This window comes from Trichosurus vulpecula, chromosome 2 (assembly GCF_011100635.1).
Source record: "Trichosurus vulpecula isolate mTriVul1 chromosome 2, mTriVul1.pri, whole genome shotgun sequence".
NCBI lineage: Eukaryota > Metazoa > Chordata > Mammalia > Diprotodontia > Phalangeridae > Trichosurus > Trichosurus vulpecula.
In genome coordinates, this window is record NC_050574.1 from 73,554,466 (window position 1) to 73,612,730 (window position 58,265).

The 58,265-nt window shown below is 41.9% G+C and overlaps 1 protein-coding gene and 1 pseudogene across 1 annotated transcript; one reads left to right on the forward strand and one right to left on the reverse strand.

Annotated features, from left to right (window-relative positions):
* Positions 1–18,656: 18,656 nt before the first annotated feature.
* Positions 18,657–18,957, reverse strand: LOC118839237 (annotated as a pseudogene).
* Positions 18,958–21,633: 2,676 nt separating this feature from the next.
* On the forward strand, positions 21,634–40,737 carry RHBDL2 (rhomboid like 2). The gene is made up of 7 exons (XM_036746694.1): positions 21,634–21,888; positions 23,113–23,261; positions 26,934–27,046; positions 29,301–29,401; positions 30,152–30,212; positions 39,286–39,347; positions 40,558–40,737. Exons 1-7 carry the CDS (start codon positions 21,634–21,636, stop codon positions 40,735–40,737), a joined length of 921 nt encoding a protein of 306 aa, XP_036602589.1.
* Positions 40,738–58,265: the final 17,528 nt, after the last annotated feature.

Consider the following 58,265-nt stretch of genomic DNA (forward strand, 5'->3'; position numbering starts at 1 on the left):
CTTCTATGCCTTCACTCATGTTACTCCATCTTTCTGTTCAGGTGGTATCATAAGGCAAGCACTGGATATGGAGACAAGTGGACCTGGGTTAGAATCTCAATGCTTACTCCTTGTGTGACCTCAGTCAAGTCCTGTCAACTTTCCAGACCTCAGTTCCCTCATCTACAAAAGGAAGGTGTTGGACTAGAAGGTTTTTAGGGTGCTTTCAAGTTTTAAATCTTATAGCAGACATACAATCCTACCCAAGGGTCAGGACCAATTGTCCCTTCTTCCCTGTAGCATTCCTGGATTCTTCTGCTTCAAAGTGTCTTCCTCCTTTGAACTCTTTGTATCTCTTGGGAGAGGGGGAAGGAACAGATCCGTTCCAACAGGACAAGCCTAAGTATCTTTTACCCCCATGATTTCATATTATTTCAATTTTTTCCATTTCTGATGCCTTACATCTGGGAATACCACTCCAATGGCACTTAGCGCGCACTCACTTGCATTATAATTATTTGTACACGTGTTTTCCATAAACTCCTTGGGGGCAAAACCCAATTTTATACATTTTTTTTTTGGAGGAGGGGAGACAGGGCAATTGGGGTTAAGGGACTTGCCCAAGATCACACAGCTAGTAAGTGTGTCAAGTGTCTGAGGCCAAATTTGAACTCCGGTCCTCCTGTCTCCAGGGCCAGTGCTCTGCTCACTGTGCCACCTAGCTGCCCCTTTAGACATTTTTTATACCTTATCATACCTCTAGTACAATTCTTTGGACAAGAATACTAGTTGAGAATGGTTGTTGAATGAATGATTATGAAGATTATTGGTAGTGGGAGGAGGGGAAAGCAAGCAAGGGGAGAGCAGTTTCTGGCATAGTAAGTATTTATTGTAGCCACTGTCTCCAACACAGGATGGTAAGGGACCAGAAATCATACTCTAATCTCCTCACTTTACAGAATGGGGCCTAGAGAAGTAAGGAAGGAAGGAAATAAGCATTTATTGAGCACCTGCTGTGTACTAGCCCTGTGCTAAGTGCTTTACAAATATTATTTCATTTGGTCCTCAGAACAACCCTGTGAGGTAGGTACCTTCTAATCCACACTTCTCTCCCCTTATCCCCCACACCAGGCAAAGTAGAATGAATATAGGACTGAAGTCACACTGCCCCTTACTTCTGTCTGGGGATGTTAGTTATCCCATTTAGTATAATATTTGACTTAACAAGGCTTTTCCCATGAAAAGCCCTAAGGAAAATTATAATCATGGAATGACAGAACCCACAAAACTCTAATAGAACTGAAAGAACTCGTCTGTCCAACCCAATTTTTTTGATTTTTTAAAAAAATTGTCTTATGTTTATTAATATCTTTTGTTTTTATACCACATATGTTTTTGAATATATCCTCTCCTCTGCCCCCCCATGAGCCATTTCTTGTAACAAAGGTTTAAAAAAGGAGAAGAAACAGGTCAGCAAAAACAATGCATCAACCAGATCTGACAGTATAGGCAATATTCCACAGCCATCCGGCCAAGCTTGGTTATTATAATTACCTAATGTAGGGGTGGGGTAGGGTGAGGTTTGGTGTTGTTCTTCTGGTTTACAATACTGTAGTTGTATATATTGTGTTCCTGGTTCTGTTCACTTCATTCTTCATCAGTTCATAAAAGTCTTCATATGTTTCTCTGAATTCTTCGTAGTGATTTTTTAATAACACATTAATATTCTATTAAATTCAGATATTATGGGTAATGGGGGTAAACAGAAGGTCCTCTGGCCTTTTCTGGGTAGAGTAGGCTCTGTGACGCCATTTAACTCCAGTTAAGGTTATGCAATCCCCTTATTTTAAGACTATCCCCCTGGAATGAGGGAGTTAATAATCCTCTTGTACTTGGACTTGATCAGACAACAGTTAGAATACTGAGTTAAGTTCTTAGTGCCACATCTTGGGAAGGGCATCAATGAGTTAAGTGTGTTTAAGGGGGGAGATGCATTAGACTTGTTCTGTTTGGACCCAGAAGCCAGAACTAGGCTCCATGGTGGTGGGGGTGGGGAGGGGAAGAGGGAGGAAGTTGTTAAAAGGCAGCTTTAGACTTGATATAAGGTTGTAATTCCTAACAATTAGGGCAATCTGGAAGTGAAATGTATTGCCTTAGGAACTCAGTGTTTTTAGCATCCCTGGAGAGTTTCTAGGAGAGTTTGGATTTAGTCTGTTTTTGAGTGGATTTCTGTTCAGTGATTGGGCAGCTAGGTGGTGTGGTGGATAAAACACAAGACTGGAGTCAAGAAGACTGGAGTTAGAATCCAGCCTCCCACACTTACTGGCTGTGTGACCCTAGGCAAGTCACTTCACCCTGTTTGCCTCAGTTTCTTCATCTGTAAAATGAACTGGAAAAGGAAATGGCAAAAACCACTCCAGGATCTTTGCCAAGAAAACCCCAAATGAGGTCACAAAGAGTTGGACACAACTGAACTGACTAAACAACTGTTCAGGGATTAATTGGATTATATGGTCTCTGAGGTCCATTCATTCCAACTCTGAGATTTGGTAAAGGCAGGGTCAGAGCCCCAGTATCTGCAGTGCCAACTCAGTACATTTTCTATTATGCCATATTGCACTCTAGAAGAATCTAACACACTTCCTGCTGTTCTACCCTCTCAAAGCAGAAAGCAGAGAAGCCAGAGAGGAATAAAATATTGGAAGATGAGGTGGGGGCTGGTTAATCCTTGCTCTTTCTCCACTTCTAAAAATCCCATCCCTCTCCCAGCTGTCATCCAGAAACAGGTTCTTACCCTGATCATAAAGGGAAGGGTCACTTATGTTACTATCCTTAGTTTCCACAGGATTAGAAAGTCAGGTAAGGGGAGCAGGCACTGGGGGAGACATAGAATAAAATGGAAACCCACCCAGGGAGGAGGACACATCAATAGTTTGAAAGGAGGGAGGGAGGGGCTTTCCTTCAGGGATTCCTTCCCTCTGAGCTGGACAAGTCTGACAACCCTTCTTGATTGTTCCAATTTTGCAGTTTGTGTTTAGGAGGGGACTTCCCAAGTTACTCCAAAGGGCAGCAGTTTCAGGAAGGGGAGAGGGAGAATATCCATTTCCTGCCTTCTTCCTCTCCCTCAATATTTCTGGCCTTCTCTCTGGGTCTTGGAGACTAAGGATGCTAAGACAGTGACCCTTCCTTCCCCTGGTTGTCAGGGTAAGAAGGATGTGTCTGAATGGAGGCTTGGGGGTAGGGACATCTCTCAATTGGTAGTCTCCAGCTGATCCCAAGAAGTGGAGGAAGGATCCACTCTGACAGTCTCTAAGGAGTGGGAATGGAAAGAATGTGAGGGAGGGAACTGGTGCTCTGAGGTTGACAGACAAGCAGGTTTGGGAGGTTCCTTGATGACTCTGCAGTGTTTGATAGGAGCAAGAATTCCTGGTAGGCTCTTGTTCAGGTGGTGGGTTCAGAATTGTGGGAAATTGTCTTTCGTTGGAAGTCACTTATGGTTCTGATCTGGCTGGGTCATTAGCGTATTAAATTTTAAAGCGGTTCACAGATTCTCGCAGACTTTTAGAGGAAGGAACTCAGATCATGTGGTCTAAACCTTTCATGTGGTGGATGAAGAAACTGAGGCCTAGAGAGATGGAGTAATTTGTTCAAAATCACACAGTAAGTGGCAGAACTCCAAACCCTATCTTTGAACACTCAGGCTAGAGTCTTGTTCATCCTCTCTTCTCATTTGAGCATTCCGAGAAAAGCTCAGAATCATTTTGACCACCTTGTTCCTTTTTCCTGTTATTCGCTAGCCTCCTCTGAAGAGTAGGTTTAAGTCCCTAAAGCCTGGACCACACACATACTTGTTTATCCCTGGACCTTATACGAAATCTTTAAATGGACCAATTCATATTTTTACAGTGGGAAATCCCTGAGTCCTTCAGAATTTTTTTTCCTTCCTTGATTTACAGATAGGTTCATCTGTGTATTTTTTTAGGTCACTTCCTCCCATTAGAAACAAAGTTTTCAGAATAGGAGCCTGACTGCTTTTCATTTACAGGGCTGCTTCTTTTATTTGCTTCCTTCTTCTTGCTCTACTTCTCTGTTTATTTTTAATCACTGAAGCCAATTGTGTTTCATTAGGTTACAGAGCAGAATCACAGAACTGTTAGGGCTTGCAGGGGAATAGGAATACAGACTCTTAGAATGTAAAATGTCAGTGCAAGAAGAGACCTTAGACCATACAATGTGAGAACCGAGAAGTTTCAAAAAGGAAGGAACCCTGGGACATATCGTCAGTTTAAATAGGCTTTAGAACATAGAACCCAGAATGTCAGAGCTGGAAGGGAGCTTCTTGATCATCTGAATTGGTCACTAATTCCCTCATTTTAAAGATGATGAAACTCAAGCCCAGTTGTCAAAGGGATCACATATTGGGCACAGCTGGGACTGAGATCCAGTCTTTCTGTCCAGTGTTTATTTCCCTATTTCATGCTACCTCATGCTACCTACCTAAGCTAGGCTGTCTATATTTTGGAGAAACATAGAGCAGAGATGACTTGGAAGTGATTGAAAGTAGTATTTATAATTATAATAACATAGTTTTATAATCAAGTTTTAGATTTGAGCACTTTTGGTGGGGGGAAGAGGGACAAGTTAAACAACGAAACCCAAATCTACCTGTGAAATCCTTGTACCTTAGAAAGGATACTGATTGTGGGACCCAATAACTCAAAGTAACACTTTGCCTTCCTGTCTCCATGCCCCAAGGAAGGGATCATTTATCCCTTGACACTTAACTTTTATGTTTTTAGGCCTCTGCAAAAATGGCTGCTCAGAGGCAGACTTCAGAAAAACCTAGAAAGACTTGAATGAACTGATGCTGAATGAAGTGAACAGAACCAGTAGAACACTGTACACATGTAACATTAACAGCCACAATTTGTGATGACTAACTTTGATAGATTTATCTCTTCCTAGCCATGCAAGGATCCAAGACAACTCCAAAGGACTCATGATGGAAAATGCTGTCCACATCCAGAAAAAGAACCGTGGAGTCTGAATGCAGATTGAAGCATATTATTTGCTCTCTCTCCTTTTCTTTCTTTTTTTGTTTCTTTTTTCTTGCCAGTTCTCCCATTGGCTCTAATTCTTCTTTACAACATGACTAATGTGAAAATATGAATATGAATATATATGTATATCAAATTATACAGTCTTGGGCTGAGGGGAGGGGAGAGATGGGGAGAAAATTGGTAACTCAAAATTTTATGGAAGTGAGTGTTGAAAACTAAAAATAAATAAATATATTTTTAAAATTTTTTATTTAATATTTTTAGTTTTCAACATTGATTTCTACAAGATTTTGAGTTACAAATTTTCTCCCCATTTCTACCCTCCCCCCACCCTAAGATGGCATATACCTTTCCCCAGTCTGCCCTCCCTTCTATCACCCCACTTTACCCCCCTTATCCTCTTTCCCCTTACTTTATAAATTTTTTTTAAATGGCTCCTCAGGTTACTTCTAAACTTGAAGAATGATTTTGGGGTCCTGAAGCTAGGCAGACACAATGCAGGAAGTTCTGCTACACAACATAGCCTTACCATTGGGTCTGTGATTGCTGGCAGTGTTTCCACGGTGGCAGTTGACCATGATGATAATCTCATTGGAGCTGTCGGGGAAATTCGGCCTACAATTCCATTAATGTTTATTAAATAAATAGCACAGTCCAGTGGTAGGTACTAGAGTTCAAAAGACAAAAAAGAAGGCTCCTTGCCCTCAGGGAGCTCTTATTCTAGTCAGGGAAGACATATATACTCCTCAATGAGTTTGATACCTGGCTTGTAATTTTTCTCTCCTCCCCAACCCCTACCTTCATACTAGGGGACATCAACATAGATATTGATTCTCCAGTAAATACCTGAATGGCTCAGTTCCTCAACCTACTCTCCTCTCAGGAGCTACTCCTCCACTGCACCTAAGCCACATGCAACGATGGTCATACCCTCAATCTTGCCATCACCCATAAATGCACCACCTCCATGTTCAAGAATTCTGAAATCCCTTTATCCAACCATAATCTATAGGTTTTCACCTTTCCCTCTGCCTTCCCTTATGTAACCCTACTCTTCATTCTCACCAGGACCCCTCAATTCTCTGCCCTACCATCTCCCCTGCTCTCTCCTCCTCTTCTTATCTTGACCCAACTCTACAACATCCTCCTCTCTTGAATTCCTGGCTCCCTTATTATATGGCTGATAATGCCCAGCTAAGCCTTAACCTTGGATCACTCCTACCATGTGTCACCTTCATGCTTACACACACGCTGCTAAATGAAAGTGAAGATAATCATGAAATCATTCTGACTGGATTCACTACAAGTTTATGTTTCACTATTTCAATTGGGTCTTTGTTGCTGCTAGTCAATTGTGCTATATCTCCTGTAAGGTCCGGAATTCCCCTGGCGAGGGAACCCTGTATCTCCCTCATAACCATGGGGTGCTCTTTTGTTACCAAAGGAAGAGGCCAAGTATCTCCAGATTGATTGATTATAGGTAGTAGTTTAATCAATTGGGTGCTTACATTGGGGCAATATGATGGATCCCTGCCAATATATTAATCATTCTTAGTCTGGGGCAGTGGCCGGACCAATCAGTGAATCCCTGCCAAGAACCCCAAAAATCCCCATGGTAATTATAGAAAATAAACAAAGGGAGGAGGAGCTAGAAAGTGCATCACTACTGATTGGTGGATATTTTTGGTTTTCTGCTTAGTAATGAGCTTGGGAGTTAAGCCAATGTTATTCCCAAACATAAGTTTGTCTGATGATCATGTCCCAGTCACATATATGTCGCAATATTCTTGTTATGGCTTTCACAGGTCATAGTATCTTAAGTTATGACTCAGTGTCTAAGTTATGATTTAGTATCTAAGTTGTGGTTATTAACAAGTTAGCATGTTTGGGCTTTCACCTTTCACAGAGTTTAAGTTTTTATGGCTTTTCACTTATTACTGTATTTTATGGCCTTTTCCCAATAGGAACCCTACACCTTCCTTATCATCTCACTCTATGGAACTGGTTCCTCTAAACCATTTTATCCCTCCTTGAGTTCCCTTGGCTCCCTCTCCCCCCACTCTCTTACCTGAGAATCTTGCCTCATATTTTGCAGAAAAAATTGAGGTCATGGGCCCTTCCTAATCACCTATCACACAGTTCCTTCTCCTACTCTCTCCCCTTTCACCCCTGTCTCACCTGATGAAGTGGCTTTACCCCTTACCAAGACAAACCCTCTACCGGTTCAAATGATTCCATTTCATCCCGTGCCCTTCAGTAGGAAGAAAGCCTCCAGTCATCCCCACTCTTTTACTTATTTTCAATCTTTCCTTCCCTACTGGTTCATTTCCTACTCCCTACAAGCATGCCCATGTCTCCTCTATCTTGAAAAAACCTTCACCTGATCCTTCCCTCCCTACTATCATCCTATTTCCCTTCTGCCCTTTGTAGCTAAACTCCTCAATAATGCATCTACAATGGATGCCTCCACTTTCCCCTCATTGTCTTCTTAACCTCTTACAATTTGGCTTCCAACCTTGTCATTCCATCAGCATCGCTCTCTCCAAAGTTACTAATAATCTCTTGGTGGCCAAACCCAATGACCTTTTCTCAATTTTTATTTTCCTTGGCCTCTCCTTAGTCTTTGAAATGGTTGATCACTCTTTCCTTTTCGATACTCTCTTCTCGCTAGGTTTTCAGGAAACCACGATCTCCTGGTTTTCCTCTTACCTGTCTGACAGATTCTTCTCTGTCTCCTTTGCCGGATCCTCATCCAGATCACACCCTCTGGGGTTCCTCAGGGCTCTGTCCCAGGTCCTCTTCTCTCTCTCTACTACTTCACTTGGTGAAATCATCAGCTCCCATGGATTTAATTACCATTTTTATGCTGATGATTCTCAAATCTACCTTTCCTACCCCAATCTCTCTGCTGACCTCTAATTTTGCATCTCCAGCTACTGTTTAGACATCGTGTATTGGACATGCAGCAGACATCTGAAACTCAACGTGTGCAAAACAGAACTCATTATCTTTCCTACTACACCCTCCCCTCCTCCTACCATCCTTATTACTATAGAGGGCAACCCCATCCTCCCAGTCCTTCAGGCTCATGACCTATGAGTCAACCTGGATTCTTCACTATCTCTCATCGTCCATATTCAAGCTACTTCCAAAGCCCGCTGATTTCATCTTTGCAACATCTCTCTAATACGCCCCCTCCTCTCCTCTGACACTGTCCTCACTCTAGTGCAGGCCCTCATCACCTCATGCTTCCATTACTGTAGTAACCTGCTAGTGGATCTGCCTGCCTCAAATCTCTCCCCACTCCAATCCATTCTCCATTCAGCCATCAAAGTGATTTAACTAAAACAAAGGACTGATCATATCACCCTCCCCCCACTCAATAAACTCCAGTAGTTTCCTATTGCTTCCAGGTGCAGATACAGAATTATCTGCTTGGCATTCAAAGCCCTTCGTGACTTAGTCCCCTCCTACCTTTCTAGTTTTCTTACACCTTACTTCCCTACAGTAATCTTTGATCCAATGTCACTGGCCTCCCGGTTGTTCCACAAATAAGACACCCCATCTCTCTGCTCAGGGCATTTTCTCTGGCTTGTCCCTGCCTTCTGGAACACACTCCCTCCTTGCTATGACTACTGGCCTCCCTGGCTTCCTTCAAGTTTCAGCTAAAGTCCCACCTTCTATCTATAGGAAGTCTTCCCCAACCTTTCTTAATTCCAGTGCCTTCCTTCTGTTCATTATTTCGTATTTATCCAGTAAATAGTGCGCTTTATATATATATATGTTGTTTGCTTGTTGACTCCTCTATTAGACTGTAAGCTCCTTGAGGGCGTGAGCTGTCTTTTGGCTCTTTTTACATCCCTTGTGCTTAGCACAGTGCTTGGCACATAGTAGCCACTTAATAATACTGAATCGAATTGAATTAAATGTATACAATAAATATAATAGAAGGCAATTTGAGGAGGCAGAGAGCAGTAGTAACTGTGGGAGGATCAGGGAAGGCTTCACGGAGGTGGCATTTGACCTGAAACTTGAGGAGAAAGTGCTAGGCCGATTCTTCCCAGCACCTTTTTTGAGAGAGGAGGGCATAGAAGAGAAGACTTCTTCCTTTTTCATCCATTCAATGAACATTTAGAATGTGTCTTCTGTAGGCAAAGTCCTGAGCCTGATGCTTTAGGGGATGCAAAGATGAAGATGCCTGGGTTCCCATCCTAAGAGAGCCAAAAATGTAGGCCCTTCCTCTGTATGTGGGGATAATGTAGGATAAACAAACCTAGATTGGAATATCTTTCATCCCTCTGACATCTGCCCTTATTCAATTTAGACAAGTCCCTTTCCTCTGGTCAGGAGCCAAATTTGAGCCCAGGACTTTCTGACTCTAAAAAGGTTAAAGCTAGGAGGGACCTTAGAGGCACCAATTCCCTTATTTAAATTGGGAGAAAAAGTAAATGTTTTATTTGTGCCCTTTAATAAGCCATTGTGCCCTTTAATAAGCCATGCCTAAAGATGCATGCAGGTTCTATACCTATTTTCCACTAAGCGATAGGTCTGTACTTATTGTCTAGTGAAAATCCACATCCAGTTCTGTAACTACTGCTCCCCATCTGCCAAAGGGGTCTTTGCTGATCCCCTCAATTTGACAGATAGGGAAGCTGAGGTCCAGAGAAGAAACAAGCCATTAGCTCCGTGTGAGTAGTGGTTGTTTTCACTCGTATTTGTATTCCTAGTGCCCAGCACAGCCTGGCACACAAAAGGCTCTTAACAAATGTTTCTTGACTGATTGACTGAGTCACTGGAGTTTCTCGAGGATAGGAGTGACCCCGTCAGCCCAGTGCGTTGGGAGTATTATTTTGGCAATTGGGTGGAGGGTAGGCTAGAGAGGAGAGAGACTGGATACCAGTGAGGAAGCTATCCCAATTGTCCAGGTGAGAGGTGGCGAGGGCCTGAACTAGTGTGGTGGCTGGAAAGTAAGTTGCATGAAAGGAACAGATAAGAAAGATTGAATGGAGGTAGAGATGACAAGACATGGTAGTTTATTGGCTATGGGAGGTGAGGGAAAAGGAGGGCTTGAGGAGGACTTCAAGGTTGTGAATGTGGATGACTACAAAGAGGATGCTGTCTTCAGCATACATAAGGAAGTTAAGAAGAGGGTGGATTGGAGGGGGAAGAGAATCACAGCAGCCTTATTTTATTGCTGAGGACATTGAGGCCCAGAGAGGATAAGCGATCTTCACAGTATCACAAGTACAGTTAGTGTTAGGGGTACAGTTTGAATCTAGTACCCTGACTCCATATTGAGTTTGAGATGCCCATAGGGTATCCAGTTGGAAATGTACAATAGAGGGTTGGTGATGTAGGACTAGGGTTCAGGATAGAGCTGGAAATGTAGAACTGAGAGTCACATTGTAGAGATGATAATCGAACTTGTGGGAACTAATAAAATCATTGAGAGAGTAGAGAGAAGGCAGCTGAGGACATTCAGGGTACATTCATATCTAGGGAGGGTGAGAGATTAGTGATGGTGCTGCAAAGCTAAATGAGGAGTGGCCATTTCTCCCATAGGTAAGAGATATAAGGGGGGGTGAGTCCCCCTTATACAGTTGGTGGGGGGCAAGACATTCATGATGGTATTGCAAAGGTAAACGAGGAGTGGCCATTTCTCCCATAGGAAAGAGCTGTAAGGGAAAACAGTGTCAGGAAAATCCAGGTAGGAGAGACTACAGGAGGAGAGGGTGGTTTCAAATGTAGTAGAGAGAGGTCAGGAAGAATGAGTGCTGAGAATAGGTTGAGATTGTTAGTAACCATGGAGAGAGCGGTGGCATTTGAGTAGTAAGGTCAGAAGTCAGATGGCATGGGATCAAGAAATCCTTGGGAGGTGAAAAAGTGGAGGCCATAAACTTCAATAGCTTGAAAATTACCTCCCATTTACCTTAGAGATGTCTTGTTTGTACAGAGTCATTTGCATGTTGTTACCCCCATAAGAATATGAGCTCCTTGAGGGCAGGGACTATGTTTGTGCTTTTATTGGCATCCCCAGTGCCTATCACAGTGCTTGGCACATAGTAGGTGCTTAATTTTTGTTGATCATGATAGCATCAAATGAAGGTCAAGTTTTATGTTTCAGGCTTATCAAATAGACATTGTTGGTGAAGAGGACAGTTTGAGGACAGCCTGGAAGCAGAGAGAACTAAAACTGCTTAGTTCTGTAAAGAGAAAAGAGGTGGGTTTGTTTTTTTTTTTTAACTCATTGGCCCACCCAGCAACCTCATCTAGAAGTTCCCTCCATGTCTGCCGCCCTTATAGGGGACTAAAGTTGTTTTGCTTTGAGAAGGCCCAAGAAACTGTACAAACTGAGGTTTGTGAAAGCATCTATGGTTCTAAAATCATTTGCACATGTATTCAAAAGGCCAAAATTTATTCTCAGGGATGCAGTTTATATTGGGAGAAAATACTGCATTGAAAAGACCAGTTCTTCATTTCCCTAGCTAAAAAAGCATCCTTTCAGCCCACAACCACAGAGTGATTGCTACAAGACCCTGCAACTGGGTTGTAATAACAGTTTCTAGAATGGCAAATAACTCTGTTAATCTCCTTGGCCCTGAAGCCCAGTTTGTAGTCTGTACAATTACTCTGGCTGCTTAGCAACACCACCACAAACCCCAGGGCCAGGCTGATCTGGGCAGCAGTTGTACCAGACCAAGCACTGCCTGCCACCCAGCTGCTTGGACCAGAAACCCACATCAAGTGAAAATTCAGTCCGGACACAGTTCCATTGGTTGAGGCACCAGGGTGGGGCTCTAAGGGGAATTGCCGGGTTTGTTTTGTAAAAATGGATCTTTCTTGTCATTTTAGACTGAAACGTCTTCTTGTTTGTGCGTATCAAGGGAGGCAGAATAAGTGTGACTCAAGGTGGAGTCCATTAAATGTGGAATGATTGTGGGGGGGAGGAGGGGTGCCAATATCAGCTGTCCTGGGCAAAGTAAGGTAGGAAAAACCAGAGGGATTCAGTTGTCAGAAGGGCTCTAGGGCCCTCTGCAGGTACAGTCTCCCCAGATCATTCTCCTCATTCTGGGACTCCTTGGAGGCCACCAGTGGAGAAGCAGAGCTGAGCTTCAGATGCTCCGGAGGGAGCCCTGCCCCCAGCCCACTGTGGCAATCTCATGATTTAGTCTCCTTTTGTCACTGCCTTGGAGCACGTTCATAATTTCCCAGTGGCCCAGGCTCACCTAGACTCCTTCAGCTTTTATTATCTTCAGGGGACTGTCATGTGGTTGGGTGAAAAGGGATGGGGGAAGGGTCAGGATGATCTCTGCCTGGTAAATAGACTGCTGATTTATATTCATGCTGCTCTACCCAAGGTGATGTTCTCTTTGAAGTCAGGAATCCAGGGTCTTTTTTTTCAGCCAGACTTAATTATTTTATGTTCCCTCAATGAATGAAATGTGACAGTGGGGTGTGGGTCAGGGCACAGGTAAAGGGGGCGGAAGGAAGTACTGCCTGATAACATGGACAGTTACTTTGGGGTGGGTAGTCAATCAGTCAGTCAATAAACATTTATAAAGAGCCTACTATGTGTCAGGCACTGTGCTAAATGCTGGGGATAGAAAGGCAAAAGACAGTCCCTGCCCTCAAGGAGTTCACAGTTTAATAGGGGGTGGGGCAGGGAGGCAACATGCAAACAACTATGTAAAATGAGTAGCAGTTAATACCTAGGTTATAATAAAAATAATATGTACTTTTCTAGGATTTTAAAGTTTGCAAAGTGATTTCCTGACAATGCTGGGAAGTAAATAGAACAAATGGTTTTTTAAACTTCTATTTTTTTCTACTTTTTTTTTGTAAATAGTATTTTAGTTTTTCCAATTACATGTAAAGATAGTTTTCAACATTCATTTTTTATAAGATTTTGAGTTTCATATTTTTTCCCCCTCTCTCTCTCCCATCCCTTCTCCCCAGCCTAGCAAGCAATCTGATATAGATTATACATGTGCCATCATGTAAACATATTTCCACATTAGTCATGTTGTGAAAGAAGAAACTGAACAAAAGGGAAAAGCCGCAAAAAAAAAAAAAAAACAACAAAAACACAACAAAAAAAAGTGAAAATAGTATGCTTCGATTTGCACTCAGACTCCATAGTTGTTTCTCTGGATATGGATGGCATTTCTGTCATGAATCCTCTGGAATCGTCTTAGATCCTTGCACTGCTGAGAAGAGCTAAGTCTGTCACAGTGGATCATCGCACAATGTGGCTGTTCTGTGTACAGCGTTCTCCTGGTTCCGTTCATTTCACTCAGCATCAGTAGAGCCAGAGTTATTACTCCCCTCTCATCCACCCATTTTACAGATGAAGAAATTGAAGCCCTGTGAAGGGAGGAAAACACAGAATTTGAATTCAGAGAGCCTGGGTTAAAATTCCAGACCTGCTTCTTACCCTTATGATCCTATCCGTATAACAACGGACAGCTCGCTCAACCTCCATACCTCAATTTCCCCTTCTGTAAAATGGGGGTGCTGGACTAGGCAGTCTTCAGAGTTCCTTTAGGCTCCAAATCCTACAGGCTTGGCCAGTGGTGGAAGTAGATTTTGGACACAAGTCTCCTGGCTCCTGCCACTAAAGACAGAGTAAGACTGGCAGGAAGGCCATAGGCCAAACATTCAATAAGCATTTGTTAAGTGCCTACTGAGTGCAAGGCACTGGGATAGGCATTGGGGATACAAAGAAAAAAGAAACAGTTCTGGCCCACAAGGAGAATCCATTCTATCGGAATATGTTGTAGTTCAAGGGGACCTGAGTTCAGATCCTGCCTCAGACACTTATCAGCTGTGTGACCCTGGGCAGCTCACTTCCTCTCTCCTCGTAGCCTCAGTTTCTTCATCTGTAAAATGCGGATAATAATAGCATCTACTTCCCCACATAGAGGATCAAATGAGATAGAAAGATTTATGGTCCTTTGCAAGCCTTAACGTGGTATTATGGCAGAGGGAGGGGGAAGGAAAGACTATGGACACTTGTGAAATAATATCTATCTTTCTGTCTATCTATCCATCCAGCATCTAAAATATAAGGTGATTTTGATTGTCTGGGAGGGCAAGAAAAACTAGGGGAAATCCCTGGAAAGACCTCACTCACATTGGAGATAGAAGGTGAGCTGAGTCTTGAAGAAGCCAGGGATTCCAAGAGGTTGAGGCAGGGAGGAAATTCATGGTTTATAGGGAATAGAAAGCATGCCAATTTGCCTGGGATGTATAATGTATAAAGGGGAGTAATACCAATTGTGTCTGGAAAGATGGCTTGGAAATGGCAAAGTTTTCCAAAGGAGTTTGCATTTGATCCTGTAGGCAAGAGGGAACCACTGGAGTTTCTTGAGCAGGGGAGTGACACGATCAGATCTCTGCTTTAGAAATATCGCTTTGGCAGCTGGGTGGAAGATTGGACTGGGTGAGAGACTTCAGGCAGGGACACAATTAGGAGGCTATTGGAAAGTAGTCCAAGTGGGAGGCAAGGAGGGCCTATGCTAGGTTGGTGGTTGTGTGAGTTGACAGAAGGAGGAGAGATGTGAGTGATGTTGTAGAAGGGAACTTAGACATCCTCTCTTCTGAACTAGTCTTTTGTACAGAAGGGGAGACTAGGGTGGGAAAATGACTTGACTAAGGCCACAAGCTCTGAACCCAGGTTTCTGATTCCTAATCCTAATACTCTTTTCCCTAGAGTATTATCTGCCCAGATTAGGCTGAAACACAAACCATGTCCATTTTTATTCTAAAGTGACAAAGAATGGTCCAAATTCTTTTGTCATATAAAAAATGCTCCAAGAAGGCACAGGCTTCAAAGATGTTAAAACATTTGGAAATGCTGAACAATTGAAGAAAAGAATTACGGACATTTTGGGAAATGGTAACATATGTAAGACATTTTTTTACAAGTACCCCTTTAGATTTAAAGTCATTTTGCAAGTCTGAGACATTTAAGTGTATTCCATCTGCTTGAAGAAGTTATAGGATGTAAACAGTAGGTAACTAATGACCTACAGTTATCCTTTCTAGATCTTGACATTACCCATTGAGGTTTTGAAATATCATAGGTTGGCATAAGAAGTTAAATGGGAATTTTGGGGGAGTTTTGCAAAAGCCACAGATGACATGTGAAGGCCAGCAGATGAAATAAAGACTACAATCAAATCCTTAACCCACATTTTACAATAAGGTACTGTAAACACCCCATAAAAGAAAAATAAAAAATTCAGACTTCTCTGGTACAAAATTTTACATGGATTTTCTAGATTGCGGAGGGGACAGGGGCACCGTGAGTGCCTATGCCCTGGGATGTGGAAGGGCTAAAGGTATATGGGTGTGGTACTGTTGACCCCCTAAAATTTCAACAATCTGTTTAAGGGAACCCAACCGAGAAAGGGCCCCCAATCAACTCTTCTACGCTCACAAAATAATTATGCTTGGCATATTAAAAGTATAGTAAACTTAAGACAATAATTACAAATTTGCTACTTGAATTTCTTGTTAAACGTTTCACATCATTATTACAAATGGCCCTTGAAGATGGCTCCCAGAATGCTCCTTCATAGGCAGTATTGAGACCCAGGGATCTTCTGACCTTGGCATTTGCACCTGTTAGAAGATTGGGCCCAAGAAATCACACACACACACACACACACACACACACACACACACACCTCTATTCTCTTTGAAAACAAGAGTGAACATTTATGAAACATGGGTAAAAATATGCAGTATTACTTTAAAAGTAGAAGTTCTTAATTTGTGTGTGTGTGTGTGTGTGTGTGTGTATTATTGACCCCTTTAGCAGGCTGGTGAAACCTAAAGACCCTTTCTCAGAATCATATTTTTAAATAATTGAAGGAAATGCTGAATTTCAATTAGATGTTAGTGGAAATAATATCATTTTCCCCCACTCCCATTTACAGACTCATGGAAATCTATCCATAGAAGCACGGTTGAGAACTCCTATTTAAGAGGAAGTTTTCCCTCAAACCAAATTACCACCCACCAGACAACTTTTTGGCCAAGGGAATTTGGTTCTAATGCAAAAAACAAGTATATACACAGAAAACATGCATGCCCCAAGGGGGGAATTACACCTTTCCAGTCAGAGATCTGGAAGGGATCTTAGAACTCATGTAATGACTTGCTCAAGTCTGTAGAGTTACCAAATGTCAGGAATTGACTCAATCACAGGTCTTCTGACTTCCAGGCTAGTGTAATTTTCCACTACACTCATAAGGCCCCCAAGGTTCTATAGAACTACTTCTGAAACTTTGGCTATATGGCTGGGGACCATTGGTCCAAGGCCATAGCAATCTTTCAAGGGACCATGGGAAAAGAACCACTAAGCAGAGTAGCCAGGGATATGAGGGCACCCCCAGTCTCAAAAGGGATCATCTCTCTGAGAAGACCTTTTTAATCCAAGCTTCATAATTCATTCGCTCCTTGCACATGAAGGTCTAGGACAGGGGTGGAGAACCTGAGGCCTCAAGGCCACATGTGGCCCTCTAGGTCCTCAGTTGCGGCCCTTTGACTGAATCCAAATTTCACAGAACAAATCCCCTTAATAAAGGGATTTGTTCTGTAAAACTTGGACTCAGTCAAAAGGTCAAACCCAAGGACCTAGAAGGCCACATGTGGCCTCAAGGGTGCAGGTTCTCCACCCATGTAGGACCTTCTGGTTTAAGGGTCTATAACAATGATGTGGCTAGCAGCTACTGCGGCTGTGTAAAATCAACACCCAGCACACAGAAGGCCACTAACACAAGTTCTTCTGATCTGCTTTACTAAGGAAAGCAACGGTAAGGAGTCAACAATCTTACTTTAATCCAACACAAAAATATCACTCACTTGGTTCTGGAGGAAAAGCCAGTAACCTGAACTTCAGAGCAAATACAAACAAATTACAAACATACAATATAAACCAACCAATCACAATTCATAGTTACCAGGAAAGCATCAACATCTGAGTTTACAAGCCGGGGCCTCTTAAAATGGCTGCCCAGAGTCCCACACCACTCTTCCAATGACTGAGAGCCTGCAAACAAAACATCTGGGTTTCTTCAAAGCCAGAGGGCTCTTAAAAATGGCTGCCCAGATTTCAGCTTCTTCTGCTCCTCAGCGTCCACTCTTCTAGCTTCTATGGCTCCGGCTTCTGCTGGTTTTGCTTCCACTGCTCCTCCTTCTCCTTCTTTTCCTGCTTCTGCCACATCTGTCTCTCCAAGCTCTCTTCTCTCTTTTTATACAGTCCTTAGATGTCATCTGATCACTAGAACTTCGTCCGATTGACCAGAACTTCGGCACATACCATTGGCTCTGGTCTTAGCAACTCCCCTTAGAGCCCTGAGGGCTTCATGCCCACATCGGCTTAATACCTAGTAACTAGGGGTTTGGGATCTACTTAGGAGCAAAGACCTAATCAGACCTCCCTTGTTGGCCCCACCTGAAGCCTATTCAAATGGGCAAGGGTGGGAGGGGGGAAGGATCTTTTATCTTACTGATTGCCTTTACAGGGCCATACTCTTCCTTCCATTATCAGGTCTGTGGTACCTTAGAGCAAAGGTCAAAACCTCTAGTTTTGTAATTCTGGCAAGGGGCAAAGAAAGAAGGCATCTGCTAGCTGGCAGAGGGGATGAAGAGCTGGACTTGGAGGTAGTAAGACCTGAGTCCAAATCCTGCCTCAGATACTGATTAGCTAGCTGTGTGACCCTGGGCAAGTCACTTAATGTCTATATGCCTCAGTTTCCTTTTCTGTAACATGGAAATAATAACAGTACCCCAACCTCCCAAGGTTGTGAGGATCACATAATATTTGTAAAGTGCTTTGCAAACCTTAAAACGCTATGTAAATGCTAGCTATTGTTGTCGTTATGGTTATAATTGCTAATTTCTTAATTTCACCTCCTTGGCATGCTACCCACCTCCCGGCAGAGAGCTGATGGACTGATGGAGCAGAATGACACACGGCCAGTGGGAGGATTTGTTTGGTTTGATTATGCATATTTGTTATAAGGGTTTTCCTTCCCTTCTCTTCCAAAAGATGGGGAAACTTGATTAATTAGTTGAAAAAATTAATTAAAAATTGTTCACCTTTCCTTTCCTATATCTTGGTATTTTCCTCATTTCCATGTTGCATGTTTGACTAATGTAGCAAAAGGGGAGGGAAGAGAGATGTAAAGATAGAGGATGAAGCAGGAAATTACTAGATCCCATTCCCACCATTCCTTCTTTTCCATGTCTCTACCCTTAATATTTTTTCATTCATTCATTCATTCAACAACTATTTTTTTTTGTTTTGTTTTTTGTTTTAGAACACCTTCGCTTTATTGTTACTAGCAGAGACGGCCCAGGGGCTAGGAAGGGGAAGGTAGAGCCACCCCCACACAGCAGGGGAGAAACAAAGGGATAACTGAAGCCCTTCTTCCCACACCCGCCCATCCACTCCCCAGGGGAGCCAGCGACACCCTCAGCCCCTAACGGGAAAGAAATGGAGGGACCCAAGAAGGAAGGGGAAGGTTAAGAGGAGGGAATTTAAATAAGAGACATGGGGTGAGAGGTTGGGGGACCCCCAGATCCTCGGGAGCGGAATGGAGTATCCTAACGGACCAGGTATTCTTTGCGCTTGTTGAGCCGGACTTGGCAGAACGAGAAGCCTCCGAGGAGGAGATACAGGCCAGCAGCAATGAAGCCGTTGTAGCTCACTTGTTCATACAGTTCATAGATTTTCCGAGTACCAGTCTCGGTAAAATCGCTCTCAGTAAAAGGTACATCCTCGATTAGCACAGCAGAACGGACATTGAAGAAAATTCCAAGAAGGACCAACATGATCACCCCCCCAAGCGCTGAGGATGATGCCGCAAGCGGCCAGCTTGGGCCCGCAACACAAGAGGGAAGCCATGGCGATCCCAGGCCGGGAGGGACAGTCCGTGCAGGAGCTGGAGCGGAGAGCGGGTCCCAAGAAACCAAATCTTGGCTTGAGGTACCTTAGCGAAGCTGGAACGGACGTGGGAGCTCCCGAGGAGGGAGGGCGGAGCGCCTCAACAACTATTTATTAAACACATATTCTGTACCAGAAGTTGTGCTAGGGCCAGAGGTGGGAACCTGCGGCCTCGAAGCCATGCGTGGCCCTCTAAGTCCTTGGGTTTGGCCTTTTGACCGAGTCCAAGTTTTGCAGAACAAATCCTTTTAAGGAGATTTGTTCTGTGAGGTTTGGATTTGGTCAAAGAGCCACACTTGAGGACCTAGAAGGCCACAGGTTCCCCACTCCTGTTAATAACTATGGGGATACAAAGACCAAACTAAAAAAGACCCTGCCCTCAAGGAGTTTACATACTATTGGGAGGAAATAACATGTGCACAGAGAAGAACATACAAGTTATATACCAAAGAGAAGTACATACAATACATATACCAACTAAATATAAATTTTGTTTGAGGACAGGGCACTAGCAACTTCAGGGTTAAGGATAAGCCTCATGTGTGGGGCTTAAAGGAATTTTTTCTTGTTTCTCTCTGGTGCCTCCTGTGGGCCATGTTCAAACTTGCTCTTTCCTGCATTTTCAAGCTTCTTCTTCAGGGAAGAGGTCAGTGGAGTCCCAGAGAAGTCTTCTCCTACCTTCAGAGTCTAGTCCAGGGGTGGGGAACCCCGGGCCTCAAGGCCACATGTGGCCCTAGAGGTCCTCAAGTGGGGCCCTTTGACTGAATCCAAATGTCATAGAACAAATTCCCTTAAAAAAAGGATTTGTTCTGTAAAAGTTGGACTCAGTCAAAAGGCTGCACCCAAGGACCTAGAAGGCCACATCTGGCCTCAAGGCTGCAGGTTTCCCACCCCTGGCTAGTTGCAGTGTTCCTGGGCTGAATTTTAAGGATTCTAGAATCTCTTCCTTTTTGTCAATTTATCAGAAGCAACAAGAATTCAAGACCCAAGAAACCATTACTATAATAGCTAAAAAAAAAAAAAAAAAAAAAAGGGAGGTGGCTATTTTCTGGACCTGGTATCCTTTGAGATGTTAGGCAGATACAGAAAGTCTCCACTTTCACAGGATATTCTGGGAAGTGACTGGTGGGTCAGAGGGAGAGCTTGCATATGCCTCCCTGGCTTCTTCTAGGACCCCAGAGCCCACCCTGATCTCTTAGTAGAGGTCTGTCTAGCTGTCCCTCCCTCCCCCGCCATCCCAGCTAGAGCCCAGTCTGGGGCCTCTCCTCCCTGTCATCATCTTAATTCTTTCCACTCTTCCAAAAATTTAAAAGCACTATATGAATGTGATATTGTGTAGAAAGAGGGTTAGATTGATTCTGCTCGGGCATCACAGGGCAGAACTTGGGGAAATTACAGGGAGGCAGATTTTGGTTTAATCCAAGGAAAAACTACTTAACAGTGAGAGATGTTTCAAAGTATCATGTGTTGCCCGAGGAAGGTAGCGAATTCCCCTGGTCAGTCAGTCAGTTAGCTAGTTAGCAAAGCAGCTAAGTGGCACTGGACTAACATCAGGAAGTTCTGAGTTCAAGTGTACCCTCAGACCTTTACTAACTGTGTGACCTTGGGAAAGTCACTTAACCTCTGTTCTCTGTAAAATGGACATAATTATAGCACTTGTCTCCCAGGGTTGTTGTGAGGATCAGATGAGATATTTGTAAAGTGATATTTGTAGTGCCTGGCCCTATACAGAGAGCTCCTAGTGTGTGTTCTTTAAATGTTTATTCCCTTCTCCCGCCCATCCCCCCCAGACTGGAAGGTTGATAACCCAGCTCTGGATGTATCAGATCCCTACCTTTCTCTGGCCTTCAGTTTATCTGTAAAATGAAGGGCTGGGATTCAGTGACCCACGAGATCCCCCCTAGCTCTGAAAACTAGGAGCCTAGGGTGGGTTTTACACTATTTTAGTTATTTGATGGTATTTTCAGATGATCATCCTAATCTTTTCTGATGTTTTAGAAAATATTCTTGTGGGTCTGCTATATTATTTTGACCTACAGAGCCTTTTCATCAACAAAGTTTTTTATTTTTAGAACATACTGTCTTTGCTTGTGGATTAGAGCCACAAGACCTCAAGAGTTCAGAGACATAGTGGCTACATTGAGTCTTTTCCTGCCTATCCATTAATACCCTCCACCCCCACATTGCTATATAGGGAGTAGGAAAAATAAGGGTTGACAGGTAGGATGAGGCCAGATTGTAGAGATCCTTGAATGCCACAGACTGAAGAGGATCCTTACTTGCCTATAATGTTTTGGGTGATGGCAGTGAGGGAGCCTGATGGTTCCTACTGGGAGGAGCCCTCTCTTTGGAGATGCCCCTGGCGTTTTGTCACAATTACACACATGGTGATGAGGCTGTAGAGATTATGATAGTGCCAGGCACATGGAAATCAGTTAGTTGAATCACCAAGCTGCCAGCCCTCAACCCAGAGGCAAAGGGGCAGGGAAGCCAAACCCTAGGCAATGAATTAGGGCAAAACCCCTGGGATTCTGCCAATGAGGGTGCTGGCCCCTGCTCCAAGTCTATAGTTATGGTTATGTGTTTTTGTCCTGATATGTACCGACGATCTGGCAGGTGGTGGGAGGACTCAGGAGAATGATCCCTGAAAATGCAGTCGAGATGGGGAGGAGGCAGCTGAATGTGGAGGAATACAAGAAAAGGAAAGAGAAGAAAGAAATATGGAATAAGCCAAGGAAGAAAAAAAGGGGACATATGCTTAATATGTGGTGTCAAAAGGTCCATAAACCCATCTCACAGTGGATCCTTCCTGCAGATGCTCGAGGAATCTACCAGCAGAGAGCCAGATGTCTCCCTCCCCCTGTGTTCATTGCCATCATCAGCATCCTCCAGGTGCTTATGGGGAGGGAAGAGGGGAAGAAGAGGATGAGAGGGAGTCCTTAGATAAGTATCCCTAGGCGACAGAAACAAACTCTGCAGCCTACATCTACAAAGGATAGAGGATGGAATGAACCTGGAGCAGAGAAAAAACAAGTGACAGAATCTTTACCAAATAATGGCCAGATACTCTCTCCAGCTCACTCCTCAGACTTTTCCATGTTCTTCTTTCTTCCTGTCCTCCTAGTCCTGGCTTAATGCCTCCTCCCACATCACTTTTACTCCCATCTCTTTATCTCAACAGCTCTTTGTTGAGGGTAGTCTCAGAATGCTGCCTACTTTAAAATAAAAGGTTAATTAATGCCTTTTATTTTTACATCATAGTCATTTCTGGAATCCCCCCACCCAGGACCCTAACACTGACCCCTACAACAAACAAATAAGTAAAAACCACCTATAAAGTGACTTTATTCTGACAGTATACCTCTCAGCTGAAAGAAGGAGGAAGCTATGTTTCAAAATCTGTTCTGTAATGACCAAGATTGGTCATTACAATTACTTAAGATTTCCTGCCCACACATTTGCTAAGAGATTAAATGACATTTCTCAAAGGATTTAACCACAGATAGTGGGGTGATGCCATTCAAAGTGACTTGTTGCTTAGGCAAAATGATTATGGAGGTTGCTTTTGCCATATGGTTTCAAGGATGTAGTGAAGTCTTCCCTAGAACGCTCCTCACCCTGAATCTGTTCAGTGATACTCACATTGAATAGAATGAATGAGAAAGCAGTTAAGTGCTTACTAAACATGCCAAAATGAGGTGAATATAATGTCTTAAGGTGACACTAAAGTTTAAATGACTGATAATGGGGTTTTTCTCCCCAAGAACAGATTCTGATAGGGACAGAGGAGAATGTCTGGAGTGGATGAAAAGCAGGGTAGGAATAGATAAAAGAGGAGTACAAAACAGAGTAGGTTGGATAATTGCACAATTTTGTGTAGGGCTGGCCCTGGTTCCACTGACCACTAACATCTGGACGAAATAGGATGCACAGTGCTGGGGAAGGACATGATATGGTCACACCATTCATGTCTCATTATTCCCGACCATCTATTGCCAGGTCCTTTGTTTAGCAGCCATCCCATTTTAAATAAAGGCGCTGTATCTATGGGTTTAGCTGGGCCACTATTCGAACTTGGATGAAGTATCATTAACATTATTTGTCACTGTTTTCCAGCTTGTTATTTTTGTTTACTATGCCTTCTGGAAGCCCCAAGAACAGTGGGACAGTCCAGACATAGGCATCTGGGAGAGTCCATTCATCTATCGTCCGGACAAGAGGAAACAGGCTTGGAGGTTCATCTCTTACATGATGGTGCATGCTGGGTGAGAAATAAGAGATGGGAACTGATGCTGACTATTATAAAGAATGTTTTACACATTTGTATATATGATGTTATGTTATATATAGGTACATATATGTAAGTGCATATATATGTATGTGTGTGTGTGTGTGTGTGTAACACACATTCACAGGGAAAGATTGTACTGCACAGAAGTCTCACAACCGCTGCTTAACTACATAGATGATTTGGGATCAAGTTATTTCTCTCTCTGTGCCTCGGTTTACTCATCTATAAAATGAAGAGAGTTAGACTGGATGGTCTTTAAAGCTCTTTATCCAGCTCTATATCCTAAGTCCTATAAACTTCAAAACCAAGTCTTGTTTTTCTCAGTCTATTTCTTTTTGCACTTTCCTTTTGAACTAAATCGTGTTACTCACCCTGCTCTTCTCACTATTTAGTGAGCTCCAACAAACACGTTTACCTCATCTTCAGGAACACAGATGTCGCTGATCTTGCTTGGGAGGCTACCGGTTCCATTTTACCTAGCTTTTCTTCAGTGCAGACTGCTTTTTTGTAATCTTGTTTGTATATCCTAGCAATTACAATATGCCAATGAGAGCCGGTGCTGGAGACTGTTACAGGCTTCAGGTGATAAGACACTTTGGGCCAATGGCTAGTAGTATCCATAACCAGACATAGGGTCTCAGGTTCCTGGCTCTTTTCCCAGCAACTCGAGGTCATGGTTATTAAGGCCCAACATCCTTTGGACCGAGCTATGTGGACTCTACAACTAGATTTGCTGAGCACCTACAATAATAGGTTTTGGGGACTGTGGAAAATGCAAAAGATAGGTAAAATAAGGGTTCTTTTTCTCAAGGACCATAGATTGAGGTGGGGAGACCAGATTCACATACTGTTAGGTAACCTGAGGCAGCATGTGAACCCTGGCTCTGACACTAATGTAACTTTGGGCAGGTCACCTTTTGGGTGACCTCTCAATTTCCTTATCTATGAACTAAAAGGGTAGGATTAGATAATCTCTGAGGTCCCTATTGGCCCTGTGATTACATAATTTTATGATGAAGTATCAAAATTCCGTGGTACAGACAATGTTACAGGTGATAGATAAGGGAGAAAGCAGTTTGGGAAGATTTCACAGAGGAGGGGGGCACTTAATAATAATTATATTTAGTATTTGAGGTCCTGGGTCCTGTGGTCCAGCCTGTTCTCTAACCTTACTGTACCTTATCCCCAATAGCCCTTGGGGAGTAGGATTTACTTTTTCATTTATTTATTCATTCAAAAAAACACTGGGCATATATGTGAACATGGCTAGGGCAAGGTTCCCCAACTCCACCCCTGGCCCCTATGATAGCAGTTCTGATGGTTTCATTTTTGGAGGCGGAAGAGGGCCATTGGAAAGTCTGTTGAGCTCTGTCTTAGGTCTGTGTCTCAGCCACTGCTCAGTCCCACAAGGACCCTGAGTGAAAAGCAAGCACTCCAGGGGTAAAGCGGAATCAGGTCAAACCAGCCTTTCTGTGACAGTAGTTCGAGTAAGAATCCAGTTAGCTACCAGAACAGCCCAGAGATCTGCCCATGCCCACCTGGCTTACGGCCTTGGCCCTGTGTTGGTACATGCATGAGATCGGACAGGAACTTTCCAGAAGACCCTGTTCCTGTTGAGTGGTGGGAATTTAGGGTGAATGTGCATTCCCCCCACTAGTTTCTTGTAATGTCATTGATTTTAAAAATAAACAAAACTGTGATCTCAAAAAAAACCAAACCAAAATCAACCCAAACCAAACCACCAAACAGAATGAGAGGGTGTGTGTGTGTGTGTGTGTGTGTGTGTGTGTGTGTGTGTGTGTGTGATGGTTTAGGTAGGGGGAGAAACAAAAATAAAGACTACACAGTTTCTGCCTTCATGGAGTTTATAATCCAGTAGGAAGGGATATATAACACACATAAAGATAAGTATAATACAAAATATACTCTGATAAGTTCATAAGATAGTTATAAACAAGATGCTACCACAAAAAAGAAAGATCTCTTCTAGCTGGTGGAGTCAATCAAAACTTGAACCTCATGTTTCTTAGCTCAAACACTTTGTACCTTTACAATTCATTCAAATACAGCAGGGATCCAGGACTTAATCTGAAGTCCAGGAACTTATTTTTTTTTAAAAAATATTGATAATTGTATCTCAAAAAAATTTGTTTCTTTTGCAATCCTATGGATTTTATTTTGTCTTTTTTGGGGAGTTGGGGAGGGGGAGGCAATCAGGGTTAAGTGACTGCCCAAGGCGATACAACTAGTAAGTGTCAAGTGTCTGAGGCCAGATTTGAGTTCGGGTCCTCCAGACTCCAAGGCAGGTGCTCTCCTTTAAGTCTTTAAAAACATGATTCTCAGAAGGGGTCCATGGACTTCACCGGATGGCCAAGGGGGTCCATGAAACAAAAAAGATTAAGAGCCTTTCAAATACGGGAGCAATCCCCTTTGAAGCCTGGATACATGAATGATTAAAAAAAAGTTCAAATATTCAGGTCATATTGCTCCAAGCTGAGCTGCCCACTATGGGAGAATAATAAAATGCCCATTTTGAAAGTTCTTTGGAGCTTACAAACTACTTTACTAATAACCACCCTGGGCATCTAATACAATCCCCATTTTATGGATGGGGAAACCAAGATGAGCTTAAGTGATTTACACAAGGTCATATGGCTATCAAGTGGCAGAGATGGGACTGACTGAGGCAGAGCGGTCTGGCTGAATCCTCTATTCCTCCCAATTCACCACACTGATGAATTTTCACAAAGTTTTATCCTTTGTCTTTAAAGAGAATGTTGACAGTGCTTCTGGTGGCTAAAAAGACAAGCCAATAACTACTAGTCCTTCCCCCACAAGACCCAGAGAAGCTGTAGGGCTGCAGATATTGGTGTACAAGGTTTGTTGGGTGAATTGACTTACAAAAGCCTTATGTCCTTCAAAGTCGTCAAGGAAGCCTACGGGTGAGATGGCAACTTTGTGGATGATTCAAAACTTTGTTCTTTGACTTCCCAGTGAGAGCGATCTAAAAGCAGAGTGGGTTACCTCAGGAGATGACAATAATAATTGACATTAATAGAAAGTTTTTAACTTTCACTAAATTCTTTGCCTACAAAATTGAAGCCTCACAACAAATATGTGGCGTAGATACTACAAATGTTATTATTCCCAGGTTACATATTGGGAAACTGAGTCTCAGAGAGGTCAAGTGATTTGTCCAATGAGAAAATTTATATAAAGTTCTTTGAAAACTTTAAAGCCCCATATGGATGGTGGTGGTGATGATGATGATGATGATGATGATGATGATGATGATTCTCCATCACTGGAGGGCTGCATGACCGGCACATATTGGGTATATTGTGGAAGGGGTGGCTGGTTAGTTACAGGTTGGACTAGAACATCGCTGAGGTCTGTTTTTGCTGCAGTTCTTTTTTCTACAGACCCCTAAACACAAAACAGAAATAAAAAACTCCAAACTACACTGTTATCAAATTCCAGCAATAACATTGATGGCGGCCTCTAGGTGCAGCATACCTGTAAAGCTGAGACAATATCCCAATGACTGTGTAATCCCTCAAAGAAAGCTGCTAAGTGATTTGCTGATGACATCACAGCCTTCCATATTCGCACACACTGATAATAAGATTCTTGTTTTCTCTTGCAGGTTTCAGCATATTTGTGGAAATGTACTTATGCAGCTTCTTTTGGGACTTCCCTTGGAAACGGTTCACAAAGGTCATCGAGTGGCGCTGGTCTACCTGTCAGGAGTGATCGCAGGTCAGTATTCTGGGGACAGACGCAAACCAATGTGGTATTGCTTGGTTGGTTGCTCGGTCCAGGGTGGACAGAGTTAAGTAAGCAACCTAGAGACAGCACGCTGGCCTAGGGATGGGCCGAATCCTTCCTTCATATCTGGCTTGTATAAGACTCCAAGTACAGCCTGTAATTGTGTTCTCAGAAAGTATCAAAGATATTGAAGAAGTCAGAGAGGAGTAATGGCTAAAAATAAAACTTTTTGAACTTAAATGGGGAAAAATACCCTTTCCATAAGCAAATACATTCTGACACAGTGATTCTCTTTGTTTATGTATAGCTATGCCCTTCTCCCCACCTCCCCCCCTCCCTTTTCAAAGAGCTCTTTTGGGAATGTAGCCTATATTTAGATCAATATGGCATTTATCAAGCAATGACTACGCATCTAACATAGTGCTGGGGACTCTAGGAAGTATAGAAATGACAAGACATGCATGGTCCTACTCTCAGAGTTCAGGAAATAAAATTAATATATCCAAAGCCATTAGAAAAGTCATGAAGGGCTTAATTGTGTGGTAGTGATGAATGACTCCCTTAGTAGCCAAGGGAAGAGATAGAATAGGAGAAGTCAAGATCCATGCACGGCCTCCGTGAGGGGAGAAGAGGGACCCATATGTGCACAGGTGTGAACATGGCACATTGAGAAGGTGGATGATGGGACGAGGCAGGAAAGCACTGGGGAGCAGCAGCGTGAGGGGGTATAAGAAGAGCATTGGAATCGAGAGAGCTGGGTTCTAATCTTCACTCTATAGGTAGGAGACACTGGGCAAATAGTTCAAGCTGCCAGTCTCAGTTGACTCATTTGTAAAATGCAGGTGATAACTGTTGTGAGGAAAACTTTTTATAAGTCTTAAAGCACTACATAAATGTAAATATTTAATTTAGTCTGGATTGTACAAGTGGGCTCCCCTTTTATAAGCAGGGCAGAGAAATTTGAATTTGATGCCTCAGGCCAAAGGGAGCCACTGAAGGGAGAGCAAGGAAGGACATGGGGAAAGGCAGAGATGAAGGAAGAGAGCTGAGTAATGTAGACAAAAGTACATCCAGAATATATCACGGTGGTTAGTCAGCTTGAAGAGCCCTGCCTTGGGATGCCCGGCCCTTCTCATATGTATTGCTTCTGTTTGATATCAGAGATTGGGAAAAATAGATCTGGAGGCCTTTGTTGGTGTGTCAAAATATCAGCAAGCAGCAAAAACATCTTGAACTTCTGTCTATCCTAGAGAAGTGTGGCTCTTGGTCTAGTTAAGTTATTAGCCATTCATTAATTAGGGTGCGTCCAGCATTGTGTTAGGTGCTAGAAGAGATACAAAGACTGGGTAAGACTGGGTCCCTTTCCTCAGGTGGTTCACAGTCAAGTATAGAAGGGATATAACACATATTTCTAGAAAAAACAATAATGAACATAGAAGATTTGAAATCAAGGGCTTGGGTTCAAATTCTGACTCTACTAGTTACTAGAAAATGCACAGATTTAGAGACATCTCCACTCCGAATGTTCATGTGGACTATTTGTGCCAGACCTGTGGTAGAGCCTTCTGAGCTTGTATTGGCTTCATCAGCCAGTCTTTGATCCCAACATAGAAATGTCATTTTGTTCCTTTTGACAACAAAGGACAACAACCACCTGTGTAGCCTTTGGCAAGTCACTTAATCTCTTTGGATTTGTTTGCTCATTTCTAAAATCAGGTTATCAGACTAGACCATCCCTGAGTCTATAATCACATGATATAGCCTGTCCAAGAAGAGAAAGATCGTTTTCAACTTGGGGCTATAGATGAGTGGGACCAAGGAGGGCTTCTTAGAGAACTGGGTCTTGGATGGGTGGGTGGAGATGGGAGGATGGGCATTGCGTGTGTAGGGAATGGTGTGAACCAAAGCGTGGAAGCGGGGAAAGTGTTCAACAGGTGGGGGAACCACAAGGAGTATACTGGAGATAGAGTGCAGGGCCAATGAGATGAAGCAGAAGGGAGGGGTAGGCTAGGGACAGAACTTGGCTTAACATTTGAACTTTCTAATAAAGAGCAGCCATTGAAGAGTTTTGGGTGAAAGTATGAGTGACAAGATCAGGGCTATGCGTTAAGAGAAGGATGAAGTCAGAGAGGAGGAAGACCGGAGGTGGGGAGACCTGTAGTCATAGCCATACAACGGTCCACCCTCCCTTTGGTGCTTTCACTTCAGATGCCTCTGATTCTCTGAATTTCTTTCATTTCTGTAGGATCTCTTGGGAGTTCCGTCTATGATCCCCTCCAAGCTCTAGTGGGTGCTTCAGGAGGAGTCTATGCCCTCACGGGAGGTTATTTTATGAACGTTTTAGTGGTAAGAACCCTTTCAGGAAATGGGGAATACCAATCGGCAGATTATTCTTTTTTTACTGGTATTGGTTCAGGGATGATAATTGTTACTAATATTTACTGAGCATCCATATTCAACTAGAGTATCATACAAGTGGCAGACACTGGTTTCTAAACAGGGCCAAATCTTGAACAGAAACAAACTAGTCATATTTTAAAAATACAACTGGAGGGGAAAATGGGGTTATTATCCAATCCCTTCCAAATATGGAAATCAATCAGAAAAGCAAAATTTAGGCTGCTTTTCTTGGAGCATCTGGGAATAGGGTTCTGGTTAACTTGAAAGGGAAGAAAGAAGTAATTTGGTTCAACACTAGAGGATGAAAACTTTATATTCTCTTTAATTTGCTTGCCTTAATGCTTTCTTTTGCAAAATGGCGAGTTAGCAGCAAGCGCTGCCCTCCTGCCTCCTTACTCCTTTGGGGAAATCGATCTGTCAGTCTTTTGAACCTCACGTTCCTCAATCTACAGTGTGAATGATAATGCACGTATATACATTGTGTTGGACTGAATGAAATAACGGGTGTGAATATGGAATGTGAATGAATGGGTGTAAATGACATAAGGACTTTGTGCCCTTGTGACACTAGAGAAATGTGAGCCATGTTAATATTAAACTCATGTTTTATGTTAATGATTATGAGGAGGCTAATGAATTGAGATGTTCTCTGATCATATGGAATATCTTACACTTTCGTTCTTTTCTCCTGGCAAGAATGTTAAAAACATGGTTCCTTTGTTTGGACTCTTCAGACTAATGCTCCTCTTGTTCATTGGTAAGTATTTGTTGCTATTTTAGCTTTAAAAGTTCCATGTAGTCAAACCTAAAAAACTGAATGTCAAATCAACTACAAAGGACCTATGAGGGAAGATGCTGTCCACTTCCAGAGAAAGAGCTGATAAATAGAAGTACACATAGAATGGGTTTACGTATGTATATTTTATAGGTGCGCATATATATATACATATACATACATATATACATATACATACATATATACATATATGTGTGTATGTGTGTGTGTGTGTGTGTGTGTGTGTGTGTGTGTGTGTCCAACAGTAGTGACCTTCTCTGGTGCAGAATGGGGAGGGAAGGAGAGAGGGAGACAGTTTCAGAGCTTAAAATGTAACAAAAAAATACAATTAAATTTTTTTAAAGTTAAAAAAAGAGACATGCAAAATAAAAGAAGAAAAAACCTGAATGTGTAATTTAGGTATGCTGACATGAGATGACCACAGGGTATTTTGGTTACCTACTCCAAATAGCAAAGCGTAAATTGTGGATGTGTTTAATTAGGAGAAAAACTTAACATGCTTCCCTGGTGTTATTTTAATATGAATAATAGCTATTTTTTAACCATTAACTTTTACTAGTAAAGGAAATAGTTTTTAAGAGGAAGTTTTTGATCCTTTGGAAAAAATAAAAACGTAAAAATACAATTTGTCATCTTCCTCGCTGTATCACATCATATGACCTATATCATCTCACCCTGAATCTTTGTTGTTGATAAATTGTTCCCGTCATGTCTGACTTTTCATGACCCCATTTGGAGTTTTCTTGGCAATGAGACTGGAGTAGTTTGCCATTTCCTTCTCCAGCTCATTTTACAGATGAGGAAACTGAGGCAAAGAGAGGTTAAGTGATTTGGCCAAGGTTACACAGCTAGTGAGTGCCTGAGGTTGGATTTGAACTCCAGTCCTCCTAACTCTGAGACTTTTGCTTTATTTACTAGGACACCTAGCTGCCCACTCTGGATCTTACCTTGGAGTAAAAGACCCTCCCTCACTTAGGTATTTAGGTGGTACAACAGATAGATTGCTCACCCAGGAATCAGGATGACCTGAGTTCAAATATGGCCTTAGACATGGAATAGCTGTGTGACCCTGGCCAGGTCACTTAACCTCTCTTTGCCTCAGTTTCCTCATCTGTAAAATGGGTTCTGTGAGGGTACAATGAAATATTTGCAAAGTGTTCAGCACAGTGCCTGGCACATAGTAGGGGCTACATAAATGGTAACCATTACCTCCACCCCCACCATTGTCATTCAATAGAAAATTCCCACTTTACTTCGCCTAACCTGAGCTTTTTTTTTTTTTTTTTTAATGAATTGTGGATTCAGGTAGCCAGAAAAATTTCTTCTAAAGCCCTTCTTAAGAGGCTGGCCTGTTACATAGATCATTCTCAGCAAACCTAGATCTAGTTTTGCATGTGAGATTTAAACCGACTTTATCACAGAAGTCCAAAACAATTTCTACTCCCTCAGTAAGCAGTCTGATTAAATTTTCAGACCCTGAATTAAAGTTTTTTTTTTTAATGTTACTTTTTTTTTTTTCTTGGAGGGGGGTAGACAGGGCAATTGGGGTTAAGTGACTTGCCCAAGGTCACACAGCTAGGAAGTGTGTCAAGTGTCTGAGGCTGGATTTGAATTCAGGTCCTTCCGTCTCCAGGGCCGGTGTTCTACTCACTGCACCACCTAGCTGCCCCCTGAATAAAGGTTTAGAGAGGGGGGGCTCCCCATTTCCCCGTGCCTGACCTCCCTTCTGCTGCTACTCTCATTCTCCTCTGCTGACATTCCCCGTCATTCTTAGCACGAAGTCCTAGGTTCAGCCACTCCCTGCTTTATTTTCTGTATCTCGCATCTCTCACATTGGGTTAGTGGCTTTAAGTATCAAGTATTAAGACTTGATGAAGTCTCCTGAATATTGTTTGTCTTTTGCTCTCCCAATAACGGTTATGAAATATCTGTTTACATGCCAACCGCTTGCTGATCCTGGGGAAGGTACAACATTTAGACAAGAACCAATCTTTGCCCTGGAAAAGCTTCCAGTCTAGTCAGGGCTGAGACACAAATACCGGAGTGGATAGAGGGCTAGAGTCCAAGCCAGGGAGACCTCGATTCACATTCAGCCATATTCATGGGTTAGCTGTGTGACCCCAGCAAGGCACTTCGCCTCCATCTACCTTGGCTTCTTCACTTGTATAGTGGTGATAATAACCATAGTGGCACTTGCCTCAAAGGGTTGTTTTGTTCCTCAAAAGAGACAATGGAAGCAGAATCCTTTGCGAATGTGAAAGTGTTATATAAATGCCAGTTACTGTTACTGTAACTGTACAAGAGCGAGACAGACTCAGCACCACGGCTGAAGGGGGAAGGTCATTACTGATGGGAAAAATCACCAGGGAAGCCTTCCTCAAGAAGCTATAATTTGATTTGGAATTTGAAGGACAGGAAGGAATTTAACAGAATGAAGCACCAGGCCACTTTAGGCATGATTAGGTATGATTAAAAGCTTGGAGACATACAAGCCCAGTTTATGCTCAAAGGGCAGAAAAGAGACCAGTTTATTGGTTCAGAGGATTTTAGAGGTGGAAGAGACTTTGGAAATCACTTAGTCCAACACCCTCATTTTCCAAAAGATAAAGAAACAAGCCCGGAGAGGTCACATGCCACAGGTGGCCAGTGAATATCAGAGCTGGGATTTGGATCCGCACTGTCTGTTTCAAGTCCAATGTTCTTTCCAGTTGGCCCAAGCACAGAGTGAGTGGAAAAGAGACTGTGTTAAGTGCCTAAAAATTGAATAGCATGATCATAAACCAGACTGCCTAATGGCAGTTCCCGTATTGGACCATCTCATTCTTTATCATCAGAAAACAATTGGAACTGCAAAAAAGAGGTTCCAGTAACAGACCAGCTGAAGGTGAGCTGAGAATAGACCCCTGAGTCATGCCTCCCCATGGTTTTTGTTCCTTGAACCTCTTTCAACAACAACAAACTATCTTGTGAACGCCCTGGGTAATTTGATATGCCACTCATAACATTCTTTACAATTATTTACTGTTTAAGGTGCTGTTAAGGAATTCAGAGTAAACCAGTTGGGCCATTGCTATGAACCATGAATCACTGCCCTAGGAGGATAGCATTTGGATTGGTGAAGGGTGGTGATGTTGTTGAACGGTGGTATAGGAATTCTAGGTCAAAGGATCTGTCACAGGTTAAGTAAGAGGTAAACTCTCTCAAAGGTTGATCCCAACTCAAAATGAGAGATTATGCTGTAGGGGAAAGTGTTCTGTGCTTGGAGTCAGGAGACCTGGTTTTGAATACTGCCCCTGATATTTATAACACCCTGGGCACTGGGCCTCAGTTTCTTCATTTGTAAAAGGTGAATAATGATACTTATGCTACGTACCTGCACAGGGTTCTTGTGGGGAAAATGTCCTGTAAGTCTTGAATCACCACAGAAATGTGGATTACTATTATGACACACCTCAAAAGTCAGAAGAGGGCAGAAAGAGAAGTACATCTCAAACAAATATATTTGGATTCTTGTTAGGGAGCTCCATCAGAACGCATCACTTCAATATACATCTTTGAATGGCATATGGGCAGATTTCATTTATCCATAGTTTCCTTCTCCCAATAATGGCTCAGCACTAATAACAGAATGACCATATTTGAATAAGAAGTCAGGAAAAAATAGTCTTGTCCCAAGATGTTTTTCAACTTTTCTTTAACTACAGAGGGTAATAGTTGTTGCTTCGCAACATTGTTCCATGGCTTGGATGATGACTGACCTGTCAATAGCCTTTTGCATCGTAGCCTGAACCTTTTGTATGGATGCAACTGTGCCCAATTAGGTGGGCATGTGGCCCTATTTAGATCAGGGCAGGGCAAGAAAGGGAGCTCTGGCTTTGGGGTCAGAGCACCTGGGTCTAAACTCCATCTCTGTTCCTTCTACCTGTGTGACAGATCTAAGGAAAAGTCACCCGCACTCCTCTGAACATCCTTATTTCTAAAATGAGGGAGGAGTGACTGATCTTGCCAGTAAGATCCTTTCCAGCTTCCACCCCTACTATCCTAGACCTTTGTATAGAGCAATTTTAGATATGAAAACACCCTCTCCACTTTTAAACTTCTCACTAAAGCACTAAAGTATAGGTAAAAGAGATTTCATTTCATACAACAGATAGACACTTGGAAAAAACAATCCACAAATTTTTATAGGGTGAATCACATTTTTAAAGATATATTTGTTATTGTAGACATAGCCCCCAACAAAAAGAATCAAATAAACAAATTAAAGGACAAAATCCCACCCATAATTCCTTAACCTTTAAAAGCAGAATCAAAAGAACTAAATAATTGAATAAGATAAGATGCCTTCCTCCCCTTCCTGCCCAAGTTCATTAGCTTTGGTCCTACTTTCCTTCTTTCTCAAACCACATTTTAATTAGTAGGAGGAGAATTAAATTCTTTTTATAACAATCACCCAACATTTGTACATTCATAGAATTTTGCAGAAATTTCAGAGTATTTCAGTCCAGACTTTAGAGATAACCCAAACTCTTGTTGTATGATGGAGAAAACAGAGAACCTTAGTTGGGAAGTGACTTGTCCAAGCAGGTTAGGGGTTAGGCTGGGAGTAGAACTCAGGTCTCTTGACACTCGGCTTGAACTGCACTCAGCCCACTCTCTTAAATTTTTTTTCCCCTAAAAGTTAGAATTCTTAGTTTTTTATGTACACAGTAGATACTCAGTCTTTTTTTTTTTAATGGTGACAAATAGGACTGGAGATTAAATTTCTCCTTTTGGTTTTCTGAAACAATATGAAGCTCTTATGGATTGTCTGTTATGAGTGATAGAAAAAAGGCCTTACCCAACACGAATCAAATCTCAGATCTGCTACTTTCATAACCTGCGTAACCTTGAGAAAATCCCCCAAGTCTCTGAGTGTTAGATTCTTCCTTTGTAAAAGGAGGAGACCAGACAAAATGATGTCTTAAGCCCCTTCCATGATGAACCTATGGGTCTATGACATAGGTCCCTGTCCTCTAGGAGCTTACAGCCTAGTTGGGGTGTTGTGAATAATACGCATGAAACGAAGAGCAAGATGAAAAGACAGTTATGTGCTGTGGAAGTTCTGAGAATAAGAGGTCAGTGGGGGTGTAATATCAATTGAGTTGGGACTTTCTTACTGTTTTAAAATGATTAAGCGTCTTTGAGTCTTACTAGGTGCTAAGCCCCAGGCCCAAACCCCAATTAGGTGCTTAACCTATGTGGGTGTGAATTGGTAACCAAGGTGGGACCCCAGGTGGGGCTAACTAAGGGAGGGCCTAGTTTACAAATGAGTTTGAGTGATAGGTTTGGGACATCAGAGGCTCTTAGACCACGTGGGTTTAAGTTGCCTCTTTGTGAGGTCGTGTGGGTGAGTCCCATGTGTGACTCACCCCTGACCCTGAAAAAGATATAAAACTGGGGGTTGGCTTTCTCTTCTTTGGAGCTCTTACCCACAGCAGTGGTGGTGCGTGTGACTCTGGGCCAGCCCTCCTTATGAGCTCCCAGGCTGAACCTAGGTGTTGGTAACTATGAATCTGTATTTGGTCTGTCTGTCGATGTTTGTAATTTGTTTAGGGCTCTCACTCGTGTTGGTGTGCTGATGCGGAGACTTCCCGGCAGCTGTAGCTAAGGGCCCTCCAGCTTGAAACCCAGGTGCTGGGGCTTTGTTAAACTCTGGTAACTATGTATTGGGATTTGAATCAGACAAGGTCTGTCTGTCGATGTTTGTACTTTGTTTGTATTTTGCTCTGAAGTTCAGGGTGCTGGTTTTTCCCCCTGAACTAAGTGAATGGTATTTGTATGCTGAATTAAAGTAAGCTTGTCAACCCCTTAACGTTGCTTTCCTTACTAAAGCAGATCAAAAGAACCTGTGCTTTTGCAGCATGCTGGTAGCGTTTTTGTTGTTGGGCTTATGTTGGTCTTTCACCCCCACAACAGCTGCTAGCCAGATTGTTGAAACAGGGGGCTGAAGTCATCAGGAAGGTCTTCATGGAGGAGGTGGATTTAGAGTAGAACCTTGAATGACAGGCTGCGGAGAGAAGTGCTGGAAAGTCAAACCCAATCATTCTCTGGATTTCACTTTTCTCATTTGTCAAATGAGAGGTACCAGATGCGATCTCTAAAGTCCCTTCTACTCAAAAAAAGTCCTCTTGGGGCAGCTAGGTGGTACAGTGAGTGGAGCACTGGCCCTGGAGTCAGGAGGACCTGAGTTCAAATGCGGCCTCAGACACTTGACACCCTTGCTAGCTGTGTGACCTTGGGCAAGTCACTTAACCCCAATTGCCTGGCCCCCCACCAAAAAAAGTCCTCTGATTCTATGGTAGAGAGGGTCAGACTATAGAGGGCAAGGGAGTCCTGATGTGATGGGGTTCGTATCATTTCCCTGTGAATGCCATATTCCATGTTGAGCAAAAAATGATTTTGTTAATTGGTGTCAAGGGTTTAATTACTTCCAATGTTGAGAATTTCTGTGGGAATGAGGACAACTGCTTCAGAAGAGAGAAAGATTTAGACTGGTGATGAAATTAAGAACCACATATTCCTTCGAATGAAAATTAACATTTTAAAAACACTGATTTTTCCTTGGGAGATAAAATTCTTCATCTGCTTAAACTGCAGACTTATGATTCTTTGTGCAAAAAAGAAATCAAAAAGGGAGAATTTTGGCAGGAAACAAGGAAGAGAAGCACCTGGGAGTCAGCCCTTGCTCTTCTCTGGTCTGGCTGCAGTAGGTACTGAGTTAGGGAGAGGATAGTAGTGCAGGCTGGGAGTCAGGAAAACCTGAGTTCAAATCTGGTCTCAGATACTTACTGTAGGACTTTGGGCAAGTCACTTAACCTATTTACCTCAGTTTCCTCATTTGTAAAGTGGGGATAATAATAGCTTCTACCTCCCAGGGTTGTTGTAAGGATCAAATGAGATCATATTTGTAAAGCACTTAAGCACAGTGCCTAGCATGATATAGGCACTATGTAAACATTAGCTATTATAATTATTACTAGGCAGTTAGGTGGCATGATGGACAGAACACTGGTCCTGGAGTCATGTTCAAATCCAGACTCAGACATTTACTAGCCAGGTGGCCCTGGGCAAGTCACTGAGATTTGCGTCAGTTTCCTCATTTGTAAAATGAGCTGGAGAAGGCAATGGCAAACCACTCCAGTATCTCTGCCTCAAATGAGAGTCACAGAGACTCAGACATGACTGAAATGACTCACCAACAACAGTTATTATCATTATTAATAAGTGGCAGAGACTGGCAACTCCCAGACTTAGCAAGAAGCTTTCCAATCATCTGAGTTAGGAAGATTCAGAAGTCAAAGAACTGAAAACTCCACAGAAAAATGTGATTTTATCTTTTTGTTGATAGATCTACAAATGACTTTTGGCAAAAACATGTCACTTTAGGGTAATATATAGGACTATTTTCCTTTGAGAACAACAACCACAAAAAAACCACTCCAAAATCCTCCATGGCAGGGGACTGGGGTAGGCACTGCTTTTATTCATCTCTATGATCCTCCAGGTTAGAAAGCATCTGTGTCACTTAAAACATTAGTAAAAAGCAGTGAATTAAGAAAACAAAATTTTTCAAGAGGGTCTACCTAATCTTGTCCATTCCTCGCCACACTTATGTTGAGCATTTCTGAACATGCTAGATCCCTTAGAGATGGGAAAGGAAGCGCTAACACTTTAGAAACTCAGGACATTATAATAAACTGTGAATAATTAATTAAATAAGAAATACAGAAAATACTTGAATTCACTTTCCTCGGAAGTATACACTTTAATGGTTCTTGGTTAAAGTGACTGTATATCTTAATTCTCAAGTATGATGGTGGCTAGACTCTGCCTGTACCCTCCTCCTTTGTCTCTTTCATCTCCCTGTCCCCTTCCCCCTAATATAGCATAACTGTTGAATATATTTTAAAAGTAATCAATGGGCTATAAAGTGACTTTTCCTTAAGATTACTAGAAGACAAGAGAAATAACAGATTTTTCAGTTTGGGGAAAGATGAATCTTTATGAAGGCAAGTCTTTTAAAACAAGAGCCTTAAATTTTTCATGACAATTTTTTTTTTTTAACAATTGGGAACTCAGATTCAAATCACGCTGTCCTATACATCTGGAAGGAAAATAAATTACAAGCAAAGATTTAGGCAGAAGGGCTAGAATCCCCAGGTCTCTTCAGAGGCTAGAGCAAGGCAGGAGCAATCTCTGAGGAGCAGAAAAAGGCAGCTGAGGATACTTAAGCATACGTGAGTCAAATTAAGTTCCTAAAAAATTAGGATATTCAAAGTTGCAAAGACAGTTCCGGTGAGGGATTCTGTCCTGTGGCAAACTAATCAGGGTGTTTTCTTTTAAACAATTTGACACAGGAAGGAAGTTACCAGAGCACTTAACTACTTCCCTAGGTCAGCACCTTATATATGCTTTGTCCCTATTTGATCAGAAAGGGTACTTTGAATTCTAAGTGTCAATTGAAAGACCAGACAGGAGGATGCTTCGAATGACCACATGGCTTTATTAGATTCTAGAGACAATATCTATGATTCCATATTTGAGTTGATTGTAATGATAAGAATTAGAGTCCTAGCAGGGCCATGATCTTTGTTTCCATTGCATGACTGTAGCATTGATAAAATACCTAAAGTTGGGCATCGGTTACATATCAGCTGGGTCGATGAAACATTCCTTGGGTTTTCCCTGTACCTTTTTACCGTTTGGGACACCATGAATTCTTAAAATAGAGATTGGGCACATGAGGTCTGATGTGAAATGTTAATGCTGCATTTTTTTTAGTCATTCTCAAGTGCCAGGGCCAGAGTCCACCTTGGTCCTGGCCCCTGAAATATATGATTTGCCTGTTGGTCCCGACTCCTTCAGATTCTGTGGCTGTGTTCCTTTTGTAGGGACAGAGTGGCACTCTAGAGAGGACAAGGGGTGTTCTGGGTAACATTTGGGAAATGTCACATGGGCTATCAGGGCTTCACCAGCCTGTTTTTCCTTCTAGTTGTATTTGACATGGGATTTGCCCTCTACAGAAAATTCATTGCTCCTGCAAGTGGGCCCCCGGTGAGTTCTATTTATAGTTGTTGATAAGTATTCTAGTCTGGACCTCTACTTTTGTGCCTTACCCTCCCCCCAACAAATTAAAAGATTTGAAAATGGATATGAAGGGAGGGATGTTGCCAGATGGAGCTACAGGAAACTTATGGTCTGCTGCTCAGTCTCCAAACACTGCCTCAGCAAGTGATAATGTCAACCCTTTATCCTTCAAAGTCCCAAGGGCTAGGCTCACTGCCGCCCCCCACCAAGCCACAAAATGACCAGTGGCACCACAGACACAAATGACAGGGTAGCAACACCCTAGAAACAATTACTCAAGATTGCTAAGGTACCTTCCTCCTCTCCCAATCAGGTGTAACTCAGTGACCATTTAGGTGATGAGGATGTACGGCCTGACAAGAATGGGGTCCCCAGTTGGTGATGGCATCATTCTTGCTCCTTCTAGCTCTGGTAGAACTGAGGCTCTTTTGCACAGCCTTTTGCACAGTGTCTCTCCTTGCAGTTGTGGGGGTTATTACAGATACAGAGAAGGGAAGCTCTTCCATGTTCTGCATTCTTCAGGATTCTATTCTGAAAATATGCTCTAGTGGAGAGAAAAGAGTCCCTGCGTTTGAATCTTAGATTTGTTATTTATTACTGGTCTCCTAGGGCAAGTCCTCCTCTCCGGACTATTTTCCCTTTCTGTAAAATGAGGGAGTTGGACTAGAGGACCTCTAGGGTTCCTTCCATCTTCAAATCTATGTTTCTATGATGATAATCTTGGCCCTGTTATATTTAGGCTACCAAAATTGAATAAACGATCTCCAATCCACAGGAAAATGGTCTTTAACAGATAGACTGCATTACAGATGGTTTTTACAATATGTTTCTCCTGTATGGACGTGTGGTTATATCCCTATGACTGAGAAAGATGGCATCTCATTAATGCAGGGTTGGGTGGTGTTTCTGCAGACTCCACTCACATAAATTCTTAGGTCCTGATCTCCTGGGTGAACTTAATAAAAGTGAGGCTAATGATTGGGAAGTCAGAGAAAGTGGCTGGTCTTCTGCAGGACCCTGGACAGTCTTTGGTCTGGGAGCATGTCCATGTCCAACCAGCTAGCTGGGTTTCTCTCAGATGCTTGTCTATACTGGGCTCCCTATGCTTAAGGATAATAAATAACACCTAATGTGAGTTTCTTCACTTATTTCTACTTTTTTTCTTTTTCCTCCCAAGGTGTCCATTATAGTTCACATTGCTGGTGGCTTGGCTGGGATGACTGTAGGTTACACTGTATTTAGTTGCTTTGAAAAGGAACTGCTGAAAGACCGGATGTTCTGGGTTGCAATCACTGCTTATTTTGTTTGTGTTTTATTTGCTGTGTTTTTTAACATCTTCTTATCACCAGCAGACTGAACTATCCCTAAGATAATCCAATAAAAAAAGAAAACCCACTGGTGAGAACACAGGCATCTTTGAAAGGCAAACGGGAATTCCATTAACTGTTTATTTTGTCTCCTTCACTCTGTTCCTCATGAGAACCTGTTTGGAAGGCATAGAGGCTCCCTAGCAAGGGAAGGGAGGTCTTGGATACTGTAACAACAATGGGGCTAGCAGCTGCTATGAGAGTGTGAGACCAACAAGACCAGCCACAAGAACTGCCAGCACAGCACAAGTTTTTTGATCTGCTTTTCTAAGGAAAGCAACTTTAAGGGGTTTATAATCTCACTTTAATCAAACATATACATACATATACATATATATACACACATACATATGTATATATATGTATGTGTGTGTATATATATATATATATCATTCACTTAGTTCATGGGGAAAAGCCAGCACCCTGAACTTCAGAGCAAATACAAACAGAAATTGCAAACATACATTATATAAACAGAGCAAATAAACATAAATCAATCTATCCGTAGTAATAGATAGTTACCAGGGAAGCACTGGAAACATCTGGGTTTTCAAGTGGGGGTGGAGGGTGGGGGCTCTTAACAAGGCTGCCCAGAGTCTCTTCAAATCACATGATACTCTTCCAATGAGTGAGAGCCCCAAAGGCAAAATGCCAGCCTCTGAGTTTACATATCCTGTTCAGGGTCAAAGGACATCACAACATGCGACTCAAACCACGCGACCTAAACGCTTCTGCCATCACAAACATGCAACTCAAATCCATGTAAACTAGGCTTTCCCTTGAGGTAAGCAGGTCATCAAAGCCTCCTGATTTAATCAAAGAAACAAAGGCCAGACTCATCAAGGGCACTTGATTAAATAAGTGCTCCAAACCAGGTACAAATGAAGAAACTGAGGCCCAGAGTGGAAAAGTGACTTGCCCAGGGTGTTATAAATATCAGGGGCAGTATTCAAAACCTGGTCTCCTGACTTCAAGCACAGTACACTTTCCCCTACAGCATAATATCTCATTTTATCCCTATTGGGTGGCAGTACAGTTTTCTTGATGTAAAGGAGGACTCTTGCCATTCATAGCGGATACATTCTAGAGATCCCTGCAAATAGGAGACTACAGATACTATACTTTGGAGAGAATAAAACCTTTTGGTCCTCTTTTGGCTCCTTGCCTATTGGCTGTATTATCCTTCACCTTTCATTTCCCACCTGGTTGCTTTCTTGGACTTCATCATCTCCAGAAACTCATCATTCAGCAAGATGAAATCAACTTGGAAACTCTCACTTTCTCAGGTCATTCCCCATCCTGGCCCCTGAGCTGGGCACACTTCACCCCTTTCAGGTTCTTTTTCTGTGTGGTCTCCCCCATTAGATTATGAGCTCCTTGAGGGCAGGAACTTTATTATGCTTAGCATTGTATCCCCAGCACTCAGCACAGTGGCTGGCACATAGCAGGCACTTAATGTTTGTTGACTCTGATTCTGACTTACTCTTTTAGCATCATGGTGGAAGGGGTCAACACTGAAGTACTGAAATATATTGAAACTAAAGAGATCATTCCAATTCAGTGTTCAAGTATTAACAGTCTTCAAGAGGGGAGCAAGAAGAAGTTGGCATGTCAAGTTGACAGTATTTGTAGGTTGCTCCTCAGTAATGAGAGAATTGTGGGAACTGAGTGAGCCACGCTGACTCCATCTTGTGACTCAGTTCTAGAGCTAGCTCAGTTCCCATTCTATTCACTTATGGGTCTAGTCCAATTTCTGTCTTGTGAGAAAACTTTATTAAGTTATAGGAGTTGTGAGAAAACTGTATTGCATTGTTTGAACCTAGCCCGGCATGGCTGGGACGCTGGACCACACCTACCTGCTGCTTAGAGACCAAGGACCTGAACCCCAAAACCCAGTAAGATCCGAAGATGAAGAGCTTTCTCACAGTCGTACATCTCAATCAATTCACATGTCTTACTTAAAAATTGCCCTGTACTGGTCAATCAGTTATTGTAACCTTGTTTCTTTGTTGGAAAACAGACACTTTTCTGTTTTGATAAAGATTTCTCATACTGATATCTAAGTCTTCATCATAATGCTTTGTGATTTCAGTTCAAAGATCTGGCTATTGCTGGTTTGGGGATTCAGAGGAGCTACTGACTCTCTGGGAAGTATAAAGGAAACTGTATTACCATCATGTGCTGGACTATAGGCCACTCTCTTCTAAGCTTATATGGCTATTAGGCCCTCACAAGACCCATGTGTGGGACTGATAACTGGAAAAATGAGTTCCCTAGTCTTTGAGAATTCTCAAATTCAGGGCCAAGGATGCTAACTGAAATACAGTTGTTTAGGTCAAATAAATATAGGAAGCATAATCAGTTCTACCAATGGCAAAAATATCTTTTGTGTTTTGCTTTTTAAAAACGTATTTCCACATTAGTCATGTTGTGAAAGAAGAATCAGGGCAAAAGGGAAAAACCACAAGAAAGAAAAAAAAAAGAGAGAAAATAGTATGTTTCAATCTGCATCCAGACTCTGTATTTCTTTTTCTGGATGTGGATAGCATTTTCCATCACGAGTCTTATTGGAATTGCTCAGAGCTAAATCTATTAAAGTTGGTCATTGCACAATGTTGCTGTTACTGTATACAACGTTCTCCTGGTTCTGCTCACTTCACTCAGCATCAGTTCATGCAAGTCTTTCCAGGTTTTTCTGAAGTCCGGCTGCTCATCGCTTCTTATAGCACGATAGCATTCCATTACATTCATATACCACAACTTGTTCAGCCACTCCCCAATTGATGGGCATCCCCTCAATTTCTAATTCTTGGCCACCACAAAAAGAGCTGTTATAAATATTTTTGTACATGTGAGTCCTTTTCCCTTTTTTATGATCTCTTTGGGATATAGCCCTAGTAGTACTGTTGCTGGATCAAAGGGTATGCACAGAAAAAAACATTTTTTTGTGATGAACAAATCGTACTTATGTCAAGGATCTCTTTATGTATGGTTGCTGCTCTCTGATATAGCCCTATAATTCTTTTGTATTTTTCAAGATAAGAATTTTAGAATCTCCACATGGAAAGATGTCTTTGAGTTCATGTAGCTCAAGCATGAATACTTTCATCCCTGAGGAATCATCTAGACTTCTTAAACACTTCAAGGAAATTGGGAACCCACTCCCTTTTTATCTTATTTTAGATCTTTCATTATTAGGAAGTCTTTTCTTACCCTAAACCTAAAATCATTTCCTTGTAGCTCCTATTCATTTTTCCTACCACTTTCCTCTAGGACCAAAGAAGGCTGGATGTGGAGTGAGTGAAGAAGGTAGATTAGATAATATCTGAGATCCTTTTCAGATTTCAATCTATGAGCTTATAAAGTTACCCTTTTTTGTTTCCAATATTTGAAGACAGTAAATACGTTCTCCCAACTTTCCTTTTCTCCACATCAAAGCATCTTGAGGTCCTTCAACCAATTAAAAAATATCATTGATATTTTGAGAAAATTTAAGCTGGTATTTGTCCGATAAATTCCTGATGTTAAGGTATGAAAGAATAGGAACCTGCTTAGCTTAGGAGGTATGGGAAACGGAGACATTTTCCATAGCCACTGCCAAGTCTTGACTAGAATGAAGTATGTTCTAATGACCTGAAGTACATTGGAGTTCCACATATTATAATCTCTTCGCCTGGTCACTAATGGTTCCTAATGCGTTAAACTGAACATAGGAATAGGATTTGGCTAACTATGAAATCAGAGATGACTGAATAATTGGTCTTAGTTAGAGGTTAAATGGAGAGTTATTGGTCATTCAGCTCTAGAAACTCTGGGGGCTGTGCTTAGAGCCACAAACATTGCAAGAAGAAACACTTGAGATGTCACATTTGGGCCCTATTTATCAGGCAAAAGGCAACAAAATAGTATAAATCAGTATCATCTCGTCTCCTGTGATTTTCCATCTCTGGACTTGAAAAAAAGCTCCAGTGACTTTCTTGAAGTGGTGTGGGAAAGCAGAATGACCATTATCCCTGGAGCCCGAGGACCGGGGTTCGAATGCCCCCTCTGTTCCTTCCTCCTCCCTGTGTGACCTGGCGCAAGTTATGTATCCTCAGAGGGCCCCAGTTTCTTCATTTGTGAAAGGAGCAGGTTGGACTCCACGGCCTCTGAGGTCCCTTCCAGCTTTACATGTGCAGGATGACTTTCCAGGGAAATGGGGCCATAACTACATTTTGCTGGAAGTGATCCAGAAAGTAAAACTGATTTTCTGTTGACTGGCACTTTTAGTTCATAAAATTGTCATTTCCTTGGGAGTATCCTAATAAGCCCTTTGGCCACCAGAAGGGAGCAAACTCGGCGGGTAAGCTGGGTGTGGCCAATGGTGCAGCTCTTACTGATAACCAACCCTTCAAAGCAAGATAGGGTTTTTATCTTCCTAAGGAGTGGCCAATTGGAATGATAGGATTCTTTTTTTCATTATATTATACTGTTCCTTTTCAAAAACAGGACTAAAACCACTAAAAGCATTTGAGGGGCAGGCTGATGCACTGGAATGAGTTTTGATTGGCAGATAAGAGCCCTGGCTTTTCTACTAATTAGTTTTATAAACTTACACAAGTTGCTTCTTTTCTCTGGGACTCAATTTCCCTCTCTGTAAAATGAAAGTGTTGCACAAGATGCTTTCTAACATTCGGTCTAGCTCTGAAATTCAGATTCTGTGAAATTTACTGAAGCATTTCCTTAATTCAATTAAATACATATTTATTAAATGCCTATTAGAGGTAGCTATGTCGCACAGTGGATAAGAGTGATGGGCTTGAAATTAGGAAGACCTGAATTCAAATCTGGACTCATATACTTACTAGCTATGTGACCTTGGACAAGTCACTTAACTGCTATTTGCCTTAGTTTCCTCAACTCTAAAATTGGAATAGTAATAGTACCTGTCTCCCAGAGTTGTAATGAAAATCAAGAGATAATATTTAAGAAGTGCTTAGTATACAAGTGATATTAGTATTATTGTGTGCAAGGCCCTATGCTAGGCATCAGTAAATATACTGAGGAAGGATATTTAGAACCACTTTTTTTCAGCAAAACTAAAAATATTAAGAAATAATATTTTCCTCCAACATCCTTTCCAGACTTCTGGGGAAAAGCCTTTAGAAAAAGTGGGTATTAAGAAAAGGATGGAAAAAGCTTTTCTTAGGGAAATAGATTAAGGGTGGCACTTTAAGAGAGAGTAATTCTAGTCTTGTTCAGTCCCTGCTTATCTACCCACTTTAGTCACTTTCTCCATTAGGACAGTATCTGGCACACAGCAGATGCTTAAGAAATGTTTGATTGATTGATTGAGAAAGGATTAAGATATTTATGGATAGGATGGTATTTGGGTGGTCCAGAAGAGACTGAGCCTTGGCTTGGATATAGATCAATGATGAATTAAAGAAAATTGTTTCTTGGGGCAGCTAGGTGGCACACTGAGTAGAGCACCGACCCTGGAGTTAGGAGAACCTGAGTTCAAATCCGGCCTCAGACACTTGACACATGTACTAGCTGTGTGACCTTGGACAAGTCACTTAACCCCAATTGCCCTGCCAAAAAGAAAAAAAAAATTGTTTCTGGAAGACAAGCAGAAATCACAGAGGTAGGGGGCGGAGCCAAGATGTCGGCTGGAAAGCAGGGACTTTACTGAGCTCCCCACCAAGTCCCTGCAAACACCTATAAAAATGGCTCTGAACAAATTCTAGAACTGCAGAACCCACAAAATAGCAAAGGGAATCAGGACTCCAGCCCAGGACAGCCTGGATGGTCACGGGGTAAGGTCTATTGCATGGAACTAGGAGTGGAGCAGAGCCCAGTGTGAGCCGCACCTGGACCAACCAGACCAGCAGCCGGGCAGAACAGGCCCTAGCGCCCAGAATCAGTGAGCTGTGGCAGTTACCAGACTTCTCAACCCACAAACACCAAAGACAACAGAGAAGGTTAGTGGGAAAAGCTCCTGAGACAGAGTGAAAAGAGTTCGAGGTTCAGCCACCGCCCAGGTGGGCAGTGGAGGTGGTGCACCTCTGAGGCTGCCTACAGAGCTGCAGTTGCAGTTGCTTCTGGCCCCAGGGCCACCTGGTGGGAGGAATTAAGTGGCAGATCAGAGCAGGAGTGCATGGACAGCTTAGATCTGAGTCCTGTCTAGGGTGGCAGTTCTTGGGGGAGGAGTAGCACTGGTATGGCACAGAATGCTGTGTAGAAATAACTCTGAAAACAACAGCACATCCCCTCAAACTTGGGACAAAGTACTCTATACAAGCAGTCATACCCGTACAAAAAACTCAAGGGTCAAGTAAGTTGGCTGGGAACATGGCCAGGCAGCAGAAACAGACTCAGATTCAGTCTCAGACTTTGGAATCTTTCTTTGTAACAAAGAAGACCAAACATACATCCAGAAGAAGTCAACAAAGTCAAAGAGCCTACATCAAAAGCCTTCAAGAAAAACATGAACTGGCCTCAGGCCATGGAAGAGCTCAAAAAGGGTTTGGAAAAGCAAGTTAGAGAAGTAGAGGAAAAATTGGGATGAGAAATGAGAGTGATGTGAGAAAACCATGAAAAATAAGTCAATGACTTGCTAAAGGAGACCCCCCCAAAAAAATACTGAAGAAAATAACACCTTAAAAAATAGACTAACTCAAATGGGAAAAGAGCTCCAAAAAGCCAATGAGGAGAAGAATGCCTTGAAAGACAGAATTAGCCAAATGGAAAAGGAAGTCCAAAAGACCACTGAAGAAAATACTACCTTAAAAATTAGATTGGAGCAAGTGGAAGCTGGTGACTTTATGAGAAATCAAAATATTATAAAACAGAACCAAAGGAATGAAAAAATGGAAGACAATGTGAAATACCTCATTGGAAAAACCACTGACTTGGAGAATAGATCCAGGAAAGATAATTTAAAAATTATTGGACTACCTGAAAGCCATGATCAAAAAAAGAGCCTAGATATCATCTTTCAAGAAATTATCAAGGAGAACTGCCCTGATATTCTAGAGCCAGAGGGCAAAACAGAAATTGAAAGAATCCATCGATCGCCTCCTCAAAAAGATCCCAAAAAGAAAACTCCTAGGAATATCGTTGCCAAATTCCAGAGCTCCCAGATCAAGGAGAAAATACTGTAAGCAGCCAGAAAGAAACAATTTGAGTATTGTGGAAACACAATCAGAATAATACAAGATCTAGCAACTTCTACATTAAGGGATCAAAGGGCTTGGAATATGATATTCCAGAGGTCAGTGGAGCTAGGATTAAAATCAAGAATCACCTATCCGGCAAAACTGAGTATAATGCTCCAAGGCAAAATATGGATTTTCAATAAAATAGAGGACTTTCAAGGTTTCTCAGTGAAAAGACCAGAGCTGAATAGAAAATTTGACTTTCAAACACAAGAATCAAGAGAAGCATGAAAAGGTAATCAAGAAAGAGAAATCATAAGGGACTTACTATAGTTGAACTGTTTTGTTTACATTCCTACATGGAAAGATGATGTGTATAATTCATGAGACCTCAGTAATAGGGTAGCTGAAGGGAATATACATATATATATATTTACAGAGGGCACAGGGTGAGTTGAATATGAAGGGATGATATCTAAAAAAATAAAATCAAATTAAAGGTTGAGAGAGGAATATATTGAGAGAGGGAGGAAGGGAGAGATAGAATGGCATAAATTATCTCCCATAGTGAATGTGTATGTATGTATATATCTATGTGTGTATGTGTGTATATATATATATATATATATATATATATATATATATATATATATATATATATAGAGAGAGAGAGAGAGAGAGAGAGAGAGAGAGAGAGAGAGAGGGAGGGAGGGAGGGAGAGAGCGGACACAGGGTGAGTTGAAGATGAAGGGAAGATATCTAAAAGAAATAAAATCAAATTAAGGGATGAGAGAGGAACATACTGAGAGAGGGAGATAAGGAGAGATAGAATGGGATGGATTATCTCCCATAAAGGTGGCAAGAGGAAGCAGTTCTGTGGGAGGAGGGGAGAGGGCAGGTGAGGGGGGAATGAGTGAAGTGAGGGGGGAATGAGTGAACATTGCTCTCATCAGATTTGGCCTAAGGAGGGAACACCATACATACCCAATTGGGAATCTTACCCCACAGGAAAGAAGAGGGAAGAAGATAAAAAAAAATGGGGGGGATGATGGAGGGGAGGGCAGTTGGGGGTGGAGGTAGTCAAAAACAAACACTTTCGAAAGGGGACAGGGTCAAGGGAGAAAATTCAATAAAGGGGGATGGGTTGGGAAGGAGCAAAATATAGTTAGTCTTTCACAACATGAGTATTGTGGAAGGGTTATACACAATGATACACATGTGGCCTATGTTGAATTGCTTGACTTCTTAGGGAGGGTGGGTGGGAAGGGAAGAGGGGAGAGAATTTGGAACTCAAAGTTTTAAAAACAGATGTTCAAAAACAAACAAAAATGTTTTTGCATGCAACAAGAAAGTAAGATACACAGGCAATGGGGCGTAAAAATTTATCTTGCCCTACAAGAAAGGAAGGGAAAAGGGGATGGGAGGGGAGTGGGGTGACAGAGGGGAGCGCTGACTGGGGAACAGGGCAACCAGAGTATACGCCATCTTGGAGTGGGGGGGAGGGTAGAAATGGGGAGAAAATTTATAATCCAAACTCTTGTGAAAATCAATGCTGAAAACTAAATATGTTAAATAAATTTAAAATAAATTATCTCCCATACAAGTGGCAAGAAAAAGCAATTGTATAGGAAGGGAAGAGGGGGCAGGTGAGAGGGAATGAGTGAATCTTGCTCTCATCGGATTTGACCTCAGGAGGTAATAACATACACACTCAACTGGGTATCTTACCCCACAGGAAAGGAGGAAGGAGATAAAAAAGGGGGGATGATAGAAGGGAGGGCAGATAAGGGGAGGAGGTAATCAAAAGCAAACCCTTTTGAAAAGGGACAGGGTCAAGGGAGAAAATTCAATAAAGGGGGATAGGACAGGAAGGAGCAAAATATAGTTAGTCTTTCACAACATGAGTATTGTGGAAGGGTTTTACATAATGATACATATGTGGCCTATGTTGAATTGCTTGCCTTCTTAGGGAGGGTGGGTAGGGAGAGAAGAGGGGAGAGAATTTGGAACTCAAAGTTTTAAAAACAGATGTTCAAAAAAAGTTTTTGCACGCAACTAGGAAATAAGATATACAGGCAATGGGGCATAGAAATTCACCTTGCCCTACAAGAAAGTAAGGGAAAAAGGGATGGTGGGGGAGTGGGGTGACAGAAGGGAGGGCTGACTGGGGAATGGGGCAACCAGAATATATGCCATCTTGGAGTGGGTGGGAGGGTAGAAGTGGGCAGAAAATTTGTAATTCAAACTCTTGTGAAAATCAATGCTGAAAACTAAAAATGTCAAATAAAAAAAAGAACCCCCCCAAAAAAAGAAATCACAGAGGTATAGTGTTAGTATTAATTTTTTTTTTATCATACAAAGAACTCAGTTTCTGAAAAGGAAGACTATGTCCTGTTCTTTATATAATAAAGGAGAGTTCTTACCTTCGGGTCCATGAACTTGTGATTTTTTTTATTTAAATATTTGATAACAATATTTCATTATAACTGTTTTCTTTTTAAATTTTATATATTTTATTTTCTGCATTAAAAACATCATTCGAAGGAAGAGTCCTGAGGCTTCACCGGATTGCCAAAGGGATACATGACAAAGAAAAATAGTAATAAAGCCACCTAAGTGATTTTTTTTCTCTTTTTAGAATTTAAGATGTTTGGTAATTTGCTAATTTTTATATTTCATAAAAAAGGAGAATGAGGGTAGTCCATAAAATCTATCTTTAAATAAAACTATGTTTTATTATCCAAAAGAGATTTCTTATGTAAATATTTAAATAAAATGAACATTTCCATACCATTTCTTTAATGGAGAAAAGTGATGTCTTCTCAAGGTCCTTTTATAGCTCAATTGTTGATTTCTGAAACAAGAGAAGAATTTGGAGTCGCTGGGATTTCAAACTTTTTTTTTTGCAGGTGTCTTACTGGCGTGGGTCTCATTTTGTGACGCAATTTTCCAAAAAGGATGGACGTGAATTACAACTTTTGTGATCTTCATGGCACCCTTTGAGGTGCATACTAAACTTAAACAACTGAAATGAGCTCCTAGCTACCTTGTCACTTGACCAATCTGTACATCTGATATCATCTATATGATAGACGTCAGACACTGTTAGTGTAAAGTAATTTCAGAGCCCTGGCTGATGAGCTGGGGAGTTTCAGAGTTTGTTGCAATGGGAAATCAACTTGTAGGAAAGTTGAGAAATTTTTATTTTATATATAAAGTAATGGCCATGAATAGATGCACATTTTTTAAGAATTTCTAGAAAAACTTCACATGCTTACAATATTACTTAAGGAATGAGTAAGTAGAAAGATGACCTTCTTTCTTGAGACCAGGTTTCTTTTTACTTTTCCTAAATGCTCATCCCTGCCCTTCAAGAAGCTTACATTGTGCTGGGGGTCGTGGGAAGGGTGTGTGTGTGTGTGGTAGAAACCACATGGAAACAGACAAGCCTATATGTGATGACGAAGAGAACACAAACACCCAGGGAGTTCATGATTGACCAGAATATTTTATATGGGTTTTACCTAAATGTTTTCTTTAAATGCCACAGATACCCATGTCTAAACACAGTTGATTGCTTTGTATCAAGGCCAATGGAAAAGACAACATTTACATTATTTATGCAATCCATAGCAACTTTCTCTTTTAAAATACTCTAGACATTGGCTACCTGGGTCTGAAGAGGATCAAATAGGGACTTTGGGGGCAATATAAAATCAAGGAGGAATGTGATCTTTTTTTGTAAGACTGAAAAAAGAATTTCAGTACTTACTACAACAGGCTTGGCCAAGTACATCCACAAATCCAAACAAGACACTACCATCTGTACTTGTTACTTATACCTTGTTAATGAAAAAGTAAACAAACTTATCAGCACTTCCCAACATTAATTACTTCTACATTTCAGGATTCTCAAGACAATCACTGGGGAAATGCTAATGATATGGTTAATGATAATGGTAAACAGGATGCCAAGTTATCCAATGAGATGGATATGATTAACATTAATTGTAAATAGTCATCTTCAATGCATTTGCTCCAATAATAATAAGCAAGTGATATATGCTAGGAACAGATGTTACTGCCCTCAATGATGAAAAAAGAAGTTAACAGCCAACAAGATAACAATAGTAACCACTTCTATCCTGGAGTTACTAAAGTCTGAAAATTCAAATTCAGGCTGTCTCTATAGGAAGACAGAATCTGTACACCACCGGAACTCAAACAGAGGGTCTGAGAGAGGATTACTTCCCAAACACAATGATAAGATCCTACACAAAGTGAGCCCAAGGCAAACTCAAGCCGTTCCCCAGAGACACTTTGAACCACCCCACTTGGTAGATACTCCTGACTCTTTAGGAAGGTCAAGCTCTGAAATGAAACATATTAGAAACTGACAATCTGAGGACTTCCCTTTCCTTTCCTCTAACGTCAATGATGAGCGGCTTCAGCGTCAAGTGTGCTTCCGCTGACCCGTAGGGTCTGTATGTTTGGTGGTCTTTCCCCCACACGTATCACTCACTGTATGATGATGGTTGCAAGAACAACCCAGTGGTGGCAGAGGAGAGATGGCTGGCAGCATTAGTATCTCAAAATTAAATAATTAAGACCAGCAACTGCAAATCTTCAAAAAGGTGAAGAGTGGCTTCAAAGGAAAGGAGTTTTGACAGGAAACTGGGGAAAAAAATCTTTGCAGCAAGTTTCTCTGATAAAGGTCTCATTTCTAAAAAAAAAAATGCGTGTGCGTGTGTGTGTGTGTGTGTATGTATATGGAACTGAGATCAACAAGAATAAGAGTCATCCAATCAATCAATACACATTTATTAGGTCAGGTCAGGCACTGTGCTAAGCCTGAGGGATACAAGAAAAGGCAAAAGACAATCCCTGCCCTCAAGCTCACAGTCTACTGGGGGCAGGGAACAATCAAACACACACGTACAAACAAGCTCTATACGGGATAAATAGGAAATGATTAACAGAGGGAAGGCACTAGAATTGGGAAAGGTTGGGGAAGGCTTCTTGTTGACGATGGGATTTTAGTTGGAACTTAAAGAAGCCAGTAGGTGGAGGTGAGGAGGGAGAACAGTTCAGGCATAGCAGGTAGAGAAAAGATGGGAGTATCTTGTGGGTGGAACAGCCAGAAGGCCAATATCGCTGGATCAAAGAGTACATGTCTGGGAGTAAGGTGTAAGAAGATTGGAAAGGTAGGAGGTAGGCTAGGTTAGGACAGGCTTCGAAGGTCAAACAGAGCATTTTGTATTCCATCTTGGAAGCCATAGGAATCACTGGAGGTAACTGAGAAGGTGGGGGTGGGAAGGGGGGTGTGTAAGGAGTGTGTGTGAAATGGTTTGTTGTTGTGCTTTCGGAAAATCACTCTAGTGGTTGGATGGAGGAAGGAGTGGGGACACTTGAGGCAGGGAGAGCCACCAGCTGGCTATTTCAATAATCCAAGAATGGGTAATAAGATGGCGCCACCAGAGTAGTGGCAGTGTTCTCAACTGATAAATGGTGAAAAGATCTGAAAAGGCAGTTTTCAGAAGAAGAAATCCAAGTTATCAAAAGACATATGATAAAATGCTCTAAATCAAGAATAACTAAGAGAAATGCAAATGAAAATAACTTTAAGGTACCATTCCACACTCATCATGTTGGCTAAGACAACAAAAATGGAAAATGACAAATGCTGGAAAGGATGTGGGGAAAACAGGTACACAAATCCACTGTTGGTAGAGCTATGAACTGGTCCTTTTTGGAAAGAATTTGGAACCATGCCCCAAAAAACTATCGAACTACGCATATTCTTTAGCTCAGTGATATGGCCAATACATCTTTAAGAGACCAAAGAAAGAGGAAAAGGACCCATGTGTACAAAAATATTTATAGCAACTCTTTGTGATGGCAAAGAACTGGAAAGTGAGGAGATGCCCATCAACTGGGGAACGGCTGAAGAAGTTATTGTATATGGTTGTGATGGAATACTATTGTGCTCTAAGAAATGATGAAAAACCTGAGAAGACCTGTATGATACAAAGTCAAGTGAGAAGAGACAGAAGAATGATTTATACAGTAACTGTAGTATTATAATCAACTTTGAAAGACTTAATAATTTTGATCAACACAACCATCAACCCCAATTACAAAGGACTCATGATGAAACATGTTTGTCACCTCTAGATAGAGATCTGATGAACTCAAAATGCAGACTGAGGCACATTTTCTTCTGTTTCGTTTTCTTGCGTTTAGTGGGGGGACATGGCTAATACAGAAATTTATGATCCATGATTATACGTATTAGTAATGGGTTTTATTTTTGTCTTCTCAATGGGTTCAAGAGGGGGAGGAGGGAGGGAGAGAATTTGGAATGGAAAGTAGAATTTTAAAAAACAGCTTTGAGGTGGAGTCAGGATGATAGAGAAGCAGGAAGATATGTAACTTAGCTCTCCCACCAAATTTCCTCCACAGCTATTTAGAAAATATACCCGATTGAATTCTGATTAGGTAATTCATGTAGCAGTGATTCACTTTTTCAGCCCAGGATGGTTTAGGAGACAGAGTGGTCTGCAGATATAGGGGGCAGCGTTCTGGCTTGGAGTGTGCCCAGGGACTGAAGGAGGGCAGAAAATTGGCAATATAGCAAGAAAAGATCCCAGGGGTCCCCTGAACTAGCTCAAGGGGCAGAAATAGGCACCATCTGGCAGCTCTGTCACCTACTACTCAGGTCCAGATCACAGACCAAGCATGAACTGAGGAAGAGACCTGTAATGAAGTATGGCCCAGGAGCTCAGTTGCAGCCATAGGCCCTCACTGTGTACCGAGCAAGGAATAAATTCAGAAGCAGAGGCTGTGTGGCTCTGATTTGAGGAAGCAGAGAGTGAACGCAGTTCTACCCTCCAGCCCATGGTACAAGCCTGGGGTGGAATAACCAGGGCAGGAGTCCCAGACTTCCAAAGGGGAGCCAGCATTTCAGTTGCTCTGAATCTGCAGAGCCTTCCAGTGGGCTAATAGTGGCTGAATCCAGTAGCAGTCTACAGAAACTCCCAACCAGTGTCAAGGTGACAGGCCCAAACTGGGTCAGGAACTTGTAGAGCTCAGAGCAGGAGAGCATGGAACAGACTTTGCCCTAGATCACACCACTTCAGAAGCACCGAAAGCTTGCAGGCCCCAGCCTGAACTGTGAAAACAGCAAGAGGATTCCAGAAGCTCAGGTCAGACACAGTCTCTGACAGAAATGTTCAGAGAATAGCCTAACATAAAATCCAAAATCAAGAAGCATGCTGGAAGAAAGAACCCCTCACCCCTCAACAAAAAACAAAACCCAGAACAACAAAAAACCAAACAGAAACCTGCTGGAAAGCACTATTACATTATTATGACAATAGGGAAGCTTCAAGACACAAACCCAGAAGAAAATGATTTGAGAACATCTACAAGAAAAAACTGAAAGAAAAATGTAGCATGACACAAGTCCAACAAGAATTCTTGGAAGTGATAAAGCAAGGGTTAAAAAAAAATGACCTAAAAAGTGATTTTAAAAACCAAATGAGGGTGATAGAGAAAAAAAATGGGAAAAGAAATGAGCTATAGAAGAACAAAAGTAGGAAAAGAGAATTACAGAATGGAATAAGAGGTACAAAACCTTATTCAAGAAAATAACTCCCTGAAAATTAGAGTTAACTAAATAGAAGCTAATGTCTCCCTCCATAAAGCATCAAGAAATACTAAAACAAAGTCAAAAGACTAAAAAAATATAAGAAAACATGAGGTATCTCAGGAAAATAGCTTCAAACTCTATTTTAAAGTTCAAAAAACAAAGTATTTGAGGAGGGCAAAGATAAGCTGAATTACAAGAAAACAGAACTGATGAAGTTTTGGAACAATTGGTCACCTGGAGAATATAAGACTTAGGAGAGGGACATGATAGGCATCTATAAATATCTGAAAGGTTGCATTTGGAAGAGAGAGGCCTTATTCGTCATGGCCCCTGAGGAAAGAATAATTAGGAGCATTTGGGGAAGGGAGGCAGGGAGGAGAGTTACAGGGAGGTTGATCTCAATTAAATATAAGGAAGAGCTTTAACAACTGCCCAAAAATGTTATAGGTTATTTTGTTGGTAACGAATTCTCATGACTGAAGATGAGGTTATCTTGTTAGACTAAGATGACCCAAGACCTTGCAAATTTTAAGAGCTCTGGAGGTCAACTTGGCAACCAAGTGTTTCACAGTCTGAAATCAGAACCAGTGAAGAAATGATGTCCTGAGGAGTGACTTTCAGGACTCCAGCCTAGCAGAGATGCTTCATATGGACTTGAACATGGTGCCATCAATGCTATTTGCTTCAGGTGCTACTGGCTTCCAGCTTGGAGAGAGAAAAGATGGAAAATGTCGACTCCACTTCACGTTCCAGAGGGGTGAATATGATTCTGGGAAGAAGCTGAAATGAGAGGAGCTGGCAGCCTCCACCATGTCCCCACCCCTAGCTAGCTATACTAGAAACTTCAGGGAACTTCTCCCTGGGTGAGATCTAGGACTTTGTCTTTTGATTGAGCTAAGTGACCTTGCTTTTAAAGGGAGAACTCCTTCCCTCTGTATTGTCTGGTAGATGTTCTCCCAGTTCTAATTTGGCTGATTTCTATTTTGCTAATTTAGATATGAGTTTCTTTGCTACCCTGCAAAGACTTGCAGATGACTTTCACCAAGATGAAAACTAAATGACTTCTGAGGTCCTTCTAATTCTCAAATTCTATAATTTAATGTTGCCCAAACTAAACAGAACAAAGCAAGTTTATTCCAAGTGAAATCAGATTTGGGGAAAGGCTCAAGATATTTAGTCCTAAGGCTAAAACGTGTGCCAAATCTCTCCCCCTACCAGGGATACCCTAAACAGAGTGAGTGGGATATAGAGAGATAGTAGCTTTTTCTTAGATTATAGAATTTACTTTATTCCCCCCAGTTCATTAACTGATTTATTCAATTAGTATTCATGATGTGCTAGGCACTGGGGACACAGACAAAAATGAAACATTCCTTGTCCTAAAGCCTACATCCTATTGTTAGGAAACATGTACGAAGAAAATTAAATTCAGGACATAGCCGAAGCAATTTCAAGGGGAGGGCACTAGTAACTTGGGGCAGGGTGGAAATTAGAATAGGCTTCCTGTAGGGTATGACACTTGAGCTGAGTTTTGAAGGATGCTAGGGATTCTATGAAGTGGAGGTGGGAAGGGCAGGCATTCCACGCATGGGAGACAGCAGGTTTGGAGGTGGGAAACGGAATGTTGCATAAAGGGAGCAGGAAGACCAGTTTAGCAAATATTGTACAATAACCCCGGAAACGTATGTGTGCCTCAAATTGTGAAGGGCTTTAAAAGTCAAATAGGGGAATTTGGAGGCAATGGGGAGCCACTGGAACTTTTTAAGGAGAGCCCTATGGCTGGCGCTTTAGGACTAGCTGCTTGGCAGCTATGTGGAGAATGGATGAGAGAAGACAGAGACTGATCACCCTTTGCTCTTGGGACATATTGGGTCATTTCCTTAATTTATATATCAAATTGATAAGAATAACTTACTTTCCTAATGCCATTAAAAAAATCAACAAATATTAAGCCAAATAAGTGTGAGGGACTGAGCTAAACACTGCAGGCACAAAGATAAAACAATTCCTACTGGAAGGACCTTATATCCCAATGAGGGAGATAAGCACCCATGCCTGATACAAAATTAATAAATACAAAAGTATACTAAGTAGTTCAACATCATTTGGGAGGAATCAGAAAATGGTACTTGGCCTGACTTAAAGGGAAGAGAGGGACCCCGAGCAGGCAGTTAGGAGGGAATACATTCGGGCACATAGGGCAGCCTCTGCAAAAGCAGAGATGAAAGACGGACATCTCTAAACCTGCAGTGGCAGTGGCCCTGGGCTGTCCATGGTAACGGCTAGAGGCCTCCCTGAGCAGCAACTCAGGGAAAGCAGGGTGTATTAGGGAGGAAGGAGGGCTGGTCTGACCCTCCTCTGCCCACAGCTCATACTGTACCAGGAGACAGATAATAAATATACCTTTACTTTGAAAAAGACATGCAATTTGCTTGTGAAAGTGGGCATGGGAAGGGTTGTAGCTGGTGTAGCTTCATCTTCCTCACGAAATTTGTTCCTTCTTTTAATTTCCTCATTTTTTGCCAGTGTCACCAACATTCTTTTGGTCACATGGGCTCTTTTTGAGTTATTTTTGATTCCTCCCTTTCCTTTTCCAGTCACACCCCCATCAAACTCCATCTCCCTTCAAACTGTCTCTTACATCTATTAACTTTGCTCCATTCCCACTTTCCCATAATCACTCTCCTCCTTTCTAATTCCTCCAAAGATCTCCATGATTTGACTGCAG

What these genes read in the sequence shown, in the direction of transcription:
- RHBDL2 (XM_036746694.1), top strand. Translation starts at nt 21,634, where the DNA reads ATGATCCCTGAAAATGCAGTCGAGATGGGGAGGAGGCAGCTGAATGTG. An exon ending in CCATCATCAGCATCCTCCAG is followed by an intron (nt 21,889 to 23,112) that starts GTGCTTATGGGG and finishes ACTGTTTTCCAG; the next exon opens with CTTGTTATTTTTGTTTACTA. An exon ending in ATTTTATGAACGTTTTAGTG is followed by an intron (nt 29,402 to 30,151) that starts GTAAGAACCCTT and finishes TCTCCTGGCAAG; the next exon opens with AATGTTAAAAACATGGTTCC.